This window comes from Triturus cristatus, chromosome 10 (assembly GCF_964204655.1).
Source record: "Triturus cristatus chromosome 10, aTriCri1.1, whole genome shotgun sequence".
NCBI classification, from domain to species: domain Eukaryota; kingdom Metazoa; phylum Chordata; class Amphibia; order Caudata; family Salamandridae; genus Triturus; species Triturus cristatus.
Genome location: NC_140593.1, coordinates 403209625 through 403281713, shown reverse-complemented (window position 1 = coordinate 403281713; position 72089 = coordinate 403209625). Strand labels below are relative to the sequence as shown.

Genomic DNA, 72089 nt, shown 5'->3' with positions numbered 1-72089 from the left:
GAAGTTCCTCCCACGATTTGGATTTCCAGTCACAATTGAGTCAGATAGAGGAAAACATTCCCATAATGAAATCATGAAGCTAATTTGTGAAGCATTGAATGTACAACAAAAACTGCATTGTGCCTATCGGCCAGAGGCTTCTGGTGTGGTAGAACAGGTAAATGGCACTATTAAAAACAGATTAGAAAAGATGTGTTTAGCCACAGGACTGAAATGGCCTGATGTCTTGCCTCTGGTACTCATGACTATTAGATCAATTCAAGATAGGAACACAGGTTTGAGTCCCCACAAGATTGTGATGGGGAGAGTAATGAGGCATGTGTTCATACCAGTCAACAAGTTATTGCCTTTCTCTGATGACTTGGTGTTGGATTACTGTAAGGGGTTGGCTGACGCCGTACATTCTGTGTTTCATCAGGTTGGATCGGATGCCTCCACCCTTGAAAAGAAGCCAGCTCATGATCTGAGCCCAGGTGACTGGGTGAGAATTAAAGTGCACAGAAGAAGGAACTGTTTGGTCCCACGTTGGGGAAAACCACGACAAGTGATTTTAACTACAACAGCTGTGAAGTGTGCAGGAATAAAGAACTGGATCCATGCTAGTCATACCTTGCGAATTCCAAACCCAGTGGATAACAAGGAAGGAGAGTATTTTGAAGAATCAGAAACTAGCTCTGAATCTGATACTGAAGACACTAGAACAGGACAACATTCTGAAAGGGGGGAGTCAGAACCAAATTTGACCATTGCCCCAGAGAACATTCCCTTAAGGAGGAAGTTGCAGATTTCTGACACCAGCTCAGACTCAGAGACTGAACAAGCACAGGTACATACAGGGAAAGAGAAAAACAGTGAAGAGACCATTAAAGAAGTTCTCGATAAAAAAATTCCTGATGGAAAGTTGAGAGGAATTCCACCTGAAGTAACAAAAGCAGATGGTCAGGTGACAGATACAGAAAGTGAGGAAAAGATTTTTGCGGAAGACCCCTGAGGAGTTGTAGGGAATTCGAACATCCAGTTAGAGGAAGGGACGGTTAGTCAGCAGGAAGATTGTGTGCAAGAAACACGAGGAGGGACAGAAGTAGGGAATATAAAAGAAGTGGTGGAAAGAAAAACAGCTGAAAGTAAAACTCAAGTTGAAACAGAATCCGAGGATAGTGATGAAGAAGCACCAAAAGGTCGAGTCCTGAGGAAAAGAGCATGGAGAGCTGAGAAAAATGAAAAGGGAAATAAATTGAAAAGATCAGCAAGAGATGAAATCTGGCCAAACAAAAAAAAAGAGATTAAGATACCGACTGACACGAGTAAATTCATCCAGAGCTGAACAAGTGAATGAAGTATCTAGTCAAGAAAAATTGAAAGACAGGGAAAAACCACAGCAGAAGAAAATAAGAGAACAAGAAAACCTAACCAGAAGTATAAGTCGCCGGAATGGTCATATGTGGCGCTGCCTGAAATAAAAGAAGAGGCGGATAGCCAAGAAAATCCAGAGGTGACTGTACTAGAAGTGGTTGAGGAAGAATCGGAAATCCTGAGTTATCTTGTCCGACATTGGAGAAGAAACGGATGTTCAGGAAGTTCTGTATCAAGATTGTGAAAGAAAAGTGAAAGACGATCAAATGCCAAACTGAAAAGACCAGAAGTGATACCAATGGAAAGACAATAAATTACTGGAAAAGATATCACTGATAGAACCAAGTAGGTGCTTAGAGCCTTGGGTTAGACAAAACTAGTTGTGAAGTAGAAGAGGCTAAGTCAAAAGACACTGATCATTTTTCGAAATGGAAACACAGAGAATAGAAAAACTAAATGTGTATTTCTTAGAAGGTGGTTAAAAATGTGTTGCTGTTGTACAGGATTACTAATGCTTTATGGAGGGTTTTGGCTTTGATGATCTCATTTAAAGTTAGACTAGAAACAATAGGAGGACATAGTGAGAATAAAACTAATGTAGAAACGTTTCAGAAAGTATATCCAACTAATATAGATAGAAATTATTTGTATAAAGACAGGTCTATAAATGATTATTCTAACCATGTATTTTCAAAATTACTATATGAATATGTAAAGACAATGGACGTGAGGGACTGCTACGTTTGCATGCAGTTACCTGCATCTGAGGGAATGACTGATCATCACCTCCCAGTAACGTATGGAATGACATGTAGTGTAATAGCAAGTTTGTTTTACAAAATAGGGAAATTAGAATATTACTTTTCAGATGTAGATAACATATATTCACAAGTACCTGTAATTAACAAATTGAATAAAGTAAAACCTGCAAAGGTATTAGGTGAATTTTTCTTAGGAACGAAAGAATTAACATTAGAGTCCATATTTAGAAATAATTCTAATTTGTAGTTTAAAGAAGGAGGAGAAAGTGTTCTTGGATATGTTTGAAGAAAGGAGATTGAAAATGCAAAAGAAAGCATCTGAGGGAAGAGAAGAAAGGACAGTCTGGGATGTTGAAAAGGAAAAACATTTGAAAGGAGAAGCTAGTCCAACAATGGCTTTAGATTTGCCCCAGAAAGGAAAGTTGTGCATTAGAAGGAATCAAACTGCATATGATAATTATTTTGTAGGTACAAGTGATTGCCATGATACATATCGATTCATGGGTGGATGGGGATTTAAAGGAGGAAATTATCCAGTTTTTCCTGGATTATATTTTATCTGCGGGAACAAAGCATATTATCGATTACCAGATCACTGGTTTGGCACATGTTATGTGGGCCTGGTTTTCCCAAAGATATTCCATGTGGGAAGAGGAAGAGATGGTGCACATGAGTTAGGTAGACCACTAACACGTAGAAAGAGAGAATCTTGGTCAGATATTGTGGGAGACATTTTTGGAGCATTGATACCAGCAGTGGGAATATCTCTGAATGCACAGAAAATTAGAAAATTATCAACAGTAGTGGATCGCTTGTCAACAAGCACCGCTGGAGGATTTTTATTGGTAAATACAGAAATGGTCGCCATGCGTGCCATGGTAATGCAAAATCGACTTGCCCTTGATATAATTTTGGCAAAAGAGGGTGGAGTCTGTGGAATGCTGAAAGTTCAACATTGTTGTACTTGTATACCGGACGAAAGTCAAGATCTAAAGTCATACATTAAAAATATAACTGATTTGCATGAGGAAAATGCACCACTGGAGGTTGAAGGTGTTTGGGAAAAGATTGGAAAGAAATTATCTTCTATTAAAGATTTCCTATTAAAATTAGAGTACATTTATAGGCAAAATCTTATTTCCACTAACCTGTTTAATTTTTCTAGTATTAGTTATAAGACTAGGATGTTTATGATGCAAGAGAAAGAAAATACTGAAAAATTTAAAGAGAGAAACCTTGAGAAATTTGATAACGGGCCCAAAATTGATAACATGCCCATTCTCGCCGGTACGACCTCATGGGGGAGGGCGCCATTAAACCAAATTGTATGCTGCCAGGCTGTAATAGGAATTTCCAGAGTCTGATATGGGGCATAAGCCGCAGGCACAGCCGAGGCTGTATATTCGTGGAACAAATTATCGTCTGCATCCACCTCCGCAAAGGTCACCCATGAGTAAAACAACTCATACGGGCTGGTGGTATCAGCACTGACCACAAAAACTACGAACATCCCGTCATCAGGTACCCCATACGCCAGTGGTTCCCAAAGTGTGCGCCGCGGCACCCCGGTGCTCCGCGATTAGAAGCCAGGGGCGCCGCGCCGCCGCGCAGGATGTGGGAGATTGCAGCCGCAGCTCAGATACCCAGCAGCATTGGAGAGGCACAGCGGGATGGCAACACTCACACCTTCAGCCCCGTCATGAGCTGTCAAGTCGTGTTTGAAGGTGACTGAGAGGGAGGGGCTGCAGCTTCGGTCGCAGGGGCATCTTTTCAGATGCAAACAACCCTGAATGCGTCGTGTCATGTCTCTGCAATTTAGAGGGGCCTCACACATTCCCTTCCTGCCCAGGGCCATAAAAATCGTAGAACAGGCCCTGATTACACCGAGGCAGCACGTGGTTCTCTCCACAGAGTTTAATTCATGTTACTAAATTGTAAGAAAACCTCGGTTCTTCAAACATGCAGTCTAAAATGTAATAAAATAAAGACATGGCACAATCGCACCCACACTGATTAACAAAGTATGGAGGACAATCCGTTAAATCAGTTCTCCTTTAAGTACTGTACATCACAGTGGGGGATGGCAAAACTAACATTTTTGACAGAGACCCTGTCATCTCGTTGTCTTGTCCAGGAGGGGTGAGGAGCCCTACCCCACCCTGGAAGAGACAAAGATGATACTAGAATACTGCATGCCCACCCCTGTGCCCACCCTGAGGATGGATGGATGGATGGATGAGTGAGTGGAAGGATGGATGAGAGAAAAGGTAAATAGCTGGATGTATGGGTCGAAGGGTTGCTGGATGGGTAAAAGGGTGGATGGATGAGTGAAGGGATGGATGAGTGAAAGGATGGATGTGTGAAAAGGTGGATGATGAGTGAGTAAGTGGGAGGATGGAGGTGTGAAATTATGGATCGATTGATGAATTTATAAGTGCAAGGGTGAATGGATGGATGGATGAGTGAAAGGGTGGATGTAAGGATGGATGGGTGAGTGAAAGGGAGGGTAGGCGGACAAAAGGATGAATAGATGAGTGAAGGAGTGAAAGGATAAATGGATGAGAGAAAGGATGGATGAGTGATCGGGTCAATGGATGGATTAATGAGTGGATGAGTAGATGGGTGGGTGGGTGGATGGATGTAAGGATGGCTAAGTGAAAGGGTCGATGGAGAGAGAAAGGGAGGATGGATGACTGAAAGGGTGGATGGGTGGAAGGATGAGTGATTGGGTGGATGGATGAGTAAGTGAAAGGATGGCTGGATGGGTGAAAGGGTAAATGGCTGGATGGATGAGTGAATGGATGGATGGGTAGAAGAGTGGATGGATGCGTATACAGATGGATAGGGTGAAAGGGTGGATGGATGGATAATGGATGGATGAGTGAAAGGATGGATGAAGGGATGGATGAGTGAAATGATAGATGGAAGGATACATGATGGATAGGTTTGCAAATGGTTGAATATGTTTGGATATGGCTGGGCTTACTTATGTACTACTGCGCGACCTCCTCTGATGTGTCTGTAAAACTTACCTATTGTCCTGACACCTGCATTTTAGAACTGCACCAGCAGGACCCAGCACACTTAAAACACTGGGTAGAGGGGATCTGGTGAGCCATCTTGGGTTCATCAGAGCCCACCCCATGTAAACTTCTTGTAACGCCACAGAGCTCCTTGAGCCTTTCTCTAGCAATTGAGATGTACTTTATAAGATCTTTTTGATTGCAAATAAAGTTTTATGATGGTGATGTCTACTCTCTGAATCCTTCATCACGTCTAGGCTTGATTCTTCATGTAGACCAGTGGTTCCCAAACTGTGCGCCGGTAAAAAAATGGTGGGGAGCCACGGCCAACTGCCAAGTGGGTCAAGGGAGCCATGGGTCAAAAAGTTTGGGAACCACTGCCATACGCCCTCAGATGAGTGCGCAAAGGAACCCGACTATGAGCGGGAATATTAACTGCCATAAGGACTCCTAAAAGAAGAACAACGATCTACTCAGTAGCACTTGGGCTCAAAATTTATAACCTTTTTAATTTTCAAGCTTGATAGAACCTTTAGTCTAAACCTAGGTAGGTTAAACAGTCACCCAAGTTTTCCGGAAACGAGAGCGAGGGTTGTTGTGGACTAAAATCAGCACTACTAAAGCGTCTCAGACGTTAAGACCAAACGTTAGGTGCGCCATGTTGCAGGGATTCTGCTTTTGCACAGAACTATGCGCAGGAGACCAGGACCTCAGAGAATTGTGGTGTACCAGAAAATCCTCCTCAGAACCCAGAACCCCTTATCCGACTAGCTTAGTATCTCATTCGTTAACCTAGATCTAGCTAGGTGGTCCCAATGTATAGACAAACCAGAACAAGCGACTTAGATATTTCTCAGGAGTGGTGGGAAGCTGAAATACCTGTTCGTACTTATTTATTAGTCCACAACTGAATAATACAGACACGGTAAAGTTTAAAGAGTTTATTTTATAAACCTCGCGTCCTAAGATGCAGTACTTTGGCTAACACCAGCAGACTAACAATACAGATCAGAATCATGAACATTATTACAATACCATATATAATGAAAGGAGCAATCATACTATTAATGACAGTGGTATATGGCCACACTCCTTTCCCTATAATCTAATACATTATTATTATTAGACTGTTAGAAGGTCTCTTAGGCTAACAGGGGGGACCCCATACCGTATAGATCAGCTTAGTCGAATCACATCAAAGGATCAGCTCTCACAGCATGCATCAGCTCTTCTTGTTCGAATGAATGTAAAACCAAACTGTTCTGCAATATTAAATACGCTCGTCCTTCAAACATTGGCAGCTGTATGCGTGATATGTCTAACAAGTGGTACGATCAATCTAAACACAACACTCTGTACCTTCTAGTGACCCAGACGCGTTCTTTGCATGATGTACAGACCAAGGGCACATTTCACGGTTAAGAATGTGTAACAACCGTTTGTTATTCTGTAGGACAAAGACGAGTCAGCATTTTACAAAATGAATAACACATAACAACAGTGTCGTGTGCAGCGCAGCAGAAACGACAAGCTTGCTTGTTAACCATGATCTCGGTTATGCTAACTTAGTGTTGTAAATAGGGCGTGGCTTAGTCCATCTCACACCCCCCCCATGATCGGAGCACTAACCAATAGGGATACATTTATCAAGAACGCAGAGTTCAAGTGACTTAGAACGGACTCAAGGACATACAAGATAAATGTAAAGTCCGATAATAAAAAATGTTCGTTTAAAAAAAAAAATGAAAAAATATCGTGGCAAAAAGTAAGCCAAATTATTGTAGAAATTTTACAATTCTGGATGCAAGCTGCATTGACAATGTCGATCAGTCAATCCATGAAGGTATATGCACCGTAAGTTGCGACTGCTTCCAAGAGGAAATCATTGGAGCGTCCCGCAAAAGTATCAGCCATCCAGTTGAGCAAGTGAAAGGAGCATACATGTTCGTCAACTATCGGAGCATCCAGCACCATGATAGGACAACTGCCAGTCTCCTCAATATAACTCCTTTCAAGGAAATCAATAGCTGCCTCTCCGATATCCCAATTTCCACGGACTCCGTGTGCCGCACCCAAAGCCATAAACGCGACACCAGAACAGTCGAATTCATGAGCCACTAAGGGACACATTAGTTCATCAAAATCCGGGTCAGGCGACGCCAAGTTTGACAGGCACAAGTCCAGAGCCCATTGGAAGGGACAATCTAGGCAATGAAAAACAGGTTGCACACACGTAAAAAAGGGAAACCGGAAAGACAATCCATACTTGACGCTTAATACCGCCAGTGGTAAGGTGCCATAGAAATCAAGCATCCGGCAACGAAGATGGAGCAAGCGCAGCATTCTGTCTTGCAGCTCCCGGTGTGCAGCCATTGCGAAGAGCGCAAATCAACAAAAGGATCCCAGCCACCAAAGCGAGGAGCAAGGGTAACCCTCCGAAGACACTCGAAAAAATAGAATGTAAAAATGCGGGGATCACACCAAAAACAGACTGGAAAGATGTCACGAGGCCGGAGCTCACAATTTTAAAAAAATGAACAAGGCCAGTCGTAGACGAAGCATTAAAGATAGTTTGAATCAAAGTTCCAAAATGGAGGGGGAGGTCTGTATTTAAAAGAGCTTGTACCTCAGTTCGTGTGTTTGCAACATTAAGAAGAAATGTTTCACGGGATGAAGTTAACGCAACCTCCTTTTTAGACAAAAGAGCCCTTATTCTGCTCATCCTATTGAACTCTGCGTTCAAGGTTGGAATCGCTGGCCAGATGGATATATCGAGTCGGCCTTGCGGGGGTGGGAAAAGGACGTTATTACAGCAAACTACTTTTTGTGTAACAGTCACTATGTAAGGAATACCCACTAGCATCCCACAGCAAGCTTCATTATTTAAAGGCAAATAACTACCGTTGGCAAGCAGCTTAAAAGAAGACGTTATAACTGGCATTGGAATCCCCTTTAAGACCCAAGCTAAATTAGGAGCGTGTATATTGCAAGCGCCGTGTAATTGTATATGTCTGCAAACAACAGAGTGATCAGGAGCGGAACTGCATTCTTCACCTTTTAAGTAAACTTCCTTGTCATCTCTCACGCATCTGTAAGTGAACGGAAGTGACCAAACTTCATGCAGAAACGCATCACCAAGTTGTTCGTATCTGCCGATAGCATAATGTTTCATACACGAACTAAACCTAAACAAACTGAACGGTAAAGTTACTAATCCGTGTACTAGCCACACGGCTGAATTTAACTCCGCTTTAGAAAAAGGTAAAGGTTCTAATTTTTCAATGTGCAGCAATGCATAAGTAGCATCTTTCATGGACATGAACTGCTACTTGTCAGTCAAATTAAATGGAAGGAACAACGAAGAAATATTCATGTAATCCCAAGGGACTTTCCCTGCTTTTAACGTTTGCAATGTCCATGCAAACTGCATAATTGAACGCAATTGATTTTGACCATGATACAAAACAGATACATCATCTTGCACAATGTCTACAACAGAAGAAACGATATTATCTAATGTATAAATTCTTGAAGACAACGTATTAATACTATTATCTATCACAGCCAATACTTTTTCCATATTGGCCTGGTCAATAGCACGTAGTCTAGAAGCAGCCTCAATTTGCGACAACTTCCAAATTTCATTGTAAATAGCATAAGCCCATCGTTTAGATCTACCATTAAAAGGACCCTTAATGAAATCATTCAAATCTATTTTTTCATTTAAACGTGACAAATGAAGTTTAACTGAAGTTAAGGTGGAATGTTGCAACCATGACTGACATAACTTACCTACAGAGTAGGTAGTCACCGTGTGTGAAGATGTGAAACGAGGGTCAACCCTAAGTTGTGTATACCCCGGGGTCAAATCCAGAAACCGACGTTGACAGGAATCTGAGCTTGTTTGACATATTAGCCAACCCTCAGGATTCAATGTCGAAATATTGAAGGTGCCATTGGAAACAAGCGACTGCAACCCAGTAAGGGACAGATCTGAGTGATTTTCCCAACCAGGATAAGCGCCCAGATCAGGGATCGAGGGGGAAATTAATTTTTTAGATATAGCCAATCCAAAACAGGTTGTCTGAAAAATAGATGAATTTATAAATAAAATATGGTTAGGGATAAGACAGGCACGATGTAAAGCTTCTGTTCCTTGTACCTGCCACGGTTTAGTTCCCCAAACCGATTTAAGATCGATAGTAGCTTTCCATACGTCATAACCTCCAATAGCCAATTCCTCCATAAAGGATTTGGAATATAATCATTTTGTGTGTGTCAGTCTGACTTTAGAAGAGGGTTTTCCCGCCACCTTAAAGTAAAAAGACTCAGGGTTTGACACACTAAAATCCGAAAAATATGTGAATTTTTTCAATAAAGTGGCCGAGCTGCCAGGCATAGGGGCAGGACAATGTTCCCATTGGGTGTAATTAACAAAATTTCTGAAAGTATTCGCTCTGTGTAGGAAATGTGTGCCATAATGTTGAAAACAATACTGCTCATCATAGTTTGCAGTATTTAAATACAGATCCTCAGCATCAAATGCAGCATAATATTTTAAATCAGAAAACAGTGCTTCTATTGCTTGTACATCCCAATCATCTGAGCGGATGTTTTGTTTAACTACATCACCCATAGAAACACGAAAAACAGTTGGCACATTAATAACTTCGGTGGGACCATGAATTTGAAAGTTCACTGCATCCCAAGCAATTCCATCACGTACAGGCCAGGCGGTGATGTTCACAAACGTCTGGTCTCTTTTCATGATGTGCGATGAGGAATGGGGGGCCAAAGTTCCATCAATTAATTGAATTGTAGAACGCTCATTCAGGTAGTGTCCATTGATAAGTCTAAAAAACACTACCACAAAGCCAATTGTCATGAATAAAAAAATACAAATCAGCACCAACCAGATGTAAGTCCAAGGTGCAACCAAAAAATGTCTCTTGAACCAGGCAAAAAATATAGAGATTTTGGAAGGGACAGTGGAAGTCAATGATTCAGTTTCAAAGGAAGACTGGGACTGGGCAAGTGTTGTTGTATTTAAAAGGGGCAAAGCAACTTCTGTAGGATAAGCATACTCAGGATCAGCGGGCAAACCACCAGCAGTAGGTGGCGGATCATTAACTGTGATCATCTCAATGGAAACATCAGGCACGATGACAGAGGGTGGCACCACAGCAGAGTTTCTCAGCATTGAAGGGCACGAAACCGAAGGTGTCATACTATGGAGAATCGGCCACCCTGTGTAGCTTGACATTTTCAATTGAAATGTACCTTTTTTCTTTGCGACCAGGAAGTGGTGGTAAAACAACTGTACGTGTACCCAATACTCCAAGCACTGGGACCGGTGCACGATAAGAGGGGCCAAACTCCTTCTTGTTCTCCACCTTCTCACGGACCAGATCACCAACTCGAGGCAGCCAGCCGACCACCGGAATCAGGAGCGCTTCTTCTGATGCAGAGGGCACGTGTTCTTTTGCCAGAGTGTCTCTTGCTTCTTGTAGATTCTGCAATACAGCACAGTGGTCATCGAGGTCAAAAGGGGCGGCAGCCGCCGCCATGTCTAGACCATCAAGGTCCGGAACAAACATTCTCACTCCAAAGTGCATCATGTAAGGGGTCCTCCCACCCAGAGACCTTCTAGGGAGATTATTAAGTGCACGTTGGATGTCATACAAGTGGGCAAGCCAGTTCCGGCCTGTACCTAACACCTTGGCTGTCAACGATTGCTTTAGGTCACGGTTCATCCGTTCCACAACACTATTGCCCTCAGGCCGGTATGGAGACGAAAATTTGACTTGGACCCCCAAACTTCTCATAGCCTCTTTGTAAGCCTTAGAGGCGAACGCCGGGCCCTGATCAGAGTGAAGGGTACCACACGCAAAACTCCCTATAAAGACACGCAATGCTTTGATGACAGTCCTGGCATCAGCACTCCTTTGTGGCCACACCCACAGAAAACGTGTGCACGAATCCACTGCAACCAAGATGTACTTGTACGCAGTATCAGAGGTAAAAGGACCGCAGTGATCTAAATAAACACACGCTAGTGGTTGATTAGATATATGCAGCTGCGTTGGAGGTGGACGCGCAACAGAAGAAGGTTTGATCTGCTGGCAAATGTCACAATCAAGTACATAGGCCCGGGCTTGTTTATACAAACCGTACCACCAGTAACGTTGCTGCAAAAGAGAAACAGTCGCTGACACTCCAGCGTGCGCAGACGCAACACCTTCGTGAGCAGCTGTTATCAGATTTGGTCTGCAGTCCGCGTTGGGAATCAATCTATCACCAACGTCGTTAATCCTCACTAACGGGACGTTATCAGGACTTAAGTGATAATGGTATCGAGACGGGAAACCTCTAGGGAAGTTTTTCCCTGTCTCTGTTGCCGCAATAGCTGCTAAGATGTCTGCATCTATCTTTGATTTTGATCTTGTAACTGCTGCTACTAAATATGTTGCCACTGCTGTTTTAGCTGCCTCGTCAGCCAAACTGTTACCGACAGCATGGACACCAACTCGTTGGTGACCCAGAGTGTGAATTACATCCACTAGTGGCAAACTCCCTTTGAGTTCTGACACTCGAGCCCAAATTGTTTTATGCTTTACTGAGCAACCTTTGGAGTCACGAAAACCATTCATAATCCAAAAAAGTATATTGTCGTTGTAAGATTGAACACAGTGAAGTACTGGGTATTTTAGTCCCAGCGGTGCAGGGGCACACACCCTATGACTTCTGGGTTCTCCCTGTTCCAGACCTACAGAAACACAGAGTCTTCTGGGTGAAGTCAAAGATTCATTTATTGGCTGCAGACCAATTACAGGTATCCTAGAAGTACAACAGCGTGTATGTTCTCAGGAGACTGCTAAAAATCATAGAAACGGGCTTCTCCTTAAGTACAGTTTTTCCTGCCTCAGGCATACATTCCTAGGTTTATGATATGGTCATTTAAAGTATACATTACAAACGAAAAGGCAGAGTCATGATGACCATCCCACATTCCAGTTAAGCCAGCCCACAATTATTTACACAGCAAGGTTCAGATCCCACATCAGATATCGCTAGGCCCCAATAAACCACGGGCAGCTCCTGTTGATAGAAACAAGTCATAAAGCAGGAACAGTCAGGTGTGAAAGAGATTAGCCAGAGGCTTGTGTGGGATGAAAGGACTTTATGGCGTGTCAAGCCCTGATGCTAATCACAGGTGGCCGGAGGAAGGGGAGCTCGTGAGACCAGTTTGACCTGGGGCAGCAGAGCCAAGCTGCCCAGGTCACAGAAGAGTCATGGAAAGGCAAATGTGCTGTGAGGCCCGTATTTGCTTCATTATAGCCTATGTGAGGGCAATCACAAGATGGCCACTGCTTCCAAAATGGAACCCGCGTAGTGATGCAGAATAACGTGTACACAGTGCATTCATAGCTAGAACGGTATACAAAGCACTTGTACATACCGCATTAACCATTTGCAGTTCGCTAATACCAGGATAGACAGGGGTGGGGCCCTGTCCCCTACGCGGTCACAGAGATTAAAGTACGACAACAGTAGTAAGAGTCACTCACTATAAGAGTAGTGACTCGGTGATCAGCAAACTCCAGTGCAAGCACCAGAGCACGTAGCTCCGCCAGTTGCGCGGTACAATCACCCAATGACTGCGTATGCACTGCATCAGATTTGAACTCTCCATTCACGAAAGTACCGACTACAATTGCGCAAGCCGCTGAATAAGCGTGCCTTGATCCAGTTGCGGGTTGCGCCGACCCGTCAGTGTATATGACACAATGGTATTCCTCTATAGGGCGCAACGACTGTGGAGCTGGATGAACAAATTCATACTCCAAACTCTCTTGAGTCTGCAACGCTGCGTCAAAGATGTATTCGACGTCAGGCGAAGCCAAGGAGGTCGCCCATTGTATCCACCTCGGATGCAAAGCCTTAGAATTTGGTACACTAGCCTTAGTGACTGCTTCGAGAGCAGGAAACGGTGTTACCACCAGCATGCGCTTTCCTTGCGATAGCGCTCGTTCTTTCAGGATCGCCATCTGAACTGCTGTCAAAACTTTTTCAACAGTGGAAAATCGCAGCTCAGCCGAAGTGTACAGATGAGATTTGTAAGCAATGGGGACTGTGTCACCCTCATTGAACGTTAAGTACGTGAAACCTTCCGCGCCTGGAACAATTCTAATGACCAGGTTGGTGTGATTGTCACGAGTTTTGAGATATTTAGCTGTAAGAAGATCAGTTTGCAAAGTATATAATGCCAACGAGTGCTCTGGCAGCCAGCAAGATCTGGTATAAGTTGGTTGTATCAAGGCATAAAGTGTCTTGATACGCTGGGCATAATCAGGAATGTAGGATCGACCGAAATTCAGAAAACCCAGCAAGGATTGTAATTTTTTCAGTGTCGTAGGGATACGAAGGTTTGCGCATTTCTCAAGGAACTGCGGTGCCAAGCCTCGACCTTCATTATTGAGTTCGTACCCCAAGAACAACACTGTAAATTCAGCAATGTGCGACTTCTTAAAGTTAAACTTGTAACCGAAGTCTGCAAACATAGTCACTATGTTATCCACACGAGCAAGGTGTGGAAGCAACTCGTCGTCTGTCAGATAGATGTCATCGACATACGAGTATGCTTCCGGGTCTACCATCTCTAAGAGAGAGACCACGCGAGCGGCAAAAACTCCAGGGCTGTTCTTATAGCCCATCGGGAGCCTCTTGAACAATTTTTGCTTACCACCCGAGGTAAATGCTGTCCACTCATAACTGAGAGGGTACAGATTATGGCAATAAAAGCCATTGGATAAGTCGAGCGTAGTTTTGAAACGTTTTCTCACAAGACTATCTACGAGAGCCGAACTATGAGTATTCTGTACCGCACACGTCCGGCAATGTGAGTTTAAATGCCGGTAATCCAAAACTAGGCGGTACGATCCGTCAGGCTTCGTTACAGTGAATAAAGGATTATTCATGGGTGACACACATGTCTCAATTACTCCTTGATACTCCAATTGCTCAAGGATTGACCCGACGTGAGGTCTAGCCTCGCGACGCATGGGATATTGGGGTTGTGGCTGGGGATCGGATCGCAATGGAATCTCATGATTGGGAGAGCATTTGTCCCAGCCAACCTGATTACGATATAACGCAGGCGCAAGCACCTGCGCCCACTCCCCGGCCAACCTAGTAGACTCCTCAGTGGGCACTACGTGCCCAAAGGAAGGAAGTATAACTTCCTCTCCCCTAGGGGCGTCTAAAATGAAAGCCGAAGGCCAATCTTTCTCCGCCAAAAGAATATCATATGTGGTGGTAAGATTATCCCAAAAAACTGCTTTAATTTTGCGTTGTATGTCACCCTCAATATTAAGGACTATTTCAAATAATCTTTCTGGGGGGGCTACGCGAGTATCAGCAGTTTCGACTGTCACATAAATGTCAGTTGCTGTCGCCTCCAGAAATGGACGCAATGCTTCCCGCACTACTGTAACTTCCGCCGCGCTGTCGAGCAGCGTTAGTGCCCATGTCAGGTTCCGAAGCTGTGTCCTGACCATCTGAGGCATATCTCGCTGAGATAGCAGCAACTTTTTTTTTTCTGAAACGGTGGACGTGGTCTGGCAGCGTCTTCCTGCTTGCCTTTACCATCAGTCTGGCGGGGCTGGTCTCGACTTTGAGTGCCCCGTCCTCTTCCACGTTCTCCACCACCAGAGAGAGGGCACAGAAGGTGCATGGAGAGCAGAGATCTGAAGCCGAGGAGAAGACAGTGAACACAAAAAAAGGGAGAGGGGAAGATGATAGCAGCGTATATTGTTGCGTGTACAGAAAGAGGGCGAGGGAGGGGGGAAGAGGAGAATAAGACGATAAGGGGTGAGAGGAGTTTAGAAATAAAAGAGAAAAGTAGAAGAGAAAAGGAGAAAGTTATAATCGAATGACAGCGCAGATGAGCCAGCCGTGCTGAAAACCCACGAAGGGGGAAGAAGGAGGGTGAAGTCTGCAGTGACCACAAGTGACTTCCCCTTTTCCGCAACAGTGAGCTGCGCAGCAAAAATGGACCGTCGGGGAAATACACGATATTTACAAAGAAGAAACCGTGTAATAAAAGAGAAGAATGTCACACCCAATTCATGCAGAATGAGGTCGTCAAGGGAAGAGATGAAGACAGGAGAGAGAGACCTGTGAATTAAAGTGAACCGAAAGTATAAAACGGGCAAAGAAGAGATGCACGCATAGAAAAAGGGATCCTATGGAAGAGAAAAACACACTGTAGATAAAATGCAAAAGGCAGCGGCGAAATGCAAAGTCAATACAAATAAAACACAATGAGGAGTGAAAAAAACCTCGAATCAACACAGAGGGCGTTCAACCTCGGAAGGAGAGGCGCAAGGGATCAAGAGAAAGAGCGAGACCATGTGTCCTAGACGAAGTCATGCATAATCCTGTCCTCAGAAAGGCAGCGTCACATAGTCACCTAGACGTGAGACACACATATCAGGGCCACACACACCCGGGGTAATCCTGGGTGTCCTGAGAAAAAGCACAGTCTCACAGTCACCGATGCGTGAGACACACACATTATGTGTACACACACCAGGGGAATCCTGTGTGTTCTGTCAAAGCACTGTCTCACAGTCACCTAGGCGTGAGACACACACACTACAGCTACACACAGCAGGGCGAATCCTGTGTGCCCTTAAAAAGCACTGTCTCACAGTCACCGAGGCGTGAGACACACACACTAAGGCTACACACAACAGGGCTAATCCTGAGTGCCCTCAAAAAGCACTGTCTCACAGTCACCGAGGCGTGAGACACACACACTAAGGCTACACACAACAGGGCGAATCCTGTGTGCCCTCAAAAAGCACTGTCTCACAGTCACCGAGGCGTGAGACACACACACTAAGGCTACACACAACAGGGCGAATCCTGTGTGCCCTCAAAAAGCACTGTCTCACAGTCACCGAGGCGTGAGACACACACACTAAGGCTACACACAACAGGGCTAATTCTGTGTGCCCTCATGGCCCAGTAAAGCAGTATAGAATATTACAATGTTAAAAAAGTACATTACTACTCGCAAGCCTGCAGGCGATAAAAATGGAAAAGGAAGTTATGAATAGAAGAGAACGAAGCAGGGCAGGACCACACAGGAAGGAAAGAGAGTTCGAAGATCGTGACCAGAGAGAGAGTGCCGTAGGGTGGGGGGGGGGGTGCATCAGTCAGTGCCAACCGACAGCGGTACTCGCAGGCAACCAGGCGGGACCAAGGAAATACAAGGGAAAAAAAACCTTGGCTTACCCGAGGTCTGCACTGGTGCGGGCGGACCCCCGATGGCTGCCCCCGGAGGAGCACTCCCTCCACCGTAGGCTGTGGTACGATGAGACGTGGTCACTGCCCTTCAAGAATGCGAAATACCTTCCGTGGGTGATCACAGGCACCAACTCGACAGTTACTGAAATGAGGAACAAAGTAGTGAGCTGACGCAGTGGCATTTATTTTGGAGTGGCACATTTTATTTAATTAATACAAGCATGCTAAATATATGGAAGAGGATTCACGTTACACAGACTAAACCTTCAGCAAAAGCCTGGCTTCTCTCTGCCAGGGAAAGCATTTAAATGTCATAAGCACATACTTTTAAACAATATACTGACAAAAGATAGATGATAAGATGGATCGGTTGAAGATCCCTTGATGATTTAATGACACGGCGTATTTAAACCCTCGGTAGGTTTAGATGCTCATGTAATGCATTCTTTTTGCAGATAATCATTTGAAATACAGCTATGTCTGTGAATAAAGATCTAGGTGGCTAAAACATTTCAAAGTGACTACATTTGCTACGGCTAAGACCTTGAAAATATGTTTGAGACAACTTAAATGGAAGCAGAAGCTATTCTAGGGAAGCATAGTGCCCAGAGGCAACCTCAATTTAAGACAAATAATCCTTTAAACTTAATTATTAAAAGCTGAAATGCAAGGGAATGGGTGTGGATCAAAAATGCAGAGCTAAGTAGGATATCTTTTAAGAGATAAAGGAAAATCCCCAAAGAGGGGGATGTTCTACCTGAAATAGGCTGTAAGGTCCCAAATCAGATAGGCAGCCGGCTGGAGAACAGGCCTGTGGACAGCACAGAAAAGTTCTACCTTCTAACTGTCGTGTTGGATCTTAAATATCTTGATATGGGGAACCAGGGGTGGACCTGACGTATTTTCTGACGCATTTGCCAACAGGTGGCTTGACCACATGTGTTCCAGGATACAGGAAAGGGTCAACCGCATGTGTTCTAAGACTGTGGATGGGGTAAGGTGGCCAGGTGGCACAACGGTTGGTAGGTCATGCCTGACCGCAACGTATAAACAAAGAAAATGTTGTGATCACGTACATTTCTTACAGAATGCATGTGACCAATGCCCACAAGGCAGGTGCAGTTTTCATCAGACATTGTGGTTTATCTTTGAGCAAGCTACCTTCCAAAAATAGGACTTCAGCGATGAAAAACAATGTGTCAACTGGTATCAGCTGGTTATCTGCCTACGTGTGGGTGTGCAGTGGCCTTGTAACAGTGGAAAGTTACTGTGTTTTCTCTACTGGCTTGGGCTGTCTCGTGTTTTCTGGTGCGACTGAAATGTAAGCTCTGGCAATCCTGGGCCTAGTAGCTTCTGAAGGTTACATATTGATGTCGCGGGGCGGTGGGCTTTGGGCCTTGGGCCTCCCATTTGGGCTTATGTTTGTTGGGTTTACAGGTTCTATGGGCTTCTATGTGTATGCACTATGCTCAGTGGACATCGGGCCATTAGCACTTCATCTTGTCAGGGTAGGTTAGGTAATGGCATTTAAGTTTATTAAATGGTGGCTCGAGACCCTCCATCATCTCCCTCCTCTTGTTCATTCACCATGAACACATTCCTAACTGAATATCTGCTGGCTAGCAGAGGTCTCTCGGCTACCGGCGAAGTCCATCGGGTGTCGTTGACATAGCATTCAATGTTACCGGGGAGTTGCCCTTGCTGCCTGGCTGCTCCTTCATCAGTCTCGGTACTCCACTGCGTATAGCCTGGGGCTGGCTCACTGATCAGACACTCATACCGAACAGCAGCAGATGTATTGTTATATGTATTTCTGGCTGGTGGGAGCAGAGGTGCCGTAGGCACACCATGGCGTGAGGCGATGGGGGGTAACTCGATCATTGGTACCTGTACTCCAGACCCATCCCCAGGAGGCCTATCCATATCTTCATATTTTGGTGCCTGGTAAATCCCTGTGCTAGCGTAATTTATCCCTACAGCCTTTGTGCTCAATTTTCTAATACAATGACTCCCTATCTGAAAGGCGCAACACAGAACCAACATAATTCCAACTACAGGTATTACTAGTTTCAGTATGGCTGTTAGCCAGGATGGCATCCAGTCAAAGTCAAACCAGTTCACTGGGATAATGTCCGCAGGGGCACCTCCTTCGTCGAGCATTTCCTTTCCCAAGTTCGTCAACTCCTCAATGGCCCTTGCAATTGATCCGTTGTCCTCGTCGTTTCCTGGTATGAACGTGCAGCATGACTTCCCTATTTTGTGGCACAGACCACCCTCCTTGGCGGTCAGCATGTCCAGGTAGTAGCGGTGCTCCAAGACCATCTGTCTGAGGGGACGTAGCTCTTCCCTAATTGCATTGAGCCCATCCCTAGTACTGTTGATGGCCTTCATGACCTCATACCGGGTGACTTCCAGCCAGCGGGCATTCGCCTTTGTTTGAAATAAGGGAAATGCTCCTCCAAAAAATAGTTGGGCGTCGTTGAAGAGGCGGAATTCTTGGGGAATGTTACGATGTGTCTCTGTTGCGAAATATTCAGCTGATCTCCTGTGGCGGTGCAGGAATGTAACATCCCCTGTCATTGGGTGTGACAGTATGTGGGAGACGTTCGATGCTGGTACCACCAGATGTATCTCGTGCAGAGTTACCAATGAACACAGTCCGAGCCACTGAGGAGGGAGTTGAAAGTACAGGTGTTCACCGCAGGCCCAATAGTAGTCCATCAGGGTGGAGGTGCCGTACTGCATATCGAAATTGAATATTGTAGAGTTACAGTCTGTGTTACGCCCAACAGAGACGGAGCCATTGCCTATGAAGCAAAGAGAAGGATTTTTAAGTTTAAATGCCTTTTTATGTTTGTACAGTCTGTCCCCACCCCAGGTGTATCTGCTCCCTGCCTCCTTCCAAATTTGTGCACAGTCATCTTCTACATCCCAATCAATATTTTCCTCCCACTCTGTTTCGCCCGACCATGGGGGGCCCAGGGATGCTGCTTTACAGTATATGTGGCTAGGATCCTCCCATTTGTCGTTGTAATATACTCGGGCTTGTACTTCCAGGAGCGTTCTGTTCTGGCATGGACAGTCTGGGCCAGGGAAATTCCCCGGGTGGGAGTGGTGATGGAGGTGTGGTAGTGTGTCACAGTCCGCATAGGGTGATGAAATTGAAATGTAACGTGCTCGCCTATACATCTCTGCTCGCTTATCCATATTTGGTCTATTTCTCTTGATCTTTGCTTGTATCATCCGCTCTATGTCCCCTTTGTCAGAAGTGACCTTAAATATCACATTGTTGTTGTCCCATTCCGATATGTTTACAATTCCAACCCATATTTCAGCCCCTCCTACTAGCTGCACTAACCCCTCAATGCGGCAAAGGTAAAGGTGTAGTAAGCACATCACTGTTTGTGGTGGGACCTCTTTAGGGAAAACTAGTCTGTCTGTACCAACTGCGTGGGGGACATATGAACACACATAGCAGGACTCGTTTGACATTCTTTTCCCTATGGCTGTCATGTCCCGGTACCATGAATTTTCTTCCAGGGAGGAGTGTACTGAATGTTCTCTTATGGATTGGGGTAGGCTGAGCATAGGCCCGAGGCCTTCCTGTATCGTCACGAGGTGTTGGAACGTTTTAAATGGCATTCCCTTAGGCTTGTGTCTCGGGTCGATAGGGAGACCATGGATGACCCGGTGTTTTGTAGCTTTCCCTATATATGGGGAGATGGGGGCGAATCTGCGGGCTCTGTGACGGCGTGACGGGTGTCCATGGGCTGCTCGTTTTTCCGTCAGATTGGCAGTCTTATCCCAAGTGTTCCCTTTGCCATCTGGTGCTACCATTGGGGGCTCGGGAGGTGAAGTGGTGTGTACGTTACTGGCTCTAGAGGCTGGGAGTTCAGGGCCTGTCGTGTGGTGTGGGGCTGTGTCTTTGTTTCTGGAGAATCCTATGCTATGTGTCGTGATATCTGTGTTCTGTGTGACCGCTGGTGCAGTTGCTGGGGTTGTAGGTAACATGGCATCAGTGGGTGCTCCTGTAGCACTATTGCTTACAGCATGATAGCTCCTTACAGCAAGGAAAAAGATATACCAGTTAAATGTAGCCAGTGCCACTCCAATGATAATACAAAACAGTACTATAGACAGTATACATATCTTTGCTTCACGGCCACTGTACTCGTGGATCAGTACGTGAGTGTCCTCATCGTCTTCCTCCACAGTGGAGGGACAGCCGCTGTCTTCATTCAGGGGGACGCTGGCCATTTCTATTTCCTCAGTTAGTCCATTGTTTATTGTGGCGGCAGGGCAGGGTCGAGCCGGACGTCTTTCCTGTGGATCCATGCCTTGCGCTCAGCTGTCCGGACAGCCGTCGGGGAGGAATCGATCACTTGGAAAGGTCCTTCAAATTTGGGGTCTCTCCAGCGCCGGACGTGCTTTCGGATAAAGATCAATGTTCCAGGACGTATTGGTGGGAGCTCTGGATCGGTGGGGCCCTTCTCCTTCCTCTTTGATACCTGTACAGAAAGGAACTGCGCAGAATGTGGCTGCTGCTTTGGCATCGCAGTGGACGCATGGTCCAGCTTCGATCCAGCGTGAGAATGGGCAAACTACAACAATGAGGTATCGGTAGTTTTGACATCGATCAATCATATCGACATAGTCGATATGGAGCTCTTTGAAGGGGCCAGAGGGTTTGGGGATGGTGGAAGTGACTGTTTTGAGAGTCGGATTTGTGTTGGCAGATGAGACATTTATTAACGAAGAGTTGTATTAATTCGTAGGCGTTGGGAATGAACCAGTCTGCCTGTAATGTAGTGGACATGTTATCACGGGAGACGTGAGCAGGAAGGTGGAGTTGGTCTAGTGCCACCTGCAGTAAAGCTAGAGGCATAACGGGCTTTCCTGACAGGGTCTGTCTGTAAATGAAATCTGCAGGGTCCTGCTGTACTCCCCTCTTTTTTCATAACTGTTTCTCTTGATGTGGTGCACTTGTATTTCTCTGAGATGCAGTTGGGCAATGTGATCATATTGTTGTGTGTTGTCAATGGGGTAGGGAGTATTTGTGTCAAGAGTTTCATTATTTACGTCTGTGTGCCGCGCTGGAGCTACACTACCTTCATGCGTGTTTGTCTGCTCTGCTGGAGCTACTCTTTCTTCTGTCTGCTCTGCTGGAGCTACTGCTTGGGCAAGTAGGATAGGGATGTTTTGAGTATTCGGCGCAATTGCGGGTGGGGAGCCTCTGGCTGCAGCTTTGGCTGACCAATCTGCCAGCGCGTTACCTCTGGAGACAAAATCTCGTCCATTAGTGTGCGCTGCACATTTGACAACTGCTACCTTAGTTGGAAGTGTGAGGGCCTCAATTAATGGGCCAAAAATCCGTGTTTCATTATTGCTTTGTCGAAGCTCAGTACTGATCGGGCCCTTCTTTCCTCCACCTGGAAACCTGAGTTTGAAAGGAACCCTGCAGTGCGTTATACTCATACAATTTCTTATATATTTCATATTTATATACAATATAATATGAAGCACAGCTATTCAATGCACACTGTCCTCTGTATTTACATATACTCATGTTTTCATTACTAACCTTAATACATAAATATGATATTACAATATATTATTTATCTTTTGTAGTCCCTGGCGAATGCACTGCATTAAAATGCATTCTAGCAGATTCCCCTTACAGTCTAATTTGTTACAACACTATTTTCTTCAGCTTTGAAGAACCTAGCAATGCTGCTTTAATATCTGATGGACGTGCGTACACTTAGCTTACTTTATCTTAAACAGTACAGCTGTCAAAAGGGATCGAAGCATGCATGTATATATATAAATACACGCATAGCCAGTCACTAAACTGCATAACGTGAAACCTAAAACACTGTATTTTATCTCGGCTGCCCCCTTTTACCAAATCGTGTGATCCTAGGCAATTTATTTCTCTTTACACTCTCTGTGTTCTAACTGTATACATACATATCTTTACATGAAGGTGGCCTCAATCTCCCGATCGTTACAAACCACAGAAAGCCTGTTTCCTGCCTGGCTCAACGCCCAGAATCCGTGGTCGGCCAAGAGTGCTACTATCAACGGCAGCCCAAGAGAAAGCTTATTAACTCTTTTGTTACCTCGTAACATCTAAAAACATGTTTTGTGTTTAATTGTACGCTATGCTGAATAAAATATTTAATATCACGTCTGTTTTGTAAAGCACACTTTCACTCAGAATGGTATTTTGGTGCTAGATACCAGATCCTTATTGTTCCTTCAACTCAATGATACTCCTTTCATCCGTTTCAGAATGATGAAGGGCTGATCAGACCCCGCATCTATCCACTTTTAGAAGGATGAAATGCTCAATAGAGCTAGTAGTATATGAACCTGTGACTATCAAGTCAAACACAGGCTCACGTTCTCTGTATGTCATGCACCTTGTGTAAACGTCGTATATTCTAGTCTTTTGCTTCTAAGGGCCTACAATAATGTATTGGACCTATATTTTGACCCAAAATGAAAATGGGGCATAGCTAGTGTGCATTTCATTCCTTTGTTTAATGTTCAACATCCGCTCCGACATCTACGTTTCTCTAAGGCCAGTGGCACCAACCAACTTGAACATGAGCCACAATTTCAAAACCTCATTTTGTAATAGCAAACATCAACTGTGTGTGCTCTGTTGCGACACCCTTCCAGATCGGCTTCTGCATCTGAGCCATTGCCTGTGCCTGCCTTGGCTGCTGCTGAATTTGGATGCAGGTAGGAGCAAATCACTCTGTATTTAGTATATCGGGGCTACAGTATTTTGTGTAATCTTACTATGTTAATCTAGCATCTAGCTGACCAGGTGGGCTGCTGCATTGTGTACATTGAAGTATTGATGCCTAAAGATATTCGTCAGGTCTATAATGAAAAATTATTTTATGACTTATAATTGGTCATCTAAATAGAGATATTCATAAGCATTTGAAACTGAAAGTATTTCCCTTTCTGCCAGGAAACTATATTACTTATATTGATGGCATTTTTAGTCTTCTAACATTGTGGGCCATAGAACATTATTGTGTAAGGATCTATTTCCAACAATGAAGGAGATTTTTTGATTGTTACCAGCAAGGCACTTTACTCATTTTTACAATCTTTGTTCTATTGTTGTCCATACTCTAGATGTTGAGGGGCATGTTGAATAGAATGAGGATCCAAAGATATCAAAGGGAATAGCTCCATTTTACCTGGTATTACATCTTCTATAATTGGGCTCTGGGCGGTAAGGGATGGCAGTCCTTGAGCTCAACCTATTATGTAATCTACCTTTGCTTGGCTGGCCTATCTTTTTCTGCTGGGCCAAGTCTAGGGCGTAATAGCAACCAGAAAACGTAAAAAGGTTGCTGTGTGACGTGGTCAATTAATGCCTGTGAAAACCCTCATCCCCCTCTTACTACCACTTGACTCAATATTCAAGTGGGAGGATCCGTTATTAAGTGTCCAAGCACGCCAGAAAGGTGAGATGAGAAGCGTGTGGTGTGATGGTCAAGGAACTGAGGGTACTCCATTTAACAGTCTTGAAGGCAGCTACTTGATAGTTAGACACAGTATACACTGGATGCACCGCGAACCAGTTGCGTGGTCTCAAATTGAACCTGCCTCAGTCAAAGTGGGTGTGCTGGGCACGTACCCAGATGAGGGGAAGGAGTGGTGCGGTGTACTACAGACCACAGCATCAAATAACTAGCGGCGATCTGTAAGGCTAATGACTGGTGTGATACAGATGACAGCAACATTAACTAGCGGGCTTTTTCCCTTAAATGACGGAATTGGTATAAGGCAAGTCAACTTTAAATTGACAACATTTGCTCATACAGTCAATATTTGCATATATTAAAAAAGAATCAACATGACAATCAAGATCATGACAATCAAGATGCACCTAGATATTATGGTCTCGCTAATAAATCAATAGATCAGCATCTGCCAGACAGGCTTCAAATACAGGTATATATAAAAAACAATTCACAAATCTAAGTTCTTCTAATAACTGTTTGTGAATCACAGGCGTCTCATCTTATTCAAGAAATCCATGCCTTTTCCAGCGCAAGATGCTGTAGTGTGTTGCTGTTGTGACATATGCAGAGTCTGAATAACCAGTGATGCAGTTGTCAGCCCCATTGTTTAAAGCGGCAAAAAGTGCCACTAACTCAGCTGCTTGGCCTGAATAATGTGGAGGTAATGCAATCTGCTGTACAATGTCTAGGGAATCAGAGGACTCATGCTGTCGGGCCCTAACCACTGCGGCTCCTTTGTACCTGACCCCTTTTTCTTGATCAATGGTGGAGGACCCATCAACAAAATATATAGTGCTACCTGGCAATGGGTCCTCTTTTGCTGCTCCTGACTCATATGGAGAGAATGTGGCACAATCATGGGTGTCATCATCTGAGGCTGCAATGGGATGTGCAAAGAATGTGGCAGCGTTAACTGTGTGAAATTTGACAACTTTCAAGGAAGGCAAATGACAGTATCACTTCAGAACCTGACACTCTTTGTGTTGTTAATGTGGTCTTAACTTTCTGAATTATGGCAAAGATGGTGTGCTCAGTGTACAGTGTTAACGGGGATCCCATGACAATGGGGGTACTGTTCTCAACAGCGAATGCTGGTGCGGCAAGAGCTTGCTCGCATTTGTAAGCACCTTTCATGACAGAGTCTAACATGCCGCTGAAGTAGGCAATGGGCTTATGGCCCATGGGATATTCCTGTGTGTCCGCTATCTGATCTGAAATGGGCAGAGGTCCACCTGTAATACTGGTATGCAGGTGGCTGCTGCTGCTGTTGCATGGGAATCTGTATTTGCAGGAGCGGTGGCTGGGTAGGTTGGGCGTGAGAGTACAGTATTTGGGGCTGGAGGCGCTGTGGGTGAATTTGCTGTCGTTGGAATCGGTGTGGTGATTGTTGGGCGGGACCCATGGATTGTTTGTTCTGATATTGAAGTCTAGTACGGCACTCTCTTTGCATGTGGCCTACCTTGTGGCAATAGAAACAGGTGTACTGCCCTGACTGCAGTTGGAATCCCTGTTGTCCCATTCCATTCCCTCTTTCCTGCCTACCTGTGTTCCCATTGGCATTCTTTCTGTTGTTGTAAGTATGTTGTTGGTCATTGCTGTAAGCAGGCTGTGCTGACATGTATTGCACGGGGGTGTGGTTGCATCCGTTGTGGGGCAGGCTGTGTGTTGCGAGTTCGTTCATGGCAGCCTGGGGAAATGTGGTGACTGCCGTCATCTAACTGACAGGTGCAGCTACCATCACTGTGTCTGATATATCCTTTGTAAGCTTTTTAGTGGAGGGAGTCACTGTGAAACAACTCTGCCTATGCTTTTCTCTCTCTTAGTGGCTGCAATTGAGATCCAGTATCAGTTCTTCTCCTACACCCTCAAGGACACGGAGGTATATACCATCCTGTAATTCGTGGTCCTGAGCAGGAGTGCAACCAGGGAAGTGGAGCTGGCCACCAAAAGCAGGAGTCGGCAATCTTAGACAGAAGTGGGTGTCTTGGCCAATAACTTGTTACTTTGGTCGTGCCTTCCCAATTTTCGAGTCGTAAGATAAAATATATGTGAAAGCCAGTCGTTGTTTTATATACAAAAGAGTTCACTATCCTATTCATAGGGTCACTAGTGTGGGAATCACACGATGTAAGCCTGAGAGGAACAATGTGGTGGGGTGTCGTCGTGGGAATTGTCGGTCATTCCCTTTTAGATTGAGCTGGAGCAAGGGGGTGGGCTTGCAAGGGCAGGGAGGGACGCAGAGTCTTGTGAAAACTCGTGCAGGAGTGCCCTTAAAAGAGGGGATGGGCGATCCAGAGAATGTGCGTGGTCAAATGAGGGGAAAGAGGCGGAGGCAGAGAGTGTGGGAGAAGCAGGGGCGCTTAAATGTGGGAGAGTGGCTGATTCGGATGAAGCCACAGACTTTATGGAGTCTAGTGAAGACTCCCCGTCAGCGATAATCACAATGGGGGAGGTAGTGGAACATTCTGACGGACCGGAATACTCAGAAGAAGCAGAGTGGGGGTGGATAGGGTGGAAGAGTTAGATAAGTGGCCAGGCCAAACCAAGTTAGGGCGAGTGGTGTCTGGAGATAGCGGGGCGAGAAATGTACGTATGTGGGCGGCAAATAGGTCGGGCAAGGATAGCGTAGAGAAGCGGACCTGAATATGGGGGGTGAAGGTGACCCTGAGAATTTCCCACGTGGCAGAGAGGATGTCGCGTTGATAGTCTGTAAGTTCAGTTAGTTCATTAAAGGCAGTGTTATGGACGGCTAGAGCAGTGCCGTGCACTAGATGGATATTGAAATTGATGATAAGTGGGGGGGGTATTGGATATAGCGGTGAGAGAGGGCACGATGAGGGTTGCAAGGTGAGAGGGAGGAATACTTCTCCCCCTGTTTGGCTATCAGTTGCCAAGGCAAATGATAGACAAATATGTAATGAATGAATGAATGTGTGGATATGAACGGAAGACAAGATGAAGAGACTCACGGGGCGGAGGGGGGGGGGGGAGAGTGACCTAGTGAGCGGAAAGCCAAAGGGAAGATGCGATGCGGAGTGTGAGGGCAACCCAGACTACTGCTAAATGGCACTGAGTGGGAGTTAAGACACTCGGCTAGGGGGGAATGAAAGTGGCAGGGCAGCAACAGGAAGACTTAGTACCTGGCGGTCTGACACCTAGGGGGCATGGGAAGATGTCAGGACAGCAACAAGGAGAGGCGGGAGTGGGACGTGACTAGGCGCTATGTTACGGGGGACATGCACAATAAACATAATACAAGACTAAAGACGGTACAATCATGGCCAAAGTGACGACAAAAAACATGAAACATAAAAACAAACATTAAACATGACATATTATTCGAAAATAAATTACGTAATAATATAGAAGATGCATCGTGAAAAATAGAAGTAAGTACAGTAAACAGACCTAGATATTAAATCTCGCTAGAGGCCTAGAAATGGGAGCGCAGTGCGAGAGAACACGAGTTAAAAAAAAACAAAAAAAAAAAGGGAGAGATAGAGAGAGGTGTGCACAGTACCGAGGAGAGAGAGATTGATGTTTCCTGTGAAGAACGAGGAGAGCGTTGTTCAGAAACCTGAAACCTATCAGGTGACTTAATACGAGTACGATCGCGCAAATCATAAGTGCGTTCACTATACGACTGAACTGGTGAGGCAGGACGAGAAACCTGTTTCTGTTGCTGCTTCTCTTGTTTTTTGGCTCGCCAACTTTGTTTAGGAAAGTTGGGCTTTTCGTCTTTTGTAGACGAACTCACCTTAGTTTGTTGTACTACATCAGGAATCTTGATGGTGGGCTTTACTCCTAAGGCACTACGTCCAACCATCCTGTAGGCTTTCGCAATAATTTTTGCGGATTGCCGAGGCTTGTCTTCATCCGCCAGACGCTCCAGCATATTGCCAACTTGGAACTGCATGGCATCTCCTTTGAGGTTGCCCATTACCATGGAACACACCACATCGAAACTGTCGACAAGCCTCATTCCCAACTCAATAGCTGCCTCCGCACCATGACTTTCTTGAACTTTCTTGATGACGGAGGGTAGTACAGCCATAGACGGAGTGCCGTAGCACTTCGAATATGTCGCCGCAAAGATCTTGTCCCAATTGTCACAATCAACAAGCTCAGGGACCAGGTCTTTGGGCAAAGTAATGTTGAGTATCCTGTGTTTATCCACAGATGTAGTGTTTGGAAACACGGCTTCTAATTGATCAAATTTTTGTGCAAGCCAGTAAGGAAATTCATCCTTACTGAGGGGGCGCTTGCCGACAACCGCGTTAACCATAACAGGGCTTATCACCACCGCGTGATGGTGATCCGCCCCGTGTCCAGCAACCGCAGGTGTTCCCACCTGAACTGTGCGTGACACATACTGCACTAAAGCCCTATGGACCGTAATCAGGGCATTGTGTAGTATTCTTAAATCGCCCACTCCCACCGTCAGGTAGCGTGGGTGTGGAGTATATCCGGCCAGTACCGGCCATGTAGCTCCCGCAATTGATAACGGGCCCATTCTCGCCGGCACGACCTCATGGGGGAGGGTGCCATTAAACCAATTTGTATGCTGCCAGGCTGTAATAGGAATTTCCAGAGTCCGATATGGGGCATAAGCCGCAGGCACAGCCGAGGCTGTATATTCGTGGAACAAATTATCGTCTGCATCCACCTCTGCAAAGGTCACCCATGAGTAAAACAACTCATACGGGTAGGTGGTATCAGCACTGACCACAAAAACTACGGACATCCCGTCATCAGGTACCCCATACGCCCTCAGATGAGTGCGCAAAGGAACCCGACTATGAGCGGGAATATTAACCGCCATAAGGACTCCTAAAAGAAGAACAACGATCTACTCAGTAGCACTTGGGCTCAAAATTTATAACCTTTTTAATTTTCAAGCTTGATAGAACCTTTAGTCTAAACCTAGGTAGGTTAAACCGTCACCCAAGTTTTCCGGAAACGAGAGCGAGGGTTGTTGTGAACTAAAATCAGCACTACTAAAGCGTCTCAGACGTTAAGACCAAACGTTAGGTGCGCCATGTTGCAGGGATTCTGCTTTTGCACAGAACTATGCGCAGGAGACCAGGACCTCAGAGAATTGTGGTGTACCAGAAAATCCTCCTCAGAACCCAGAACCCCTTATCCGACTAGCTTAGTATCTCATTCGTTAACCTAGATCTAGCTAGGTGGTCCCAATGTATAGACAAACCAGAACAAGCGACTTAGATATTTCTCAGGAGTGGTGGGAAGCTGAAATACCTGTTCGTACTTATTTATTAGTCCACAACTGAATAATACAGACACGGTAAAGTTTAAAGAGTTTATTTTATAAACCTCGCGTCCTAAGATGCAGTACTTTGGCTAACACCAGCAGACTAATAATACAGATCAGAATCATGAACATTATTACAATACCATATATAATGAAAGGAGCAATCATACTATTAATGACAGTGGTATATGGCCACACTCCTTTCCCTATAATCTAATACATTATTATTATTAGACTATTAGAAGGTCTCTTAGGCTAACAGGGGGGACCCCATACCGTATAGATCAGCTTAGTTGAATCACATCAAAGGATCAGCTCTCACAGCATGCATCAGCTCTTCTTGTTCGAATGAATGTAAAACCAAACTGTTCTGCAATATTAAAGACGCTCGTCCTTCAAACATTGGCAGCTGTATGCATGATATGTCTAACAAGTGGTACGATCAATCTAAACACAACACTCTGTACCTTCTAGTGACCCAGACGCGTTCTTTGCATGATGTACAGACCAAGGGCACATTTTACGGTTAAGAATGTGTAACAACCGTTTGTTATTCTGTAGGGCAAAGACGAGTCAGCATTTTACAAAATGAATAACACATAACAACCGTGTCGTGTGCAGCGCAGCAGAAACGACAAGCTTGCTTGTTAACCATGATCTCGGTTGTGCTAACTTAGTGTTGTAAATAGGGCGTGGCTTAGTCCATCTCACAAGACGAGAAAGAGAAATGGAAGAAGTAGAATTAGTAGAAATGAAAGATAGTATGTATAGAAAAGCAAGAGGAAAAGAAATTGGGGAAACAGAAATGTGAACTAAAATTCTATGAGTTCATTTTCTTGTATAATAAATTTACAACATTTTAGGTATTGTGGTGATAAAATAACCAAAGGGGGGATTGATGGAGCAGGTAGTGCAAAATGTTGTATACCTCCTCTATTCCTGCATGAAAATACTAATTATATAATCTATTAATTATAATATTATTAAACGAGTATTGCATGTATACTAATCAACATTATTAAAACTTAAACTATCCATGGGATTTGCTATTTGCATGGCTAGATAACTTATAACTCAAAACTGTACGCATATTAACAATGGTATATGTGGTAATAGAATACTGCATGATATATGTTGCTATGTGATGTTGCACCCTCGAGGAGGATCGAAAAAGGTGAATATAATTGCTTTAAATGTCGCTATATGCTAGATAAATGCAAGCATATAGAGAGATTAGCAAGGGGTTTACATTAAAATCTCCATTTCTATGAATTAATTATTTTGTGTTTGTTTTGCTTAAGTTGGCATCTGGGCCTAAATCCAATATGGCCGCTGTCACCACATGCAGAAGTGGCCACTGTCCCATGAGGCGCGGAGTGAGCTGCGCATGTGCGAGAAATCTCCTAAACCTCATAAGCGATCTTTGCACATCATGTACCCGGTCAAGGATATGAAACGGGACGTTCGCCAAGACAGGGGAACAATCAACCTTACAGTAAACCGGAACAAGCCGACACTTCGCTGACCAATGACCTCACCCCTCGAACTGTACTAAGAATGGAAATCGGACAAACAGTCGGACAATCACGACTGTTCTAAAGTTTAAAATTGTATCTTCTTTGACTTAATTTATTATAAAAAGGGTAGTAGAATAGGGAGGGCCCAATCTCTTTCTTTTCATTCATCTCTTGCCACCTTCGTTCGTGACGCCTTTCCTAATGATCCAGATGCTGCTCGACCGCTTGATGACTGCAAACCTTTTCTAAATCCACGGGCTATGATAGATGCTTACACGATTTCTGGTCCTTTGATAAATTGGGACTGTAACGCGCTGGGCAGAGGACCTTGAGCTTTGGCCTGCTTTTCAGGCCAATTTACGACAAAATTTGGTTATGCAGAGCCAATGAATTAGAGGTTTTCAAAAAGCCAGATTAGGTAAATATGATGTTCTGCGATTTACTTGAATTGATCTAAAAATTCTAAACTTTGACGAGACAAATGCAAATATTAATCATTATGAAAATTTAGATAAACAAATATTGATTAACAAGAAATATGAGTTTGTGGTGGAAATAAGGATTCTGAGTCTTAAAATGTGTTTTAACTGGTTCTAAATCACCACCAACCAATCCAACTAAATTGATCCGTTAACTAAGTGGGTGGAGTGCCTTGATGTTTGAGACTAGGGATCTATTGGCGAAGGATGTTAATGTATATATGTAAAATAACTTTTCTCTCTCCCTATAGTTTATAAGGTATTTCCCCCACATGTCCAGCGCTTGAATTACTCATCCCTCCTGTGTGCAGACTCGTGAGAGAGACGTATGAGTGTTGGTGTTATGGGCCTCACCAATGAATGTGTGTGTGAATGAGCTAGTGTGACGTCGGGTCTGCGACGCAGGGAAGATATCGGTAAATGTTATTCCCCATTCCCAGTCTCGCGCTGGATCAGCGGTAATGGGTAGGAATACTTAGTTGTCTAAAAACATCTCAATCTTAAGCATCACTATCCATGTTCACTATGCTGCTGCCCTTATCTGCAGGCTTAATCACAATATTGGTGTTTTCGGACAGATTATTAATGGCTCTACTCTCATCTCTCGAGCAATTCTGATTGTAATATATTTTTGGGAATTGATAGTATTTATTTCTCCAAGTACATTATCTTCAAAGATCCGTACTTCTGCTGGCAAACTCTCCCTCCCAGGACGGAATGTGGATTTGCACTTTAAGCCACTGATATGGGTCTCAGTCGGCTCTCTTTGATCTTCATTTTCATTGAAGAAAGCCTTTAATCTCACTTTCCGTGGAAATTGTAAGATTTCTACTGTTGTCTCCCCTGGATCTTGAACCTTAAGTGGGACAAAGGACAAACCATTTCTTAATACATTTTCTTCAATTTCAGTAAGACAATGATTTGACACATTGTATACAGGGATGGGTTCTATATTATTTTCATGTGGGATGTCTATCTCCGGTAAACTTTTCTCCTGGTCCTCAACTAGCCTTGTTCCATATACTGCCCCCTCTGATCCGTGTACTGTCCTAACCATGTTCCGTCTCCCCTTCCCCAGCGGCCGCCCCTGTCTAAAAAAGGTTAGGCCCATTGATAGTAAAAATTGGGGTTGGGAGGTGCAAAACTTTCCGGTCCAGAGTCGGAGGAAGTATCGGAGAAGGTAATGAATCTTGACCTGGCTCGATAGCCCAGATTCAGATTACTTGGGCTTTTTGTTTTATAGAAGTCGTCCTTCCGATATGGATACTCCACTTCTAGTTTATAGTTTTTGATGTCTTTGGTGACCTTACTGGTTTTCTGATTCACAGTGCGTGTTTCAAATTCAGCAATAGTTTTATTGCAGGTTTCCATCAGTGTTTTAGTGTCTTGTCCAGAAGTGTAGTCGCAAATTTGAGGTCTGTTTAAATATAGATGCATATGATCTGGCCATTCTACATTATTTTTCCACAATCTGCAAAGAGACTCAGAGACCCATGACCAGATATGATGTTAAAGTTATTAGTTCAGGTCCTAAATGGTTTGACAAGAATTGTTCACAGGCCCATAAAGATCAAATGATAGCATTAAAATCTAAACAGAGGCTGACATGTGCAGCCAAAGCTGCCAGGCAGACTTGCGCGTTAGCCTGTAAGGAAAGATTAGATGCCCTGAAGAGAGAAGCGTGGGATAAGCTTAAGGCGGCCATCAACACAAGGAATGGTACAGACTTCTGGAGGGTAGTAAATCAGCCGCTGTTTAATGAGGGAACAGTAGTAGACTTAAATGCTACTATATCTGCGCAAAAATGGGAAGAGCATTATGGTCGTATATATGCAGGAGATGGCGAATATACAACAATTGTCTGCCCTACTACAGAAAATATTGTCCACTTTGAACTGGAAGAGGTGAGGAAAAGCATAATGGAACTGTCAGCAGGGAGGGCACCGGGCCCAGATAGGATTCCTGGTCACCTTTTTAAATCATGGATAGATCTTTGGGCACCCCTGGTTATGCAACATCTGAATGCAGCAGCCCGTGATCATATTCCAGTTACGTGGAAGGAATCAATCATAATACCTGTTTTTAAAAAGGGGAACTGCGCTGACCCAGCGTGCTACCGTCTGATCTCTTTGATAGATGCAGAAGTAAAGGTGTTGGTTAGGGTTTTCTTGAAGTGTCTAACAGATTGGGCTAATGATAATAATATACAGATACACAGTATGGATTCAGGCCAGGACGTGGCACGATTGAACAGAACTTGAATCTATATCTGATAGTTACAAGTATGCAGTGGCTAAAAAAGAAAGTATACACTTAGCCTTTATGGACCTCAGCACAGCATTTAACACAGTGGTAAGATCTAAGCTATGGGCTGTGCTGAGTGACATGGGGATGGATGAAGCCATAGTTGCGCTTTTGCACATCTTACATACAGGGCTTGAGGCGATGGTAAGATTCGGCCCATCAGGAGAATGCACTAAGCACTTTAAACTGGGGAGAGAAGTCTGTCAGGGTTGTATTTGAGCTCCTTTTCTTTTTATTTTATGTATATGGGCGCCATTATTGAAATCACACACTCAATCCTTTAACAAGGTGGCTTTTAGTATTGATGCTTTCTCCAGGCGTTTAGATCACAGTCACATAAAGTCCATATTACACCTCTATATCACTAAGTGTGCCCCGGCTAACTTATGGGGCAGAAATCTGGGGTTACAATCTTCTTCTTTAAATGCAAACGGCAGAAAACAAATACCTAAGGAAATTATTACGCATATCACAGAATATCCCATCAGAAATCGTACATGAAGATATAGCGACAGGTATTTAGTTGATTATATATGCATGCGCCCAGTACTATTATGGTGCTCTACATGGACTAAAAAAGAATTGGGTTTTAATAGATTAATATTAACAGATTGTTTTGAGTCTGAATTATAGTTCGCGTATACCATGGTTGAGCTATATAAAAACCACCCTGACTAATCTGGGCCTATTGCATGTTTTTAACTCACCTGAGAAAATAACCAAATTAGTCACTGCAGAAGTCAGAAAAGTATATTTTGAGTGTACCCAAGAACTCAGACTGCCAGACTCACAGCATAAACGTGCTGTGTACATCATGCTATGGTAAAATGTAATGACAGAACGGAATTCTATTTAACACTGGATATGCCGGTGAACCATAGATGATTTTTAACATATTTTTGACTGAATATGTTCCTGCAGCTTGTAGCAGGATGGCATAGGCCATAAGACCCTCCTGTATGTTCCTGTGATGAGTCTTTTGCACTAGACACTTTACACATCGTTTTCATTTGCCCTAAATGGGCCAATTTGCAGCATAAGTATATACGACCATTATTTGCACATCTGAATTTTAAACAAGCGATACCTGCTCTTTTATATCTACAGTTTTTAGAAAATGTTACTGTTTGTTGGTATATGTTGATAGTTTAAATAGCAGTGTATCATGCTTATGCTTGAGTTTGAATTACATAGTACTTATTTAATGATACTAATTGATGTTCCTAAATTATTTGTAGGATTGTTTTTGCTGTACTTTTAAGATTGCTGAAGCCAATCGAATAAAGTATTTATTGATTGATTGACTAGTGGTCTGACCTGTCATAGTAAAATAGACCCTTAATTGGGGTTTATTTGGCCCAGTACACCCATGTTCCCTGGTGCCACCACACCTGATACAGTAAGGGACGAGAAAGCTAACAGAAAACAAGTATAGGATTGAAATGACCCATATTCTAAAAATACATAACTTCTAAAGAAAAATTACAAGCAAAGAAAAAGAGGGGCAAAGGCCACAAGAGGGTCCAAGAACGATGACTGATTCAATTAAAAACTTTCCCTGTAAATAGTTGTTTGTTTCTTCCCTCTTATGTGCTTTGCGCTTCCTTCTGTGAACTATGAACACAAAGCAAACTCTTGGCTCTTTCACTGCTTGTTTTTATTTATATCTAGAATGAGCATCTGAGTCAGAAAAACCATCACTGTAAAAGACTTTCGCTCTCCTTATATATATATATATATATATATATATATATATATATATGTGTAGTATTTTGTGATTGAATTACAAGTTCTTTGATCGTTGCACTCACTCAGCCCATTTAAATTGTTTTAGACTTTCCATTTCTGATCAGTTAAGAATTGGTTTCTATCATGCGGATAATGCTACCCAAACAGATGCTACTGAAATACTGAAATTAAAGGAACTAGCCAATGTGACACAAACATTGACCAAGGTAAGTTCGTTTTAAGTGTTACTTTACTCATTTCTACCTGTGCTAAACATCATATTACAAAAAAAAACACTACCAAAAGTATTCAAGGTGTATTTAGATATTCGGGACAGCTAATTTAAAGTTTGCTTCTTCAAAACTGTTGGGAAATTTCTGTCTTGCAAATTTGTGTTTGCAAATAATGAGGGATCTAATTCTAACATTTCATGGGAGTCCCTAGCTAACACTATTAAATCCTTCAATCGGAATATTTTTCCTTCTGCTTCCTACTTGCTTTTGAAGATACCTGCTGGCAGTAGATCTTGAGTTGAAATGGCATGCTTCATTTCCTGTGTCATTGCTTGAAATACATTTTTATTTATTTGTGGATTATGTCCTCAAATATTAGTGCTACTAACCCTTCATCCCTGTGCTGATCTTCAGCAATTTTATATAAATTTACATTCCTCTGCACTTGAGGCTCAATGAGCTAGTAAGGAGAATACTGGGGGAGAGAAGTTGGTCTAACGGCTAGGGTGGTTGACCTCGGAGCTGGGGAACCGGTTTGAGTCTCGGCAGGGACGCTCAACATTCTGTGATTCTGGGCAAGTCACTTAATCTCCCCGTGCCTAACAAAATGAATGTGTTTGTCTGTAACATAACTGGTGCTCATGTAAAGCGCTCTGATATCTTTGGGTCAATTTCGCACTATATAAAACTCCACACAAAAAAAAAATGAGAGGGGAAAGTAGATGCTTTGGCGCCGTGGCTTACAGCATTGCCCATGAGATGTATTGCATGGAAGCATTGTGAGAGAATGTGAATAAATAAACTGAGGTCCACTGATGGTTTGATGGTTCTCTGAAGTTCGATAACCACAAGAACAGGAGAGGAAATCCAAGTTGCACTCTCAAGTTATAGGGCAGAGTATGCAGTTGTATAGTTAATGCGCCTGCTTTACAACCATGCTGGATGTTGAAGTATTGAATGGATGGTGTAATGAAGGCAGTTACAATCACCAAAGAGGGGAAAGGTGAAGAAACCTAATTCAGTGAAGTTGATTTTCATGACAGTCAATACGCGGATTTTCCCTGAATTCTGTGAACACTTATTTTTTATTCAGTCACAGAGCCCCCTTCTATTCTCCGAATAGTAGTAAGCCAGCTCATCTGTTTCATATCCACCTGTTGGCTGAATTTTAAAGGTTGCCTATTCTGAAGTGTGTCTCTTATGAGTGCCCTGTCAGCCCTAATCTCCATAAGCTGTACAAGAAAGAGGCAATAAGCAACAGCACTCAAAAAGAGAGTGCTTAGAAAAAAAATAATGCTTAAATGTCTTCTGAGCCATAAATTAAAAGCTTATGAGAAAGAAAATACTGTACAATTTGATAGTTGTCTTAATGCCAAATTACCAAAAGAGTAGCTTTACAAAATAGGAAAAGTGATAAATAATGAAGGAGAAGGAACTAAGGGCCTGATGATGACTATGGCGGTCTGGTGAACCGCCATAGCCACTGTGGCGGTGCGGCCACAGCCGCATCGGGGGTCGGACCGCCCTATTACAAGTTGGGTGGTCAGACCGCCATGGAACTGTCGCAACCACCAGGGATCAGAGATACCTTGCGGTGTTGCTGTGGTCTTGAGGCCGCAATATGTTTGGCACATAAAACGACTGTCCTCTCTGCCACGGTTTTCATGGCAGTGAGCCTGTCATGAAAACTGTGGCGGAGAGGAAACAAAGGGGGCCCTACAAGGCCCCTGTTGCCTCAGGGCCATGGTGTGTATGCGGGGGGGCACATGTTGTGCCCCCTGCATGCATGCACCACAGTTCCTGCACGGCATGGACTTCAGAGTCTATGCTGTGCAGGAACTACCTTTGACACTCCCATTGCGGTGTACTTTTTCAAAGGCATTGTGGTGGGACCGCCAAAGAAACACCCACCATACACAAGAAAATTCATAATCTGATGGGCAGTGTTCACACAGCTTTGGCGGTGTGGGAGCAGAGCAGTGGCGTGGTGGCCCCATTCCCACACGGCCAAAGTGGTAATCGGGCCCAAGTCACTGATTGCAGTAAGGCAGTAGATCCTCATTGGAGCTATAATTTACTGCCACAGAAAGTCTTTCTCCAGAGTTTTCACTAATCCACCAAGATAACAACTTCTCTTCTCATTAACACAGTTTCACATGCTAGGTACTGCATTGAAATGGGCAGAAGATCTTGAGTAATCTTGGGGTTCCTTGCAATCTGGGAGTCTCTACTACGATCAGTTGGAGCAAAGGAACGCCCACAGAGAATCAAAATATCTAGCCATCTAGTTAGGCAACAAATAATCTGCTACAGAAAAAAATAAAAGTACAAAGAAAATTCGGGAAGATGAGGGTGGATGGCAATTCTATAAATGGTATAAAAGTGACAGCAGAAGGAGACCAGCTGCATGAAGATGTTGAAGATGATAGAAAATCCCCAGTAAGTGCTAGTGAGCATGGAAAAACAGGTCTGTTGTGAGCAATATAAAAATATTCTGATCAAATGCGCATGCAAATGTTAACAATTTGTGGAAAGGAAAGAGGGAAGAAAAGAATGACTGGTTAAGGGGTGATGCAAATAACTGTGTAACTGAAATAATTTAAGCCCATAATGTGCTGAGATAGACTATGTTAAATGTTCTCACCACTAAACATCATGCTTTCATCTACAAAAATGGTAAAAGTTTAGATGTAAAAGCAAAACTATAGTAGCAAAACCTCCAAATCATATGTCCCAAGTCTTGGAAGAAAAGTCATAGGCTGTGAGAGGCTCCTAAGCTTCATCTATCCTCTGACCAACACACATTCATGATGAATAAACCTTAGGTACCTGAGGTTTCATTATTGATAATGACGCGCTCTGTGGACGCAGCTGACCTGTTGTTTTCACCTGCATTCTTGCTCTCTCATCTTCCAGGATAATGCCGCCCAGCGAGGAGGAGCTTGACTGACATTGCGATTAAATCGCCTTAAGCCCCCTGCAGAATGGGACGCGCTCTACGTTTGCAGCTGACTTGATGTTTTCTCCTGCATTCCTCCTCTCTTCTGGGGTGGAACTTCATCCCCCAGGATACTGCTGCCCAGCGAGGAAGGGTTTGACTGACATCACGCTTAAATCTCCTTCAACCCCGTGCGGCACGGGACGCAGTCTATGAACACAGTTGATCTGATGTTTTCTTTCACATTCCTGCCCCCTCTTGGGGTGGCACTTCATCCCCCAGGATACTGCTGCTCAGTCAGGAAGGGATTGACTCTTACGTCGCAGTTAAAGCTACTTCAGTTGCCCCGCAGTATGGGACACGCCTGGACTAGGCCCGTCTTTGGCTGTAAGAGACCGGTCTGGGACTCCCCCCCCCCCCCCCCCCCTTTACTAGTTGCTATGGGGTAATTCGCTGTGGATCTCCTCCACCCACCTCAAGGTGAATGAATGAATGAAATAATTTTATAGAGCGCGCATTACCCAAGGGTGTCTTGGCTCTGAACGGATCAACAGCCGAAATGGGGCATCAGGCTGAAGGAATAACATGGGTGACTTAGTAATTTAGAGTGAGAAGGTAGTCTAGGTACTGTTATAAAAGATGGGGAATAGAAAAGCCATACATTATATTGATCAGGGCAGTGGTCCCCCACCTCTTCCTCGCAAAATCATCCATCACAAATTATCTGACAACTATAATGTGGGTAATTACCTCAGAATTAGAACAGGTAGAGGAGATGATGGATACGGCTCAAAAGCAGGCCCAAAACCCACCTTTTGAACCGGATGTCAGGATAATAAACAGGGGAACAAATCCTCTAGCTCTGACCTCAGATAGCCAAGGAATCATACAGGATGCAGAGACCAAACTTTGCCGTGGAGCTTCTCTCCCTCTATGATGGTGACTGAGACCGCGCTGCTGTCAAGTCAATCCTGTCCAAACAAGCATTTGCAATGCAATCGGTCTCGACTTTGGGACCTTGTAAGTATTTAGCCATGCAGCACATTATACTGGGCACTGCAACATCTACTGTTCTTTAACATGGAATTCTTGTGAAAGTTAGGGGTTGCTTAAAGCAACATATTTAAGGGGAGAATGAACAATGAAAAAGGTATTTTCTTTCACCTGTTCAAAATGTCGAGGATCACCGTTGATGGAATGTATCAGATAGGGCAAGCTGAGAGTGAGCGTGAAAGAGCTTTAGTGAGAGTGTGTCTGTGAGGGTGAAACAGTGTGTGAGAGAAGGGAGAGGTGTCTGAAAGCATGTGCAAGAGAAATGTGTGTGAGTATAAATTGGGTGTGTTCATTTGAGAGAAAATGTGTGCATGAGAATGTGTTTGATAATCAACTCAAGAAGCATTTCTTATAAAGGTCTGTTTGGGAAAGTGTAATGTCTGAGAAAGAGAAAGAATGAGAGAGAGCGCGAGAGAGGTGAAATTGATAGTAGTGCAGTGAAAAATGAGGCAAAAGAAGGAGAGCAATACAGCAACATGGGAGAGCTGGGCAAACCAAAACTTGACAGCTAGTGCAGATTCTGAAACGTTGGAGAGAGCGCGCTGCAGCCTAGCAGTGTTTGTTGTGCAGACAGCATAGCCTGGCAGTCTTTCTCATGTATCTGCTAGCGATGGGAGGAGAAAAGAGGGCTATGGCCCCTGGGACCAACACTGACATCTGTGCTGCAGTGGGGGCCCACCAGGTAGGCATTGCGTGACAGAATTGCCTCAGCAGAGCCGTGGACGATACTCCAAGCCCTCAGCCGATACTCTCCAATAGGCAACATAAATAGGCCCTAACTCTGTCGATGTCCAGACCTACATGTTCCAAGGTGCACATCTGCTTAATGTGTGATAGAGCTAGTGGGCAATAGCTCTAATCTCTGAAGCGGTGCACACATGAAGGAGGCTATGGACTGTTCTTTTAATGCCGCCAAGTGGGTACTCGGCTGCAGCCTACTCCTGATTACCTCTACAGTGCTAACTAAGGTCTGCTTGCTGACGTGGCTTGCACCCAGATTTAGAAGATGGCACATTAGTGAAAGCTCTAGAGAGTATTCTTAGTTATATGATGCAACCCCAATGTAGCACCTGGCATAGGACCTTGAACCACTGGACATTTGTGCATAAACTGCGGCTGACATAGATTCAACATGAAGCAGCACTACACATGAGGTTGGAGATTGACAGAGGGGTAAAGGCGCCTGCCTCGACATTGGAGGAATTCAAAAGTGCTTCTAGCTAGGTCAGCCATCTGAGCAGTGCAGACAATGAAAAGGCTGAGAGCCGTGCCCTCTTATTCCTGCTACATTCCCTTTCATCAGAGCACAAATGGACAAGCTTAACAGACACAGTAAAGCGTGTCCCAACATAAGTTCGAACCTTACCTGGGGGACCCCCAATTAATGTCTCCATTACGGATAATGTACTGTGTGCCTGTGAGGTAGACACATTTTGTAAATGGGTGTATTTGGATAATGCGTTGTATAGGGCTTGTAGGTCATTGTACTACTCCCGGTCATGAACACAATCTAGGTATAGCTGTTAAGCGTGCCCTTTTCATGTGTGACACATTCAGCAGTCCTGCTACTTTCTGAGACTCATTCCTTCTCCTTTAGCACTGTAGGCATGCACTAAACATCTCCGTATGAATGTGCTGTTGTGTAAAAGCCAGGTCCTGCTAGCTGACGGTGTCACATGTAAGAAGGGCTACTATTTTGGCAGTTACGATGGCAAAACCCGTTGTAGCGTCTCTCCCTGTAACTGAGACAGGGATGCTGATGGGGATGTAACGAGGAAAATAGCGATTAACATCTTATGAGGTTCTCCTGATCATGGATGTACAGGTTTGTCTCACTGAAGGGTGTGTTTGCGAGCTGGGAACAGAGGGTGATGCTGGGAAGGGACGTACAGCTGTTTCACGATCACCTACCTCTTGGGGTGCTGGCAGATCAAGCCCTGTCGCTCTATGCCTGGCTCGAAGACACGTCCGTACAGAATATGCATGTGTGCACAAGGTGACCATCTGTCAGCTACTTACAACGCCCATCCGTGAATTCAACCTAAGTCTGTTGCCGGCTATTGATCTTATAAAAAAAAGACACTAACCACAATTTTAGTACTTCCGGGTGGCATGACAGCCAGTAGCAGTGCTTTTACGTAAATACGCTTTAAATGTTATATTCAGTGAATGGATTTGACAGCACCAGATATGCAGAGGTAGAGGTGCTGTTAGCTCACAATGTATGCCCATATAGTACTGGTATTACAAGAAAAACAAACGCGCTACCAGTCTTGTGTGTCCCGACAAAGGCAAGTATGCCGGATCCAAAGTTTATATCGTGCGCCACATCCACAGATGTTTGAGCTCCTCCAAGTCAAGGCGAGCTGGGTCGGTGGATAAAGGATCCGGCGCTAAAGTCTATCGTGTAATGGCGCTGCACACCTGGCTCCACGCTGAGCTTGATGCCCGAAGGTCTTTATGTAGAAGCACATGATGACATATGTTACAAATGCAGCCTCATGCAGCTGAGGAAATGGGTGGCCCCTTCGCAGCACGTGATGCCTCGGTCATGGCTTTCTACATAGCGAAAGGCACCCCCCACCTGGTCGCCCCACCCGGATCCCACAAACTTAGACCACACCAATTTCACTTTATGGCAGAATTGAGGCCGCAGTTTATTAGGCAGTTTAAACTTACAAGCAATCCTTCCACCTGCATTACTTCAATTTATTTGAAAGCCTGTGACCTCTGTACCATAGCCAGAAGCACTGTGCCCTACATTCAGTGCCGGCCATCATTCACTTACCCACCGGGTGACCTTTCACTTCCGGTGCAACCACACATTTCGTTCCGGATAAGCGTCTGCTTCCAACCCGACCGGGTGACCTTTCACTTCCGATACGTACCACCATGCATTTCCTTCCGGGTAAGCGCCTGCTTCCAACCTGACCATGTGACCTTACCCTTCCGGTGCCATCACGCCTCCTAACTTCTTCTGGGCCACAGGCTCCTCCCTTGACTATTTTCCTCCGGTTCAACCTCCAAGGCCATTGCGGTAGCTTGCCAGTACCCCCTAGGTCCTGACTGTTACCTGTTTGTGGCCTGTTCTAGTTTGGCAGATGCTAAGTTTAAGTAGGACCGCTATCCTCTGTAGTAACACACCCTCCTGTAAGTCTCCTCTGCCCCTGCGACTGACTCTTCCTAAGTGTACCCCACTCTCCACTGTTGAATTTCTCAGTGGGTGGGTCTTCTCCGTAACATTCCCAGGAGAAAGAGGGTGTTGCGACCCGCGCTTCTGCTTAAATACCCCACCACCTCCAGCCAAATTCCTTTCTTAAATTTATGGCTGGGCTGAACCCAGTGTCCTAATCTGCTGCCCAGCCAGTACCCTGCCTACGCTCCCCTTAACCCCGCCCTTTTCAGCCCGGGTTCTGCTCCCTGGGGGGAGGCCTCCACTAAGGCCCCCGGTCCCACCACATCCTCCCCCCCCCTCCCTTTTGGGGTGGGGGGGCTGAACAAAGGGGCATAGCGAAAGGCACCCCCCACCTGGTTGCCCCATCCAGATCCCACAAACTTAGACCACACCAATTTCACTTTATGCTAGAATTGAGGCCGCAGTTTATTAGGCAGTTTAAACTTACAAGCGATCCTTCCACCTGCATTACTTCAATTTATTTGAAAGCCTGTGACCTCTGTACCATAGCCAGAAGCATTGTGCCCTACGTTCATTGCCGGCCATCATTCACTTACCCACCGGGTGACCTTTCACTTCCGGTGCAACCACACATTTCGTTCCGGGTAAGCGTCTGCTTCCAACCAGACCGGGTGACCTTTCACTTCCGGTGCAACCACACATTTCGTTCCGGGTAAGCGTCTGCTTCCAACCCGACCGGGTGACCTTTTCACTTCCGATGCAACCACCTTTGCTTCCGGGTAAGCATCTGCTTCCAACCCGACTGGGTGACCTTTCACTTCTAGGTACCACCATGCATTTTCTTCCGGGTAAGCGCCTGCTTCCAACCTGACCGTGTGACCTTACCTTTCCGATGCCATCACGCCTCCTAACTTCTTCTGGGCCACAGGCTCCGCCCTTGACTATTTTCTTCCGGTTCAACCTCCAAGGCCATTGCGGTAGCTTGCCAGTACCCCCTGGGGCCTGACTGTTACCTGTTTGTTGCCTGTTCTAGTTAGACAGATGCTAAGTTTAAGTAGGATCGCTTTGTAAGTACCGCCAAGCCTTTCTGGGAGCTTTTGTTGCCAGGAAGGCCCCCCCCCTGCCATAACTGCGCCCCAATTCTTCTAATACACCTACAACAGTTTGTATTAAATATTGCCCATATGTTCCGAAGAACATTTGGCCTGACTTCCCCCCCCCCCCCCCCCCCCACCCACTGTATAGCTCCCTTCTTGGGATGGAGCCCCTGCCAGGGACCTCCCGGGAATAATCTCAGAGTAACCCACTTTGTGCATTACATGCTGCACTGTGCCTTACCTTCAGTGCAGCTCTCCTTGCCCTGGGGACCTATCACCTGGGGACACAACCCTTCCCTTTCACTCCGGGCAAGCTTCTGCTTCCAGCCCGACCGGGTAACCTTTTACTTCCGGTTGCCAAACACTCCTTGGGTAAGCGTCTGCTTCCAACCCAACCGGATGACTCTTTGCCTTCCGGTGCCCACACACTCCCGGGTAACCAGCTGGTTCCCACCCCGCCGGGTGACCTTTCACTACCGGTGTCCACACATTTCCTTCCAGGTAAGCGTTTGTTCCCAGCCCAACCCTGTGATTCTTCAGTGCTGGTGCCCACCCGCTTTATTCCCTGGGCAAGCCAATGTGCCTCCCGCCCGCCAAACCTTGTTGACTGTTCCTCCACCCCTCTCTGCGAAGGTGATCCGGCAACCGTTACCCCACTTCTTCCATGCCACAGGGAAGTTGTCTCCTACCGAAGTCAATGATCACAACATTAGCATTTGTTGACCAGGTGCGGCACGTTTTAACCTTTAAAGCAGTGCACCCTTGACCATTAACAGCACAATGCTGAATTCCCCTTAATTGCCACCAGCTCTGTCTGTAGCCCTTGAAAGGTCACAGTATTTGATCGCCCAACACCGCTCTGCACTCTGTGAAGTAGAACAAAAACACAGCAATGGTTACTAATAAGCTCTTAGGAATTACTTTAATATACCACTTAAGCATTACATTTTTTTAATAACTTTTTGCACCCATGTCCACCAAAGTTCCCCTTGAGCTTCTGGCATCCCATATTTCTGGGTGAGGATCTGTTCTAGTAAAGGACTCCCGCCTGTTATTACTTGTACCCAGCCAGGAGCCTAACTGGGCAATGATGACTGTCCACCTCTGTTATACCTAAAAAACAAAAAGAGGGGGGGGAGGCGGTTTCCTTTTGCCACTTTTTGGCTGTTGGTACCCGCTCAATAACCTGAAAAGGACCAATTCTTGGTCTTAATTCACAAGTGGCCCATCCGGACAATAATCATTTTATTTTTGGTATTGTACCATTCCGCTTTACATTGCATACTGCTGTCCGTGGATCCTTTGAGATGCAGGACCTATATTTACTTGCAACCTTGGCCCACACCAAGTCTTTCTTTTGCGCATTTATTTGTTTATACTCGCTTCTGTATTGCAGTTGGCCTGAAACTTTAACGAGTTTGGGAAGCACAAGTATTTAAACCATAAAATTGACAACTGCTGTTGCTTAGATTTCCATTTATTCATTGATTATAATTTTTTTTTCCATCGTAACATATGTCACCAAAGCTCACTGCAACCACCTCAGCTCCCTCCACCTGCAGTGTACCGTTACTGTGCGCTGGTGCTAGAACGGCACCTATGCCTTTGCAACTGGGCACTCCCCATGCACCTGAAAAAAGGGGGCACTATGGCAAAGCACGGTATACTGGTTGCCCCTCGCACCTAACCCACTGCAGTGAGCTACCAAGCGATGTCCAAGGAAATAAAATATCGAGCCTGTGTTACTGTGGTCTTTTCCATAAGTGGTAGGTCCCTACCTCCACTTAATGATAACCCCATTTTTGAGGACATGCGCGCCTGTGTGCCACCAAAGACTTATTCCAACTACCTCACTTCCCTCCAACTGCGGTGTGCCCTTCTTGCACGTTCCCATCGGTTACGGTGCACTGGCGTTCGAACAAATACCTATATCTAGTCTTGCCTATCACGGAGCACGTCTGTGAGACGTGAGAGCGCCATGCACACCGACACCAAACATGCCGTGGCTGCTGCAGCACTAGATACATATCCGATCCCTCCTCAAATGCTGGACATCTCCCCACCTGGGCCATTTAGCCCACCCTAAGCCAGCCAGCAAGAGCCCCTGTGGTAGGCAGGAGGCTGGCAGAGCACTCTCCCTGCCATGATCCACTCCACCCCATTCGCCACGACCCTTGTGCGCGCCTTTCATGTCACCCCCAACACTAGTCTATACCATCACCACTTATAGTATCCTCCTGTGTATACTCTTGCAGTGTTTGTGCTCACTCCACGTACTATACTTCTGTATGTGTAACTCAGAAGCTGCTTCCTTACCAATGACGTGTATTATTCCCCACACCTCCCCCCGGCTCATCCGGCATTGGTTTAGGCGCGCTGGGGAAGGGGGAAGGAGGCGCTAGGAGCTTCCCTTCTCCCACACCCCACCCACCCCAACCCCCCGGCGATGTGCCTTGCTCGCCTACTCCGAGGCCAGAGGGGCTAGTAATCATTGGTATTCCTTCTAAGTTCAGTTTCTTACTATAATCTGTGAAATGGAACTTGGAGCCGGACTCTAGTAACTATAACTATCCATCTATACGGCTCTGCCGCCATCCCTAATAACCACCCTATTCATAGCCTTGGGGAAATGCTTCTAGGTCACTGCATTGCAACTTATATATTAGTCGATATCCTGTCTTTCAAAAGGGACGATGCGTAGGCGACCCTGAAACATGGCTTCCCCCATTACTGCAGGTATCATTGGCTCCCATGGTGCAACTATAGGTTTGCAGATATAGGTTTCATTACTGAGACCTGGCTTAAACCTTCCTCCACCCCGGCTATTGCTCTAGCTATACCTGAGGGCTATCGGATTCTCAGGCGTGATAGAATAGGTAAAATGGTTAGGGGTATAGCTTTAATTTACAAAGAGGAACTGACTGTCCCCATCCTTGATGGGGACGGAAACATTTGAATGTATTGTTTTTAGATTGGACCTCTCTGTATGTTGTATTTGGAAAGGCGCTCTAGTTTATAGACCGCCTGGGTCAATTTTAAATTTCACCAGCCAACTGCTCGAATTTATTTCTCCCTACTTAATCGCTACATGTAAATTTCTCCTGCTTGGGGATTTTAACATTCACAGTGAAGATGCCTCCAATCAAGATGCTAGATTATGTTTACAGGATCTAGCTGCTGGAGGTTTAGAGATCATTAATACCGCTCCCACCCACATCGCTGGTCACACTTTGGATCTCATCCTTGCCAACTCTTTGGACATTAAATGTGGTGAAACTCTCCCGCTTACATGGTCTGACCACTCTATGATAAATTTCCAATTGTTGGGTCCTATTGACCATCCTCTTGTGATAAATAATAATTCTGTTACCCGTCAGTACAGACCCTGGCACAAATTAATGGCCAACCACCTCTCCCTACTGTTTGCTGAGTGGGATTGGAACAGTATGCAAGGGGATGTAGATCAGCAGCTTGATCTTTTTGACTCGAGAGTTAGTAATTTACTCGATAAAGTAATTCCTCTCAAGCCTCTTAGATATTCACCCAAAAGGTCTGCTACTGGCTGGTATACGTCTGGCTTACGCGTGGAGAAAAGTGCCTGTAAAAAACTGGAGCGGATTTGGCGACGCTCACATAATGAGCAAGCTAAAACTATATATAAAGCAGCTATGGCAACCTATCATAAAAATGTTAAACTGGCCCGTAAAACCCACATTGCAGAGATTTTGGAGCAGGCAGGTAATCATGCCAGAATGCTCTTTCAAATTGTACACGATTTTACGAACCCCAAATCTTGTCAGACCAGGGATAGTTCTTCTCAGACACTATGTGACAATATCTCTTCCTTTTTTGTACAAAAAATTGAGAAGATTTATCAAAATATCATCCTCTCTAATACTTTTACTCCTATTCCTGTGGAGATCACATTACACCCCATTAGTGTAGGACCTCGTCTGACTACATTTCCTTCTATTACCATCACAGAAGTGCAAACACTGCTGGAATGCACTAGATCTGGATCCCCCCTGGACACTATCCCTGCTAAAATCTCTTCTAGATTTGCGGCTCAGCTGGCGCCCCCACTTTGCTCTATAATTAATACTTCTTTAAAATCTGCTAGTCTTCCTCAAAGGTGGAAACACGCCCAAATCATTCCCATCCGCAAAAACTCTAACATCTCCCCTGAGGAATTGTCAAACTATCGCCCGATTTCGTTGCTCCCGCTACAGAGCAAGATCACGGAGAAACATATCAATAAGCACTTATCTGCTTTTCTTGAGTCTTCTAGTGCTCTGGATGTTTCTCAGTCAGGCTTTCGTGCTAAACATAGCACTGAGACTGCCTTGGTGGAGGTAATGGATAATATCAGAATGGCTCTGGATCAAGGTCAAGCAGCACTTCTGGTGCTGCTTGACCTTTCAGCAGCATTTGATACCATTTCCCACCAAGTTCTCTTGCATAGATTACTAGAGCTTGGCATCAACGGATCTGCATTGAGCTGGTTGTCAGATTTCTTGTCCAACCGTACTCAGGCAGTGTCAATGGGTCCTTTTACATCTGCTCGCACACAGGTTACCAGAGGCGTCCCGCAGGGCTCATGTTTGAGCCCTACTTTATTTAACATCTATGTGACGCCCCTGGCTAAACTGATGAGGGACCTGGGGTTTAACCCCATCTCTTACGCAGAGGATACCCAACTCCTCCTCACCTTCGACAAAAGGAGATCAGACATACAAACCATCTTCTCTCAGGGTATGGTGGCTATTGCCTCCTGGATGAAAACTAACTATCTCCAGTTAAACTCTGAGAAATCTGAGATTCTGCTGTTCGGAGGTGCTGACATCTGTTGGTCACCTAGTTGGTGGCCGGAGGAGCTGGGTAAAGCCCCTGCCCCTAAAGAGGTAGTTAAAAATCTGGGCATTAAGCTTGATAAGAAACTTACATTGCAGACCCATGTTAATACAATTGCTGGATCTTGCTATCACATCTTAATTTTACTTAGAAGAGTTTTTCCGTTGCTTCCACTTTCTACCAGAAAGACTCTAATTCAGGCTTTGCTCATGAGCAAGATCGATTATTGTAATGCTCTTCTTCTCTCTGCTCATGTTGCCTCATTGGACAAATTGCAGGTTATTCAAAATACAGCTGCTCGTCTGGTAACTGATTTTCCTGCCAGGACCCCCTCTCTGCCTTTACTGTATGAACTACATTGGTTGCCAATCAGAAAAAGAGTACAATTTAAAACAGGCTGTAGGATTTTCAAAGCTCTAAACGAGCTTAGCCCTCGTTATCTTACTAGGAAACTGAAAGTGTATAACCCTATATCCTCACTTAGATCAGGATCAAAAAAACTTCTCTCTGTTCCTAGAATAAATAAAGCCCGTTCTGGTGGCAGGGCCTTTTCGTATCTGGCTCCTATGTTTTGGAACAGCCTTCCCCAATACCTTCGCACGGAAATGCACCTCCTCCGTTTCAGAAAGCTGATGAAAACATATCTTTTCTAGTTCAAGATAGTCCGCTGTTGCAAGCGCAGAGATACCCTTCGGGGTGATTCAGCGCTATATAAAATTATAAAATCAAAATCAAATCAAACTATCCTGCTGTTTTAAAAAATATATATATATATATATATATATATATATATTTATTTTAATTTTAAACTTACTTTTTGTTCTAGACCCTGACCCCATTTGCTTGTCCCTGCTCCGTAGCCCAGTCAGCTCAGTCACCTCCGTAGCTCAGCCACTACTGACCCCACTTTTGCTCATTTTACACAGCCCCTTTTCCGTCCGAATGCACTGCTCCTTTACTTTTGATCTAAATTAGAACTAACATATTAGCCTTCTTATTCGCACCACCTGTACCCAGATCTCGTCGCACAAGCCCTTGTCAACCGTACAAGCAGAGTTTCGCCATTGTCCCCCTACCGGCAACCCCCTAGTGTTGTGCCCCATGTCTATTGTTGGTAGCATTAATCCCACTGTAATATATACCACCTGTCCCAATCTCTGCTGCACAACCCTTGTGCGCCGTACATTCCTTAAGTTGTTACCCCACACACATGTGGCACAACTTCTCAGCGTGTGACCTAAAAAATTGCTCCATCCTCTTCACTGACCCCTAACCAAATCCCTGCCACCCTTGTACTTCCCCCCCCCCCCCCACCCCGACCCCCATCCGGCATTGATGGAGGTCTGGGGAAGCGGGCGGAGGGTGTTAGGAGGTCACCATTCTCCCAACCCCCCCCACCCCAAACCCCCGGCATGAGCTTTGCCCCTTGCCCCTCTCCCCAAGGCCGGGGGTGGGGTCATAATGGCCCCCTTCCCATTTTGCCACTGTTAGTAATTCCGCACCCCCACCTGTCATGGAACATTTCTTTTCTTCTTGAAACCTTAGGTTCAGCACACACATTCCTCATCACTACTGCCACCACCTAGCTACTGGCTTGCTTTACCCTCAATATATCTTTGTAACTGCAATATAATATTTGTAACTGTAATTTATAATTTTTGAGAACAAAGAATTGTAGGCTCGTGGTAGTGTTTTATAAACCCTTGTAATCACTGTAGCGGTAGTGTGGACTTATGCCCCACAGCACTAGCAACCGTGGCACGAGCTAATTGATGTTTTGTGCTTTCCGGCATCGTTTGTCCATAAACACCACAATCAATGCACCTAGTTTAAAAATAACTTACCCTTTGATGCTATGAAAACAAACCACAAAACATAGTTTGGCAGTGGTGGTAAATCCCTACTGAATTCCTGTTTCTTAAATCAGAGACTCGTTTCATATGGTTATGTTTGAATACTACAATTTCTATTACTAAGTATACAAAGCGATCGATGGAATGCTTAAATTCATTAATTTGTTGGACTGTATCCCACACTCATTATTTTACTCACCCTGCTACCTCAGTGGTTTGGACACAGGTCCTCCCTAACCACAACACACCCCCCCATCTTCTTGCATGCCAGGAACCCCCCTAATATGTAGCTGTCATTTCCTGCCTCCTAGCTAATGATGCAGTGCCCACGGTTCAATTTGAACATGGGTAGTGCGACTTCAACGCGAAAAACACTTACTGTGGGAGAAACGTACTGCCCTTACTTCTGCAATGATGGGCTGTCAAACAGAGTAAACCTGCCCTTAGTGTGATAAGCCTTTCTATTGACAGTGGGGTTTGATGAAGAGGTGTATTACGTCATGTTGTTGCTCCTTGCTCCCTGCCTTTCAAATAAGGAAATGCTGATCATTCAGTGGCAAGCCTGCAGTGTGTACATCAACTTAAGGGCCTACTACACCAGCTCATTCAAACTCTTGAGTATGCGCCTGCCTTTCCAATTGTAAGGCAAGGAAATAATTTCTCACAGGCGCCAACCCTGCACTGCACAGACACGCCGTGAAGGACCGCCCCCTGGACTGTAGCCAGTAACCACCCTCGTCTCCTTATCTAGGAAACAAAATTCCTTCACCTGGACGGCCTCGCCCCACCCATCCAACCTGCAACCAGACCCCTCGCTACCTCCTCCCCTGCTGTCTAGCTTCCCTCCCCCTCGCTCTCCCTGGCGCGCTTCTGCCTCTGTCCACACCCTAATCGGTATCCCCTATCCTGACCCCCCCCCCACCCCCCCTATTCTCCCTCGGCCAGACAGCAGAGATACGGCCCTCCCAGCTCTTGAAAATGCACCATTCGTCCACCCTGCCGCCGAGTCCCCTTTAAGATGGCTGTCGATCCCGCTCACTCGCCACAGGGAACTCATTCCGAATTTTTATGCCATACCACTTTTAAATGTCACTAGCAGCCACTGTTCACCCCGCTCCTCATGCATAGCATCTGCTAACGTCTGGCCTGACAGCGTTTGTTGTGACCGGCTACGGAGTTATTTTTGTAACTTCTTGGTGCCATATACCTTCCCCATATGACAATATTCCAGAGGGAACTATCTACTTTACACCTCCTTGTAGTGACCTGTAAGGGGAACATCCCTGTCCATGGAAAGTTACCCAAGCCGTAATGTCACATTACTTTTTTTTTTTGCCAGACAGCAGAGATACCTTGATATCTCTGTTAATATACCGTGCTGTAAGAGGGAGTCTGCGTATTAATTATGACTTCCCCCATTCATGCATGGCTGCCTTATTGCTTGACCTACATGCATTAGCGCTATCGAAGCCTTGTTAGCTCCATCCTTAGTCAAAAATATTGGTCCTGTTGAACAACTCCCTTCCTTTTGTTTGCTTTCGCTGTTCCTTGTACCCTGTACCTTCGGGTGTAGCGGCAATTATTATTATTTTATTATTTTTATTCTTTTTTCTTTTCTTCTCGCAGTATAGGTTGTTACCTGTAAACGTTATTTTATTGCCCCATCCAGTGAGCAATATCATCTCCCCGTGCCTTTATCCCCTTATCACTTTACATTTCACCTGTAGTTGTGTGATTTGTGTTCCCACTATCTTTTGGCAGCCTGAGCCTCTTTAGTCTCCACATGCACCCAAATTGTGCCGCATAATTTGCATTTTTTTTTTTCAAGCATAATTTGTTCAACCCTGCCACCTAATTCCGCCCAAGCCATAGTTGCTGCATATTTATCTTATGGAACTAACAACCATTGACAAAGCCAATAGACCCGACTTATTGTCAGTATGCTGCTACGTCTCGTATCATATATCTGGATGCAATGACAGAAACAGCAAAATACAAGTCATGCGGCAAACTATGATAAGCACCCATTTTTGTGCACCTAATTTAAGTCACGCCCTTTATTATATTAGCCACACAGCTGGCGTTATCCTTTTAATCCAGTCTTCGCTGCTGTACTGTCCCTCCCATTTTAGGAAATTAAGGCGTTATATGGGGCTGATAGGGCAGGACTGTGGAATGTGGTATTGCAGGTTGGTGGTAGTCTTGTCTTCGTAAAGGCAGGAGAGCTTATAAACTCCCATGGAAAAAGGAGAGACACAAAGACAGGCAGGCTGTGATGGAGGGCGCCACTTGCAAGGAACAGAAGGCATGTGTGTGTGACCACCACCCGCCGCCGCCTGTATGCACACGCCACCGCCTTTGTGTGCCCCCCAGTGCGCCACCCACTGTCTCCCCCATATTGCCGACTGGTGCCTCTACGCCTCCGTGACTAAATTTCTCCTGCCATTGTAAGAAATGGCACCAATCCCTGCTTTCTGGAAAACAATGTATCAGACTTTAGCGTTGGTTATTAATCCTTTACATGCACTAAGCAATTGGTTTTTCTCCGACAGAACCACTTTTAGTTGGTTATTGTTAACACCCATGTTCTGAGGGACCCTGTGTTACCCCATTTACTTTAATGCTGTCCTCCAAATGGCCACCATCACGTTCTATTGTGAATAATTATAACTGACAATGTTCAACTCTGCAAATGTGAGACTGTGACAAACATTACAAAAAGTCAGTTAACAGTGGTCTACGGAGTGTCCCGGTGACCCCGCCCTCCCAGGCAGCCTGCTAGGCGCTATCTCACACCATATTGATCCACATATTTCTGAAATCTTCCATCTCAAACGTTATCGACTTCCCCATCTTTCACGCTGTCCTTCTGCTGGCATTTCCCCCTTCACTTCCTCTCACACACCATTGTAACCTCCTTCAGCGCTGTGCACCCCTTCACACACTCGCACATAGCGGACCATCGCTGCGCGCTCTCTTCAGAGAGGCCAGGGCGTGGATGGGTGTGTCTCCTGGACGCTTATGACCCGCAGCCAAACCCTATAGTGCCTTCAGCTTTTGCTCCAGAGCGCCCACTCGTGGCCCCTCAGACACCCACCGGCTGCACTAACAGAGGCCATCACTTCACAGCGCTCCCTGTACCAGGCCATGCGCTGGATGAAACCAATACAGAAGGATAGGTAAGGAAGGGAAAAGATAATATAAAAAGAAGTGTGCAAAGAAAATGTGTACCAACCCTAGACAAAATGCCCTTAATTTACAATACAATAATATTAACATGTAAGAACAATTAAACAGAACCACTAGTCAAACTTCACGTGATATTTATTTTCCTCTTTTTTATTTATATTTTAAATATTTTTCTTTTTGGGTCAATGAATAAATATTCTGTTTCTTTCTTTATATCAAAATTGTTACATATTTTGTTAATACACAAAAATATACAAGGGCATGAAAAAAACAGGTTATAGAAAAAAAAAAAATTCTCCACAAAATTATTTACAGGACTAACAAAATTGTAAATTATTAAACACATAAACATTCAACAACACCCAATTGATAGTGATGATTTGTTGATAATTGTCTTCACAGTTATAGACACGAGATATTTTGACAAAAACCAATTAATAATGGCAACTGTAGATGATAATGGTTTCCACAACCAATTAATAATGGCAACTATAGATGATAATGGTCTCCACTACGCGTTTCGGCATGTGCCTTCATCAGGTGTCCACTCTTTACAATTTTGCTAAACGAGAAGACAAACACTTGATTGATAAGTCAATCTACAAAAACACGAGTTGGTCCACAATGTAAACAATAAGCACACTTATACAAATATAACTGATACTAAGTGGTGAGAGATTCCAGTACAGGTATGCACCCAAAACATCTAATTACCACACCCAATGTGAAGGAGTTCTTTATAGAAGGATAATTAAAAAATATATATATCAAAGGAAACCTACACCTAACACCAGTGAAAAGGAAATTGAAAATGAGAATGTGCCCGGGTTTATGGAAAAGAATGAGGAGGATAAAGAACTGAGAAAATGAGCCAGATAAAAGAAATATCGAATGAGCCAAAATTACCTTATTGTTGACTTTACATAAGCAGAAATGAGACTAATAATACTATGAAGCATGAATAATCACCCAAAACTGGGGTCCAAACTGATACGGGAAACTAGTAAAAGAAAAAACACAAAATATGAAAATATGACAAATGATACAGATTGTATCTAAATGTAACTAAAACAAAATCCATGAATGGGGATGTACCTTAAAACAGTTGATAATCTGTCTTATGTCTCGGAATGCGATCATTTAGTGCTAGATGTGCACATAGCAGGATTTGTCAAAGCTATTTAAATGTATAACACGATGAGTAAATCGTTAGAGTATTATTCCTCCTGAAAAGAAAAGAAAGAAGGGAGCCTATGTTTAAATGAATAGTCTTAAATACGATAGACTGCTTTGTGTAAATTTTTCGTCTATCTTGACAGACAAAAGAGGACTAACCTGATGGAAATATTTCAGGGAAGCAATTAATATCGAATTATGAATCCGTACTAAAGGCTGGCAACTGATTACAATAAGCTGTCTGTAGTCATTGAATAGAATGCAACTAGTAAAATGAAAAGAAAGATATATCAGAAAAGGTATCCTTGATCCGTAAAAACCCAAAACATATTAGACATACTGACATGAGTTGGCCTATTTCTAAACTTGTCCGAACGATTAGAAGCGTAAAATTACGTGAATATAACCTAAGTGTTCTATAATATGCGGAATAATAGTCAGCCTAACTACCCAATGTTATTTACTCTGACTGCAAAGATGTGTGTATGAATACACAACAGGATTCAGAAAGAGGATTCCTCCAAATAAGGATGGTTGCCATAATGTGTGTAAAATTGCACAACAAAATCCATATATATATATATATGACAATAACTTGCGTGTAGCGCATTCTAAATAACCATAATTAAACCATTAATAATCCGTGAGACACTCGCAAAATAAGGAAGGCTTCTACAGATACGCTGGTATAATTGAATGTCAACCCTATAGAATTCTACCGGAGCTAAACAAACAATTGAAGAGCAAGCGCTTAAATATTAACGAGTCTCAAAAGAAAGGCTTTTTTTGAATGCAAATAGAAAAATAGAGAAATAAAATGGCCTTAAGGTACTAATTGTACCAGTTAGAAGCGCAAGGTCGAAAGGCACTGGTATCACTTACTTTCCGAGAACGAGTAATCGCATCAACTTTGGCGCGAAGCTAATTCACTAACGCCTATCGTTATTTAAACGTGCTCAACGTGAAAGACGTATGTCAAATGTAAGGCAGTCACGTGGGCAGATATGGAAAAGAAAAGAAAAGGGGACTGGTATATAACCCGATTACTTATGTGTAGACAACACCATTTTGGAATGGGAAGTGAGATGAGAAAAATCTTTTTCCCCCCCAAGTAATAACCAGTAGCGAGCAAACTATTAATGATAAAGAGTACAAATTATAAAAATAAAATACAACTAAGTAAATGTTGTTCATTTTAAACAAATGATGAAAAGAGTGCAAGGATAAATAATATGAAAAATATATCAATTTGAATGGCATCTAATAACCACCAGTGTGATATAATAGATACCCTAAGTCCACACATGATTTAAGTAGATACCGAAAGTCAACACATGATGTTCTAGTTCTAACCAAAACATACAAGGATTCCTGTTAATAGTGAACGAGAGTAAAAGATGTAAAAGATGTTTTCCGCTCAAAGTCAGGGATTCCATAGATACAGAGTGGAATCACTTAAGAATGAATAAGTTCCATGCATGTGATCGTCACAAATATGACAAGGACTGGAATAAACAAAGATGGCAGGTAGTGTTAAACAAAAGACTAGTTATTGTTTTTGATGGCTTGGTCCCACGGCATTTCTTGATTTAGGCCTGATATTGATGTGCCAAGAGTAAAAATCTAGAAAACTCCTCTAAGTTTTCTGGTTTTTTCCGTGGTAGTTCCCTGTCTCGGTTGAATTTTCTCCAAAATGAACCATTTTATGGCTTCTGGAGCATGGTTAAGATCCACATAATGTTGCCCAAGAGGTGCTTGAAGTTTTTTTGTGCGTATCGCTGAGCGATGTTTTATGAGTCTTGTGTTAAAACTTCTGCCAGTCTCTCCTACCTATCCTCGGTGACAAGGACATATGAGTAAGTACACCACATCAGTCGTTTTACAATTATTCAAACTTTTAGGAGATATCAATTGGCCATTGAAAGTGAATGTTGGTGATTCAATGGCTGTCTCACACGATTTGCAAGTGGAACATTTGAAATTGCCTGTCACTGGTTTAAAAGTGTCAATGCTAGTTTGTAGGTAGTTACTAGGATGTTTTATCCTAGAATTAACCACATGATCCCTAATGCTTCTATTACGTTTGTATGCAAATACAGGCTTAGGGATTACCATGTCGATGTTTAATATGTGCCAATTTTGGCAAACCACCTGACGGATTCTATCATTGAGCATAGAGTGTCTTGTGACAAAAACCAAGGAGGGATCCTTAATCACTTTGGTATTAGACAGTAAATGCTGTCTATCAAAAAAACGAGCTCTTTTATATGAGTCTCGTATGATTTTTTGGGGGTAGCCTCTAGTCAGAAATTTGTTTTTCATAACTGCTGATCTTTCATCGTAATCCTGTATGCTGGTACAATTACGCCGCAAAAATTCTCCAAATGGTATGCTGTTCTTTTGTGTTGCCGGATGAAAACTATCATAATGTAGGAGTGTGTTTCTAGCAGTAGGCTTAGTGAATAAGTCCACTGCAAGACGGCCACCTTCATATACAGACACACAAATCCGGAGAAAGAGCCACTCTGAGTTACTGCAGGCACTGCCGCTTTCTAGAGTGTTTTACACTGTCGAGAGTGTGTCTGCCCATCCCCAGAGAGACGTTCAAAGGCAGTTCTTAATTACTGTTGGGTGTGAGACCTGGCAGGACCCGCCCCACCTAAAGCCCTGCTATTGAGGCAGAGTGAGGCGGCTCTAAGGTGGGAGAGACAGGAAGATGGGTGAAGAAAGGGGGCTACCGCTCTACCTGCCCCTTCCTCCTCGCAGGGCTATATAAATCAGGCAAGCGCTGTGCAATGGGGGGGGGGGCACTTAGCAGCACCTCCACTCTTCCCAGATAGCCACCCACCAGTGTGCCGAGCCCGGAAAACAACCACCCTCCCCGAATGGCGACAAAATCGCCGCCACGCTTCCTCCCCGCACCTGCGCATATCCGACCCGCATCGACAACGCCGCCCGAAGCTCACGGGTCGGTCATGGCATATGTATGGAGTGAACCCCGCAAACCTTCCAATGCCTCTGAAGGGTACTTGAATCCCCGCTGTTTTATCTCCGGTATTTGTGGGCACCTGCATAGGCTTGATAACGTCAACCTTACCAAACGTTAAAGTAACCCGATCACCCCCCACCGACCTAACCATAGTTACTGTGCCTCCCCCGATCACATAGTGTCCCACCAAAGCTCTGCGCGGCGAGGACACAACCCCTCATGTATGGTGCCATCCCCGCTTATGTCAAGCCAGAGTTGTCCGAACAACCAAAGGACGTTTGAGAGGGCACAAACCCAGCATCCTATATCCTGACTGCTGATCCTCCCCCGACTAAAATACGCGCAATACGGCCCTTCCAGCACACCCCCTTCTCGCGCATCTTCTACCCCTTCCCTGGCCACGGCTATAGTTTAAGGCCCTAAACCCTGCGTTCCTTTAACACCATTGTTGTGACACCCATAAACAAACACACATATCCTGGTACATTTTTTTTTTTTTTTTTTTTTTTTTTGAAAAAGTTTTTATTGAACAATAATTCGGTTACAAGTACGGGCCTACAACCACCCGGGCCGGCCGCTAGGTACAGAAGGAAATCTACACATATCAAGGCTGCAATCAGTTCCCAGGGCGCTGCCCCGCAGTGGCTCCAGATAGTTCTCGAGGAACAGGAAGCGTAAGTCCAACAATCACAAAAACAAAAGGAAAAACAATAAAAAACAAAAGGCGAGTTATGAGGGAAACCAGTGCGGATCAGGCTCCCCCCGGGAAACTCCCGTCAGAACAATTGAGCAATCCGCTAAAGAGAGGAGTACCGGGAGGCCGGGGACGGAGGGGGGGGGAGGGGGTCAAGGGAGATGGACGTCCATATGTAGTTGTTCCAAAAGGCGCCAGGAGCCATCAAGGGTCAGGGGGACATGGCGATATCAGTGTCTACCAGGGGGGGCGTACAGATGCCTCCGCGATACGCGTTCCATTGCCCCCAAATGCTACCCCATGCCCCCGGCTTGCCACGGGCCACATACACAGTCTTCTCCCTAAACATACACCAGTCCATATTCTCCTTCCATACTGACACGGTGGGCGGCCGTTGAGCGCCCCAAAGTTGCGCTATATCCCTCTTGGCAATCATGTTCCCTAGGGCCGCCCACCGAGTCTGAGCCGCGCTGTAGTCATTGGGCTCCCACACATTCAGGACACAGCGACGCACCTCCGGCAGCAGCACAACCCCGGTGACCTGTCCCATAACCGTGTGGACCCGGCGCCAGTAGTCCGCCACCTCACGGCACTCCCAAAGGATATGAAGAAAGGTGGCGCTGAGCCCACAGCCTCGCTTACAGAGCCCGTCGCCGGAAAATCCCATCGAGACCAAGCGCGGACCCGTCACATACACCCGGTGGAGAATCTTGAGCTGTCCCAACCGAAGACGAGCCGGAATGGCAACCTCCTTGGGGGACGACAGTGCAGACTGCCAATCTTCGTCGTCCAATTCCACCCCGTCCCCAGTCCAAGCCTCCCGAAGGCGAACAAGAAGGTCCGCCCGGTGATTGATTAATTTTTTATAAATTAAAGAAATAGTACTATCAGGGACATGTCCATCAAGTATGCGGTCCTCGAGGGGCGATGAAACAGGGATCTTGGTCCCCTCCCCGAAGACCGAGAGCAGGGCGTGCCGAACCTGGGCGTAGCGGAAGAACTCCCTGTCGGTCAGCTCGTATTCGGCCTGGAGCACCGCGAAAGTCTTTACCGCGCCCTTGTGCCACAGGTCTCCCACTTTGCTGATACCAATCGTGTCCCACTGGTCAAACCCCTTCGTGGTCCACAAGCTTCCCAGGCGGTCGGAAGCAAACAAGGGAGTAGCACATGTTAATCGCTCACTCCAGCCCATGGCCGCAGTGGCAGCCCTCCAGGTCCGCACCGCAATCTTAGTAGGACCCGTAAGGGTCCGGCCAGCCAGGCGGGAATAAAGTGCCCTGTTGTAGTTCCCGCCGGGAAGCAGGAACTTGTCCATCTCATACGCCGGATTCAAGCCGGGCGCATACGTGGCGTGGTTAATGGCAGATAGCTGCGAGGCCCAATAGTACCTGCGAATGTCAGGAAGCGCGATGCCCCCGTCATACCAGGGGAGAGTGAGCTTGGCAAGAGCAATACGCGCCCGCCCGTCCCACACCAGTCTCCTCTGCAGGCTCTCCACCTCCCGAAAATAGGCCACTGGGATAACATCGAAGGAGTTCTGGAGTGCATAGAGGAACCTGGGAAGGGACATCATTTTAAACAGCGCGGCCCGACCCAGCGGGGACAGGGGGAGCCTGCACCACCGGGCCGTGTCCTCCCGCAGCCGCCGAAGTGGACGCAGGAGATTCTGCTCATAGCGAGCCACCGGGTCCAGCGAAACGTATATCCCCAGGTACTTAAAGCCGCTCAGAGATATCTGAATCGGGAGCCGAGGCGGCAGGAGAGGAGGACCACCAGAGATGGGATAAACGCAGGATTTAGACCAATTGATCGTGAGACCCGAATTGTTCCCAAAGGAGGTCAGAACGTCAAAAAGGACGTTGAGTGACTGCCGCGGTGAGGTGAGATACAGGAGAATGTCGTCCGCATACAGCGAGACCCGATCTTCGAAGCCCGGGCCCCACCGGATCCCTCTAAGCGAGGGCTCCCAACGGAGCCAGGCAGCGAGTGGCTCCAGGGCGAGAGCAAAAAGCAACGGGGACAACGGGCACCCCTGCCTCGTGCCCCTGCCAAGGGCAAAGGGCCGAGAGACCCGCCCATTCACCACCACTTGAGCCATGGGTCCCGTGTAAAGGAGCCTCACCCAGCCAATAAATCCCTCTCCAAAGCCGAATTTATCCAAGACGGCCCAGAGGAATGGCCACTCAATAGTGTCAAAGGCCATCGTGGCATCCAAAGAAACCAGCACGGCCGGTTCGGAGAGGAACTCCGCCCTGGCAAGAGCACCGTGAAGACGCCGCAAGTTAAGAGCGGTGTTGCGGTGCGGGATAAAGCCGCATTGGTCCGGATGTATAAGGTCGCACACGACACTCAACAATCGATTGGCCAGGACTTTCGCCAGGATTTTAGGCTCCGCATTGAGCAGTGAAATAGGCCGGTAAGAAGTACAGCGGTCTCGCGGCTTGCCCTCCTTGGGGATAACGACTATGGTGGCCAAGCGCTGGTCGGCCGGAAGGGAACCCGCCGCAAGAGAGTCGCGAAACATGCGGCTGAGGAAGGGCGCAAGCTTATCAGGACGCAATTTGTATAGTTCAATGGGCAGACCGTTAGGACCCATCGCCTTGCCCGAGCGAAGGGAACGAATCGCGGTCGCTATTTCATCCGACGACAAGGGGGCGTCCAGCCGCTCTCGGTCCTCAACGGACAGGCCGGGCAGAGCAATATCTCTCAGTAAGAGGCGAGAGTCATCCTCATCCCTGTCAGTCACCGGGGAGTACACCGCCCGGAGGTGGTCGGCGAAACATTCCACAATCTCATCCGGCTCAGTCACACACACACCATCCGCAGCACGCAACTCGGGGACCACACGATTCACTCTCTCCTTTTTGTCCAGCCACGCAATCAACTTTCCCGCCTTGTCCCCCGCGTCATACAATCGGCCCTGCTGCTCCCTATACATAGTTTTGGCCGCGTCAGTGACCAGGGACCTATATTCGAACTGTTTCAGGCTAAGGGCATGTAGCCCGTCCGGAGCAACATTCGCCTCCAAGGCCGACTCCAGCCCCGAGATGTCAGTCTCAAGCTTCACCACCGCCTCGCTCCTAACCTTCTTGGCCACCACTATTTGGGCGAGGGCGTGTCCGCGTATCACAGTTTTAAAGGCTTCCCAAAGGGACAACGCAGACGACACCGACCCCTCGTTTTCACTGAAATATTGGTCCATGGCCTTAACCAGGCTGTCACGAGTCACAGGGTCCCGCAAGTACCAGGGGTTAATGGGCGCTATCCGCCCTGCGGACCGCGACCCGGTGTCAAAGAGAAGCCACAGCGGAGAGTGGTCGGAGATACCACGCGCCAGGTGTCTGACCTCTCGAATCCTACCAGTCTGCGCCGCGGGCATAAGGAAGTAGTCTAACCTGGAGAGACTCCCATGCGCCCCCGAATGAAAGGTGAACTGACACTGGGTCGGATGCATCAGTCTCCAACTATCCACCAAGCCGAAGGTCTCCAACATCCCACCCAGCCATGACTGGGCAGCGGGGAGGGTCCTTGGTGGGTGACGATCCAGTTCACCCGAAACCACAGAATTAAAGTCCCCGCCCATGAGCAGGAGGCCGTCCGGAAGGTCAAGCAGCATTCGACCCAAGTCAATAAAGGTGGAGTTCTGGAGGCCCGGGGGGACGTAGACTGAAACCAGGGTAAGGGGCTGCCCCTCCCACCTCCCAATCAAACACACATAGCGCCCTCTGTCATCCGAGACTATCCTCGTGATCTCCACCGGAAGGGAGGTTCGCAGGAGAATGCCCACCCCCCTGGAGCCAGTTGTGAAACCAGAATGGGCTACGAGGCGGTATCCCCCCCTGTTCATCGCATGGCAGACATTGCCGACCAAATGCGTCTCCTGGAGAAACACCACATCAGGAGTCAAACGACGCAAATATTGCAGTACAACACCCCGCTTAATACGGTCCCCCAACCCATTGACGTTCCATGACATAAGCCTCAACCCGTCTCCCCCCATCCCCTCCAATAGATCAAGAGGCCCCCAGCCCGCCGCACAGTTCCCAAATATGGACAAAAATCAATACCTCGCCCTGTAAACAAAAAACACACAACAAAACAACCCCTCTTCCCCCCCAACCCCACCCCAAGTCCAACTCCCCCCACCCTGCACCCCTGCGGGCCAAAGACCCCCCCCAACTTGCAGTGTGCCTGTCGCCCCACTAACCCCATTCTACAAAAAGACCCCGGAGGAGGAAAGGGACCCGAACCCGCCCGCACCCCTCACGGGTCCTGGTAAGACACAGTATGCAAAAGAGTAAGACCCAACTGTACAGTGCAAAACCGCAAAAGCAAGGACCAAATGTCAGTCTAAGGGGACCCGTCACCTGCGGTGCCCCCAGAGGGCCCGGGCCGGCCACCCCCGTCCGGCAGCGAGTCCAGCCAGTCACTTGCGGCCACAGGAGAGTCAAAAAAGGCTGTCCGCTCTCCATGCTCCACTCGTAGTTTCGCCGGGTAGATCATCGAATACTTCAGGCCCAGCTCGCGGAGACGGCGCTTCACCCCTTGGAATCCCATCCGCTGTTTCTGGACCAGTTGTGTGAAGTCCGGATAAAAATTGATGGTCGAGTTCTCGTAGCGGACCGGGCCACGGGTCCGTGAAGCCTGCAGAATAGCGTCGCGGTCCCTGTAGTGGAACAGTTTAGCCACGATAGGCCTCGGGGGGGCCCCCGGCCGCGGCCGGCCGCCCGGCACTCGATGGGCCCGCTCCACGGCGAAGAATTTGCTTAGGCCAGCCGGGGACAGCTGTTGCATGATAAGTTCCTCGACCACGAGGTCCACCGGGCGGCTGTCGGAGGACTCCGGTACACCAATGATGCGGATGTTGTTGCGTCGGGCCCGTCCCTCGAAGTCCTCAAGCCGCCGGGCCATATGGTCGTTGACCACTCTAATGTCCCCAAGCGCGGCCCGCAGATCCGACACCTCCGCACCCAGGGTGGAGGTCCGTGCATCAAGGGCCTGGACCCTCTCGTTAGTTTTGGAGAGGTCGGCCCGAATCAGGGTGACATCGATCGCGACAGTGTCGATCTTACGGGCCAGGGCCTCATATTGCGTCGCGATGGTTTCCCTGATGCCCTCGATGGCGCCCATAATGTCCTGCAGGGAAGGTTCCGCAGAGACGGTCGTGCCTCCCCCTGCAGCATCCGGGGAGAGGCCAGCAGCGCCAGGGGACCCCCTGCCCTGGGTGTAGCGGTCCATGTTGTTGCTCTGGACCGGCCCCCCGCGCAGAGAAGCCTTGGTCTTGCGCCCCTCCGGACCCCCTTTGCCCGCCATGTGAGCGCAGTCTCTCAATGGGACCTCCGATCAAGAGGTGTGCGGGCGCCAGCAAAAGGACCACAAACTGTCGGTGTAGGGGTCGGAGGCGTCAGGCCCACCAGTAGCAGAGGGAAGCAAGCCTCGGGCAGAGGCCCAGGAGGCACCTCGCCACCCTGAGCACGCACGCCAGCCGATCTCCTGAGGGCCAAAACCGAAACCGAAAGTGCTGAATCGGCAACTGGCACCGCGCTGAGGCCGCTGTTGTTCAATTGCAGCCCGGCCCCACGGGTCACCTTCACCCCGGCCACCTCCGTCGGGTGGGTCCCAAAAGTTCCGACGACGACAACTCAGGATTCCCAGGTCCGATTAGAGTTTTAAAAAGAGATATAAGATCAGCTGGTCTTCATCTCCCAGATTCCATAAACCAAATCAGGATAGTCTCAGGATATATTCCGAGGAGCAGAAAGGGTCCGGGGAGCCCTGTGCTCACGCGACCATCTTGGATGCGCGCTAGGCTCCTCCTCCTCCTGGTACATTTTTAGCTATTAATTAAAGAACGCGCTCTTCCGCACAGAGACGTCCCGTCACCCCGTCCGCGCCCCAGAGCCCGGCATGTCCCCAACTTGCACTTTCTCCAACCACCATTGTGCCAGACCCAGAACCAACACTTAAAGGGCGTCATTCATTCCTGCCACCCATCGTTCTGTGTAGCCTGAGGCACTCTGAGCCCTCCATCACACTTCATTGCCTGCCGTCCAGCACATTACTCCACCCATGCTGGCATATGAACTTCCAGCAGGACATTGCATTCCTCCATGCGCGCTGCAGCGAGGCCCGCAAGGTGGTACCTGGGCTGAGCCTCGGGTGCAGCCACACCCTGCCGCCCTGCGTAGTTGTCGATCACTTTTTGCCCAACTGTCCCAGACCCTGCCAAAGTTCTGACCATTTGCCTCCTGGCCTCACAGGACTGCATCCTCCTCCCAGTGTGTCCTTAATATCACCCGCCCCCGATGGACCCTCCGCATATCCCGAATGCGGCCGTCCGATCCACAAGCACCTGAGCAACTACCTGCTGGCTGCCCTCCGCACTCCCCAGCATTGCTCCCTGTATAGCGCGTCTTCATCCGATGAATGATCACCACTCACCCTGCGCCCGAGATGCCCCGCAATGGACATGCCAACCGAGCCCATCGCCACGCCTTTACTGCACTGCCGTTGATAACCTCCTCAAACCCTCCTGTGCCCGTGATGCGCCCTCGCTGCCCCTGGGCAAGGCTCCACTGTACCTGCCGCTGCACGTGGGCTGCTGATGACCTCCTCGCACATTCACCCCTGATGTGCCCGCGCCATACCCGGACAATTCCCGAGCCTCTCTCGCCTCTCCCGTCCGCTCCCGGCCTCAAAGCGCCTCCTTGAGCACCCATTGCATCACACCAGGACTAAATGTTCCCTCCCGTGGTACTCCTACGAGTTCCCACAATCTGCCCAGGATCACACCGTGTCGATCTACGCCGAGATCCAAACCCATTCCCCCCCGCTCCAAGTCGGCCGCTCTGAGCACACGGTCCCCCCCCCCCCCCATCCCACCGGACTAGTGCCGCTATTGTGCGCCTGTGCCGATGACCGGAGGCACACTTAAAACCAAGATTCGCGGGGGGGGGGGGCTAAGAAAATAAATAAATAATTAAATGAATAATAATAATTATTATTTCGGGGGGGGGTCTGAATCTTTAAGCAATAGGCAGAGTGGAGCTGCAGGGGCTCTTAGAAGAGGTGAAACAGCCAGGCCTCATTAGCGTGCAAATGGTCTTTTAAAGACCAGTGAAGTGCTCTGTTGCAGCTGTGTGTGTCCCCCAGCCCGGGCTGACACACACGACGGAGGGGGCTGCAGCCCTCCAGTACAATGGGTGTTGCGCGCCTGCCAATGACTCCTGCTACCAAAATATTAGCGCCAACCACTGACTCTGGAGACACGCCCCTTGCGGGGCCCGGCGTTGCATTTATCCACCCGATGCGAGGTAATGCCCATTGGATCCATGGCATGGCTCACCCCGTGCTTCCCTTCCCCAAATTCCTCCTCCTCGGCAGGCCGCCACCCTGCCCCCCTACCTTCGCAATGAAGACCCCTTCCCCAGGCTGCCGAACCATGGTGTCCGCTCCCTGCACGTACGCACCCCCGGCCACCGCAGGTCCGGAGGTTTTCTTCCCCACCCCTTCTTTGAAGGTGCCCCGAGGAGACCCCTCATTCTTCCCAAGCTCACAGGACGTTAAACCGTGCCGAACCCATACCCCCCCACCCCCCCACCCCACCCAAGGTCGGCAGCTTCAGAGCAACGGTCCCCCGGAAACCCCGCCATCACCCACTTTTTCCTTATGCCACCCCCTGTACTCCCGAGCCCCCATCTACCAATCTGCAACTCCCAACTGAGTATCCCGCATCCCCACCCCATCCTCTTCACGAGCGCCATTCCTTGCACCCAAGTGCGGGAAAATAAATTACAAACCCAAGCCTTCCCGGGTGCCCCGCCTCACCCTTCCAAAACTTGTACCCTGTCAAGAATTCCTGTCATGCGAGGGAAGGAAAACACGCCCTTATGTAAAACAGGAGAGCTGTTACATAACTCAAGGAAAACACGCCCTTATGTAAACAGGAGAGCTGTTCCATAACTCAAGGAAAACACGCCCTTATGTAAACAGGAGAGCTGTTACATAACTCAAGGAAAACACGCCCTTATGTAAACAGGAGAGCTGTTACATAACTCAAGGAAAACACGCCCTATAAAGGGAGGAACCGGGAGGTACAACGCTGTCGGATATTGTGTTTACACCGACGTACCTGCTTAGTGAAGAGCAGTGTTCCGGAGTGGTGCTCCAGTAAGGCAAGAACGGAGGTAGGTCGAGTCGTTACTCCCTGGGCCGTGTCTTGCCCCATCGTCACCTGTGAAGGACCCGGAAGCTCTACCGGATAACCATTGAGCTTCGCTTTTTGACTCGGCTGAGTCAAAGCGCAGTGGCGCTTTTGCTGGTTGGAGTCGTAACTCCCAGCCCGACCAGAGATACAGGGACTGCCAGCTGTAACGCACATCAGGAGGTGTTTGCCGCGTTACAGACTCTGAAGTCCACAGGATCGATCGAGCGGCTGCTCTCGGTTCAGTCTTCTTTGCTTGTGATTGGGGTATCGGTAACGCATCACCAGGAGGTGACTCCGCGTCCCGGTGCAGTCTGAGGAAGAGGTTGAGCGGCTGCTCCCTTCAGGTAGAGACCCCGGCTGGGTGTTTCCCTGACTCCTCGATTCTCCCCAACACTCTTCGTGCCCCTCACAGCCTACCGATTGGCATTGTCGGCCATTTCATTTCTGCCCTCTGTTGACATACGCCGGGATCGGCGTATATGCAGAGGACGGTTAGGACCATCCGTGCTGTGGGCTGGTAACGTACTTAGCCTGGAGGATTCCAGTGACTATAACCTTTGTTTATTCCTTGTATTATTTTTGCCTTCATTAAAATAACTAAACCTTCACAAGTGGTTGCGTTCTCATTATCGTGTCTGTTAAACGATCCTGAGACGTTCAGGGCGTTACAAAATATCCGACCTTAATAACACTAACTGTCTCCCGGTCGATAACAGACATGGCAACACTTGATGATGTGCTGGCTGCTTTAGCGACCGTGCAAATTGAATTGGCTGCCTCCAGGCAAGAAACAGCCGATGTAAAAGCCAGACTGGATGCTATCCAATTGGACCCGCTCACGCCCAGCACCTCCCTCACGAACCAGACCCCTGCGGTAGTAGTGGAAATGCCGGTAGCCGTCCCCTTGGCAACACCAGAGAGGTACAGTGGGGATCCTAACACAGTGCAGGTATTCCTCACACAAGTGGCGCTACATTTATCGTGCAAACCAAGGGCGTTCCCCACGAGTCAGGCTCGTGTGGCTTTCCTTATATCCTATTTGGCTGGAAACGCGGCACAATGGGCCGTACCTCTGGTGAGCAGGGACGACCCCATCTTATGTGATTGGGGTGCTTTTCGCGAGGAATTCCTGAAGGTCTTCGACAGAAGGGCTGACTCGTACACGGCGGACCGTGAAATGCTTGAGTTGAGACAGGGATCCAACGACCTGGTGCAGTATCTCAACGCGTTCCGAAGGCTGGTTGCGGAAACCAAGTGGCCTGTTGCTAAACAGACGGCGCTCTTCCATCACGGGCTGTGCGATGAGCTCAAGGACGCCGTGGCTCATATTGACCCACAACCCAAGACATGTGAGGGCCTTATCAACCTGGTATTACGGCTGGAACATAGGCTAAGTGAAAGAAAGGGGGATCATGGGAGAAAAGGAAAATCCCTTCCATCCTATGTGACAGTGGGAAGTCCTGAAACTTCCACCGCATCCAAGGGAGAACCCATGGACATCGGCGCAACACGAGCGAGCCTCACAGCCACGGAGAAAGAGTCACGCCGTAAACAAGGATTGTGCCTATATTGTGGCAAAAAAGGCCACTACGTACGTGAATGCCCTGCCAAACCGAAGACGTCACGTTATCGGGCCAACCGGTCGGTAACAGCCGTGGTGGACGTACCGGCGGAAAACTAGAGGACTCCCAGACCAAAGAAGGGGCATCTCGGAGTCACTCATCCATCCCTTCACTTTCCAACTCGGTCACTAAGGGACAACGACACCTGTTTCTCACGGTGCACGTGGGAGTGCATGACCAGTGGATACCCGTTGTGGCCATGGTGGATTCAGGGGCCACTGGCATGTTTATGGACCACAACGAGGCATGCAGGCTAGGGCTAGTGCTTCTTCCCAAAGCTGTACCCGAAGACGTCTATGCTGTAGACGGAAGGCGTTTGGTGACGGGGCCCATCGGGCAGCACACGGGGGTCCTTCCGATGAGATGTGGGGTGAACCATTTGGAACAAATCGATTTTAACATCATCCGAGCGCCCCAATATGGCGTCATATTGGGATTGCCGTGGCTACAGAAACACAACCCCTCGGTGGATTGGCCAACACATCGCATCGAACTGACGTCACCGTATTGCATCCTGCATTGTGGAATAAGAACGGAATCCCTTGACGCAGATGAGAGCGGGAGTCAGACGGTGGCTACAGCGGCAGAAAAAGATGTGGCTCTCCCCCAGGCTTATCACAGTTTTGAGGATGTATTTGATGAGGTGAAGGCGGAAGTGCTACCACCACATAGACAGTTTGACTGCCAGATCGACCTGGTGCCAGGGGCCAGCGTTCCCAGCGGCAGGCTGTATGCCCTGACGGAGCCTGAAAACGTGCATCTCCGGGGGTACCTGGATAAACTCCTCAAGCTAGGATTCATCCGCCCGTCCAAGTCTCCAGCCGCCTCGCCACTCTTCTTTATCCCGAAGGCTAATGGGGAGCTGAGAGCCTGTGTGGACTTTAGGGCATTGAATGCGATAACCGTAAAGAATCGGTACCCCTTGCCTCTCATCAGTGTACTTCTGGAACAGGTCAAGAAAGCTCGTATCTACACCAAGTTGGATTTGAAAGGGGCATACCATCTGGTGCGCATGAGGGACGGAGACGAGTGGAAGACTGTCTTTAAGACCAGGTTCGGCCTTTTTGAGTACCTCGTCATGCCGTTCGGTCTGTGCAACGCCCCGGCAGCCTTTCAGTACTTTTTGAATGAGGTATTCAGAGAGGAGTTGGATATCTACGTGGTCGTATATATCGACGACATCCTCATCTATTCGTCCAGTGTGGAGGAGCACGTACACCACGTCAAAGCTGTGCTCCAAAAGCTGAGGGAAAACATGCTGTTTTGTAAACTCAGCAAGTGTGACTTCCACGTCACATCCGTGGAATTCCTCGGAGTGATGCTGAGTCCAGAGGGACAGGAGATGGCAGAACGAAAGATCAAGGCGGTGAAAGAATGGCCGGTGCCCCAAAGCGTGAAGGACGTCCAAAGTTTCATTGGCTTCGCCAACTTTTACAGGCGGTTTATAGATGGATTTTCAGGATTGGTGGCCCCAATCACACAGCTACTGAGGAAGTCCAAGGAGTTTGTCTGGTCCCCTGAAGCGAACAAAGCCTTTGAGGCCCTGAAAAGCGCCTTTGGTAAGGCGCCGGTGTTGGCTCACCCCGATCCAGATCTCCCCTACGTGGTGGAAGCGGACGCATCGGATGTGGCGCTGGGGGCTATCTTGTCCCAACGCAACCACGACACAGGGGTGCTTCATCCCGTTGCGTACATGTCCCGCAAACTCAACGACGCTGAACGCAACTACCATATTGCGGAGAAGGAGCTTCTCGCAATCAAGGACGCCTTCACCGAATGCAGGCATTGGTTGATGGGGGCAAGACATGTGGTATCGGTGTACACGGACCATCGGAACCTACAGTTCATGACGGCCACAAGACACCTTTCTCCCAGACAGCTGCGGTGGATGATCTTCTTTGCGGGGTTCAACTTCCGCATCACATATCGGCCGGGGACGGAAAACCGGAAGGCGGACGCCCTGTCCCGTCAATCTGCAGTTAAGGAACCATTGCCTGCGACCGAGCATTCCATCATTTCCCCGAGGATGGTATTGGGGGTTATCCAACCGGATACTTTCCTGAGGGGAATAAAGAGAGGGATCAGGTCATTCGCATGGCGGAGGTGGCTCCTCAGTCACAGAGAATGGCAGCTGAAGGACGGGATCCCCCTGAAGGGCAGGTGCCTATTGATACCCACGCCTAGGCTAAGGAAACAAGCATTCATCTGGTGCCATGACTCTCCATGCGCAGGTCATTTGGGCTTTGAAAAAACGGTGGCTAGCATGGGACGGCATTTCTGGTGGCCAACCATGAGAGTGGATGTCAGGAGGTGGGGACAGGAGTGTCCTACGTGTGCTACCATGAAGGCCGACCATGGCCGAACCCAAGGGCTCTTACATCCACTTCCGACCCCGGATAGACCATGGGATAGCATATCACTGGACTTCGTGGTGGGCCTACCGGTAGACCAGGGGATGACGGCAATACTGGTGGTGGTGGATTACTTGACGAAAATGGGGCACTTCATCCCCTGCAAGAGAGTCCCTACGGCCGGGGAATTGGCGTCACTACTCCTCAAGAATGTGGTACGACTGCATGGATTACCTGGGGTGATCGTGTCGGACCGGGGGTCGCAGTTTACTGCGCAATTCTGGAAGACTTGGTGCACTGCGCTGCATGTTAAGACCGCCCTGTCCACCAGCTACCACCCTCAAACGGACGGCCAAACCGAGCGCCTGAACCAAACGCTCAAACAGTATCTGCGATGTTTTGTGGACCAGGGCAGGGAAGAATGGGTCGACTTGCTATGGGTTGCAGAGATAGCCTATAACAACGCCACTCACAGCTCCACACAGTCATCTCCGTTCTATAGCAACTATGGCCAACATCCCAGGTTCTTGCCATTTCTACATCCGTTCAGAGAGGACAGGATTCCCGCCACAGCGGACAGGGTGGCACACATAAAAGACACGTTAATGCGCTCAAGGGCTGTCCTAATAGAGGCCAAGAGAAGATACAAGGCTGCGGCAGACAGGAAGAGAAGGCCCGGGCCACTGTACCGCACTGGAGACTACGTCTGGATATCCACAAGAAACATGAGGTTTCGAAAGAACAGTGTGTTCCATCCCAAGTACATGGGCCCCTATCGAATTACCAAGTGTATGGGTCCCGTGAACGTGAAGGTGTGCTTGCCCCAGTCATTGCGGATACACCCTGTCTTTCATGTATCATTGCTCAAACCAGCACCCTCCAAGCCGTCTGGGACACCTCGGCCGGTATGCGTGGAGTCGGAGGTGGAGTATGAAGTGTCGGGCATACGGGCGTCCAAATGGCGCAGGGGGAAGCTGTGGTACCTGGTTGCGTGGAAAGGCTATGGCCCGGAGGAGCAGTCATGGGAACCGGCTGAAGGGGTTCATGCTCCGCGCTTGGTCTCCTTGTTCCATCGGCGTTTTCCTGCCAGCGCTGGACCCGTGGGGAGCCGCTGAGAGGGAGGATGTACTGTCAAGAATTCCTGTCATGCGAGGGAAGGAAAACACGCCCTTATGTAAAACAGGAGAGCTGTTACATAACTCAAGGAAAACACGCCCTTATGTAAACAGGAGAGCTGTTACATAACTCAAGGAAAACACGCCCTTATGTAAACAGGAGAGCTGTTACATAACTCAAGGAAAACACGCCCTTATGTAAACAGGAGAGCTGTTACATAACTCAAGGAAAACACGCCCTATAAAGGGAGGAACCGGGAGGTACAACGCTGTCGGATATTGT

General features: G+C 46.8%; 1 long non-coding RNA gene across 3 annotated transcripts; it reads right to left on the bottom strand.

Moving 5' to 3' along the window:
* Positions 1-51883: 51883 nt before the first annotated feature.
* Positions 51884-55806, bottom strand: LOC146789519 (uncharacterized). Of its 3 annotated transcripts, none has more exons than XR_014969812.1 (5): positions 55712-55806; positions 54989-55094; positions 54749-54879; positions 54560-54653; positions 51884-54215 (listed from the first exon to the last, which is right to left on the bottom strand). It is a non-coding gene; the product is annotated as an uncharacterized LOC146789519 (long non-coding RNA). The 3 variants fall into 3 exon arrangements; XR_014969814.1 differs by having other exon boundaries at positions 54749-54904; positions 55712-55791; XR_014969813.1 differs by lacking the exon at positions 54989-55094 and having other exon boundaries at positions 55712-55773.
* Positions 55807-72089: the final 16283 nt, after the last annotated feature.